This window comes from Bombyx mandarina, chromosome 15 (genome assembly GCF_030267445.1).
Source record: "Bombyx mandarina strain Sakado chromosome 15, ASM3026744v2".
Taxonomy (NCBI): Eukaryota; Metazoa; Arthropoda; class Insecta; order Lepidoptera; family Bombycidae; genus Bombyx; species Bombyx mandarina.
Genome location: NC_143221.1, coordinates 10,048,091 through 10,120,179, shown reverse-complemented (window position 1 = coordinate 10,120,179; position 72,089 = coordinate 10,048,091). Strand labels below are relative to the sequence as shown.

General features: G+C 39.4%; 5 protein-coding genes across 7 annotated transcripts in view; 4 read left to right on the top strand and 1 right to left on the bottom strand.

The window, feature by feature from the left end:
- The window catches only part of LOC114247971 (uncharacterized), a gene marked incomplete at its 5' end in the record, with an annotated part of 5,478 nt that extends 5,176 nt beyond the window's left edge, over positions 1–302 (top strand). Inside the window, one exon of the mRNA XM_028181067.2 lies at positions 36–302. Within this exon, the coding sequence (XP_028036868.2) occupies positions 36–233 (198 nt within the window). The remainder of the gene's footprint in view (positions 1–35) is intronic.
- A 13,423-nt stretch (positions 303–13,725) lies between these two features.
- On the top strand, positions 13,726–23,762 carry LOC114247973 (uncharacterized). The gene is made up of 7 exons (XM_028181069.2): positions 13,726–13,830; positions 15,145–15,233; positions 15,837–16,029; positions 16,863–16,993; positions 19,214–19,277; positions 19,526–19,643; positions 23,455–23,762. The coding sequence occupies exons 2-7, from the start codon at positions 15,158–15,160 to the stop codon at positions 23,650–23,652; spliced, it is 780 nt and encodes a 259-aa protein (XP_028036870.2). The 5' UTR covers positions 13,726–13,830; positions 15,145–15,157; the 3' UTR covers positions 23,653–23,762.
- A 19,675-nt stretch (positions 23,763–43,437) lies between these two features.
- LOC114247992 (uncharacterized) lies at positions 43,438–48,592 on the top strand. Of its 2 annotated transcripts, none has more exons than XM_089732959.1 (7): positions 43,438–43,554; positions 44,042–44,130; positions 44,488–45,205; positions 45,648–45,778; positions 46,646–46,709; positions 46,951–47,068; positions 47,749–48,592. In XM_089732959.1, the coding sequence occupies exons 2-7, from the start codon at positions 44,055–44,057 to the stop codon at positions 47,944–47,946; spliced, it is 1,305 nt and encodes a 434-aa protein (XP_089589085.1). In that variant the 5' UTR covers positions 43,438–43,554; positions 44,042–44,054; the 3' UTR covers positions 47,947–48,592. The 2 variants fall into 2 exon arrangements, with proteins under 2 accessions (XP_089589085.1, XP_028036895.2); XM_028181094.2 differs by having other exon boundaries at positions 43,439–43,554; positions 44,503–45,205.
- A 5,196-nt stretch (positions 48,593–53,788) lies between these two features.
- Positions 53,789–56,097, bottom strand: LOC114239403 (uncharacterized). Its single transcript, XM_028169573.2, has 2 exons — positions 55,749–56,097; positions 53,789–55,306 (listed from the first exon to the last, which is right to left on the bottom strand). The coding sequence occupies exons 1-2, from the start codon at positions 56,095–56,097 to the stop codon at positions 55,107–55,109; spliced, it is 549 nt and encodes a 182-aa protein (XP_028025374.2). The 3' UTR covers positions 53,789–55,106.
- Positions 56,098–61,703: 5,606 nt separating this feature from the next.
- Positions 61,704–71,243, top strand: bel (ATP-dependent RNA helicase bel). Of its 2 annotated transcripts, XM_028181045.2 has the most exons (13): positions 61,704–62,007; positions 62,546–62,642; positions 65,516–65,695; positions 65,893–66,131; positions 66,221–66,364; positions 66,449–66,660; positions 66,733–66,858; positions 67,090–67,444; positions 67,753–67,879; positions 67,969–68,121; positions 68,425–68,620; positions 69,317–69,483; positions 69,927–71,243. In XM_028181045.2, exons 1-13 carry the CDS (start codon positions 61,963–61,965, stop codon positions 70,028–70,030), a joined length of 2,145 nt encoding a protein of 714 aa, XP_028036846.2. In that variant the 5' UTR covers positions 61,704–61,962; the 3' UTR covers positions 70,031–71,243. The 2 variants fall into 2 exon arrangements, with proteins under 2 accessions (XP_028036846.2, XP_028036847.2); XM_028181046.2 differs by lacking the exon at positions 65,516–65,695 and having other exon boundaries at positions 61,755–62,007.
- The last annotated feature ends 846 nt before the right edge of the window (positions 71,244–72,089 follow it).

The following is a 72,089-nucleotide window of genomic DNA, read 5'->3' as shown; positions in this document are numbered from 1 at the left end:
TTATACATTAATGATATTTTTATTTTTCGTTTCAGTCCAATCTTTCTGGAGTTATCGGTGGTGGCAGCATCGACGCTATTATCAACAAGCTGATTGAGGAAGTTATCATTGATTACGTCAACAGGTTCCATGGCGCTATTTCTATTGTTACTTCAAACATTTCAACTACTCTAGGAAACGAATACTTGAAAAAGCTCGATACTTGGAAATATATTGAAGCTGTACGTTCTTAAATAATACCGGATTAATGTACAAAATTTAATAATAATGAAAGATGACTAGCTAATAAATATGAAAAATTATGTTATTTGGTATATTGTTGTCTCCTATAATATAATAATATGATAAATTCTCGCACCTGGAGATTATCTTATATAACATGGTATATTGTAAGTACACAGTCGAATAATTTGCCTGAAAATACAGATAATAATTGCTGGTAGGTAATAGGAAATACAACTGTGAATGAGCTTTATAAATTAAACGATTGTACAACGATCTCAAAAGCTAAATAATGATGGTATTAAAAAATAAAATATAAAAATAAAATAGGAATTTGACAAAAAAATATAATAGAGAATAAAAATAACCTAATAATCACCTAATACCCTAATAACCTCCTACCCTAATAACCTAATAACCTCTTGTAACCTGAATATTTTAATGATTCAATTCAAAATGAATTCATTTCAAAATTAAGATATTTGAAACAATTCAAGAATGTTTTAAAAGATGTCCGGTGTCGTGGGACACCGGATAGGAACGAAGTTCCTTTTTTTTTCTTTGGTTAGGAGGAAATCGCCGGACTTCCGCTCTTCACTGGGGATGGAGGGCGGGGCATGTCAGAGTCGAACTGACTTAAACCTCGTGTCACTCACCAACCAACGTCCAAACCTCGCATGAGACAGAACTCATGAAAAGGCAAAGGGGGGAAGTGAAGAGTTTAGTGCGGAGCACATCTCTTCCATCACCCGCCCCCTCGGTTCGCCGGACCGGCGGTCGTCGGCACCACGACCACTAGCCCTCTCAGTCGGCAGGCTATCCGAAGCCCGCCTAGATGGCGCCAGTTAGAGTGAGCTATCCTACGGAATACCCCGCTGGGCCAGAACCAGCGTAGATCGAGGATAACCGGCCTTCCATCACCCGGATGCTCTTACGTAAAACGCGTGAAGAGCAGCTTGCACGTCGTCTTCTTGGGCCCTCCTCGCCGGTCCCCAGACCGACATGTGAGGGGGACCCGAAACACTTAGAAGGCCAGGGCTTGGACGAGATCCGCCTCCCTGGCCCCCGCTCGACGGCGGCGGGATTGTTCGTCTGTCACGCGCCCCGCCGCCTCCTTCTGCGAGATGGTGCACTCGCAGAAGTCGAGCATTCCGATAGAGGCACCCGTCACGCGCGGACGTGCTCATCGACCACTCGATCGCCCGGCCTTTGTTCGCCCGGCTTTTGTTAGCCCGGCCATTGTTCGCGCGGCCTGTGTTCGTTGTACATCTGCCGACCAAGTGCTTTTCCTGGAAGTTTTTATTTGTTGGTTCCTTTTGTTATTTCTGTGTTCGTAGTACATCTGCCGACAAACTATTTTCCTGGAAGTATTTAATTGTTTTGTTTCTTTTTGTTATTTCAGTTTTGTTGTGTTTTTTTTCTTTGTCCTGTAGTAATCGCGCCGCATCGCCACCTGTGTTCAATAGAACCGCTCAGTTCCGAGAAGTTGGGGCCTCGCCGCAAGGCGAGTGTTTTCTAAGACCCGGGGTAGCCCCACCTGGGCACGTAGCCATCATGGACGCTGTATTTGCGGAATTTCTCCGGCTTCGCTACCCAAAGCTCACTTCTGAGTTTCTGGCCTTCAAGGCCGATCAGACCGCGAGCCCTCTCGTGGACTCCGCCGAGCTCGCTGCTCCTGCGTCGCCTGTACCTGCGTGCAAAGCTTCTGCATCGAGCACCGCAGCCTCCGTCGTGCCTGCCGTTCCCGCGTCGCCTATACTGGCGAGTAAAGCTGCGTCGTCCGCCGTGGCCACCGTTCCAGCAGCGCGATCATCCGCGGCCTCCGTCGCGCCCTCCAAAACTCCTGCTCGTAGGTCACCTGCGCCCGCCTCCTCGTCCTCCGACTCTGACTCGGAGATGGAGGTCGACCTCGCCCCCGCCTCATCGACGGATGGATTCACCCTGGTACAAAAGGGAAGCGTGCCGCGGAGTCTCGAGCTCCCGCGGCCTCTAAAATTAGCAAAGCCGCGAACGCGTCGCGCACCCGCCCTCAGACTTCCGTTGCGCCTCCAGCCCGTGCCACTCCACCGCCGCGTCCGGTGGCACAAAATAAAACCCAGACTCCTCCCCCTCCCTAATCCTCCAAGAGAAGGCAGCTTGGGATCGAGTTTCCCTGGCCCTTAAGGCCAAAAATATCAACTTCACGAATGCCCGTAACCTCGCAAATGGCATTCAAATTAAGGTTCGAACACCCAACGACCATAGGGCCCTCTCTTCTTACCTCCGTAAGGAGCGTATAAGTTTCCACACGTATACGCTCCAGGAGGAGCGCGAACTCCGTGCCGTCATACGTGGCATCCCTAAAGAGTTGGATGCCGAGCTCGTCAAGGCCGACCTTCTCGAACAAGGCCTACCGGTTAACTCCGTACACCGCATGCACACAGGTCGCGGAAGGGAGCCATATAACATGGTTCTCGTCGCCCTCCAGCCTACCCCCGAGGGTAAGCAAATATTCAACATCCGAACGGTCTGTAGCCTTTCCGGAATCGCCGTCGAAACCCCACACAAGAAAGGCACACCTAGCCAGTGCCATAACTGCCAACTATACGGGCATTCTTCCCGTAACTGTCACGCGCGCCCCCGATGCGTCAAGTGTTTAGGCGATCACGCCACGGCCCTATGCACTCGCGATCAAAAAACCGCGACGGAACCGCCTAGCTGCGTCCTGTGTCAAACACAGGGTCACCCCGCAAATTACCGCGGATGCCCCCGAGCCCCGAAAATAAATCGCCGCGTCGCCCGCCAAAACCACCACCGGGCTTCCGGCCCAGACATCAAAGCCTCGGCACCCTCTGTGTCGCAGGCTAAGCCAGCGTTCGTTCCGGCGCCGGTGCCCAGTGTCTCGGCTTGGGCGAAACCGCTGCCGTACACGAACACGGTTACAACTCCCTCCTCCGCGATTCGTCCCGCCCCCGCAACTCGTCCCTCTCCCGCGACTTGCCCTCCGATCGCGTCCGACAATCTTGCTTTAGCGATCGACTTCTTTCAGTCGATCAACTTTGAGCGCGTTAACGCTTTGGGCGACGCCATTCGCGCTGCCTCCACTGCACAACACTTTATCGCCGTTGTGCAAGAATACGCCGACGTATACGCGTCATTAAATACGTACGTCCTCCCCTCAATCCGACGGTAATCAATGGCGTATATAAGTAGAATAAAGCCCCTATCCGTAACGATAGGATTTTTTAACGCTTACGGTCTCGCAAATCAACGTGATCAGGTTTCTGACTTTTTGCGTGACCATCAAATTGATATCTTTTTAGTGCAGGAGACCCTACTTAAGCCCGCGCGCCATGACCCTTTTTTTTTTTTTTTTTTTCGGGTAGAGGGCCGAACCTCCTACGAGGTCCCCGCGCAAAAGGGGCGCGCGGGGTATGTGAGACTCTACGATCTGCATAGTGTTGTGAGCAGACCGCGGGCCCAAGGATTTTAGGGCCCACCCACTAAACGACTCCCCTGCACTCTTACACCCGACGTCCGATCCCCTCCGAGGTCAGAACCCGGATGAGGTAGGGGGGCTACCGCGGTCAACACTACAACCAGACGGCGCGGCTCACCCCAAGGACGCCCAGCCGACTGAGCCTTCGAGGCGAATCGAAGGCTCTGAAACGTCGGCCGTCTCGGTACGGCAGCCCGTCGGGCCGCCCGGACGGTGCCGCTGGTGTCCCGGAATACCCCGCTGGACCAGAACCAGCCTGCCGGGTCGGGACGCGATACACCGTCGACCGGTCGCTCTATTTACTCCACGGCAGCGCGCTAGAGTGATGGTAGCGCGCCGCGCGGCCTCACCCCCTCAGGTTGCCCCTTGACCTTCACCGGGGGGAGGCCGCTACCTACAGGGGCCGGGACGTACGGGCGTATTCCCGCCTCCGGTCCCCGGCTCGACGGCGACGGATCGGTGCGGAAAGGGAAGAGCTCTCCCTCTCTCGCTCCGCCGCCTCCTTCTGCGAGATGGTGGACTCGCAGAAGTCGAGCATCGCCTTCCAGGACGCGTCGCTGCCGAGCATCGTAGCCACGACGCGCGGCAGCGAGAGGTCCTCTCCTATGACCGCGACGAGGGCGGCGCGTTGCTCGTCGAAACCAGAGCAACGCGCCAATGTATGTTCCGCTGTGTCTTCCTCGTCGCGGTCCGCGCAGTGGTGGCACTGCGCCGTCGGTTCCCTTCCGGCTATCTTGAAGAGGTACCGGCCAAAACACCCATGGCCGGTCAACATCTGCGTCAGCCGGAAGGTGAGGCATCCGCGGTCGCGGCCCACCCAGTCCACGAGAACCGGGCGGACTGCCTCGACGGTACGGATGCCGGCCGACGGGTCCGCCAAGCGGCGAGACCACGCCTCCAGCACGGACCGCCGAGATTGGAGCCTCCGCGCTCGAACTACACCTTCGCCGGGGCGCCCTTCCCCTCTAGAGCGGAGGTCGCTACGCCACCTGTAATCAGCAGCGAGCGCCTCCGCCTCCAGGTCCCAGGGTGGCGCCCCGGCGAGCAAGCACGCCGCCTCGAAGGAGACGGTGCGGTATCCTCGGATGGCCCTGACCGCGATCGCGCGCTGCGGACGTCGCAGCGCGGCGACGTTCTTGCGAGTCAGGGCCTGGCACCATACCGGAGCACCGTATAGTGCCATCGACCGCACCACCCCCATGTATAGGCGGCGCGCCGCCTCATCGGGACCCCCGACGTTTGGAAGGAGCCGGCTCAAAGAGCCGGCCGTCGCCATCAGCCGAGGGCCCAATTTCTTAAAGTGAGCGCGGAAGCTCCAACGACCATCCAGTTCGAGGCCGAGGTACCTGAGACCGGTCACCCCGACCACGATGCGAACGCCTCCGATCACGAGGTGGGCATCCGCAGGCGGCGCCCGTCCCGGCCCGTGAAATAAGAGGGCCTGGATTTTTTCGAGCGCCACCTCGAGCCCCAACCGTCGGATCCTTGTGACGACGTTTGCCACACCTGCGCAAGCCAGACGGGCAGACTCCCGGTAGTCCCTCCCCGGGGCTACGACCAGCGTGTCGTCAGCATAGCAGACGACACTTAGCCCGGGGAGGGAACCCCATAGAGCGCCCCGCAGGACCCAGTCGTAGCCGATGTTCCACAGCAGGGGGCCCAGGACAGACCCCTGCGGAACACCGCGCTCGACGGGGAAGCGGTAGACCGCCCCACCGTGTCCGACGCATACGATCGACCTGTCCTCGAGATAGGAGCCGATCAACCGGCGGAGGTACGCAGGGACGCCGTGATACTCCAGCGCCCCCGCGATCACCGACCAGGGCAGGGTGTTGAATGCGTTCCTTATGTCCAAGGACACCGCCATCGCCACCCCGCCCCGGGATACGGCTTCGTCGGAGAGGGCACGCACGCGCAAAATGCGCGCCGTGACCCTAAAATCGCGAACTATAACATGGTCAGGAACGACAGGCTCTCTGCTCGTGGTGGTGGTACCGTCATTTACTATAGAAGAGCCCTGCATTGCGTCCCGCTCGATCCTCCCGCGCTCGCTAATATCGAAGCATCAGTGTGCCGAATATCACTGACGGAACACGCGCCGATCGTTATCGCGTCCGTTTATCTTCCACCGGATAAGATCGTTCTAAGCAGTGATATCGAGGCGCTGCTCGGCATGGGGAGCTCTGTCATTCTGGCGGGTGACCTAAATTGTAAACACATCAGGTGAAACTCACACACCACAACTCCGAATGGCAGGCGGCTTGACGCGTTAGTCGATGATCTCGCCTTCGATATCGTCGCTCCGCTAACCTCAACTCACTACCCGCTAAATATCGCGCATCGCCCGGATATACTCGACATAGCGTTATTAAAAAACGCAACTCTGCGCTTACACTCGATCGAAGTAGTTTCAGAGTTAGATTCAGACCACCGTCCCATCGTTATGAAGCTCGGTCGCGCTCCCGATTCCGTTCCCGTCACGAGGACTGTGGTGGATTGGCACAGGCTGGGCATCAGCCTGGCTGAATCTGATCCACCATCGCTCCCGTTTAGCCCGGACTCTACCCCGTCTCCTCAGGATACCGCTGAAGCCATAGACATCTTAACGTCACACATCACCTCGACATTAGATAGGTCATCGAAACAAGTTGTAGCGGAGGACTTCCTTCACCGCTTCAAATTGTCCGACGATATTAGGGAACTCCTTAGAGCTAAGAACGCCTCGATACGCGCCTACGAAAGGTATCCTACCGCGGAAAATCGTATTCGTTAAAGTCTCGCATCGCCGAAGTAAAGTCTCGCATCGCCGAAGTCCGAGATGCCAGATGGTCTGATTTCTTAGAAGGACTCGCGCCCTCCCAAAGGTCTTACTACCGCTTAGCTCGTACTCTCAAATCGGATACGGTAGTAACTATGCCCCCCCTCGTAGGCCCCTCAGGCCGACTCGCGGCGTTCGATGATGACGAAAAAGCAGAGCTGCTGGCCGATTCATTGCAAACCCAGTGCACGCCCAGCACTCAATCCGTGGACCCTGTTCATGTAGAATTAGTAGACAGTGAGGTAGAACGCAGAGCCTCCTTGCCACCCTCGGATGCGTTACCACCCGTCACCCCGATGGAAGTTAAAGACTTGATCAAAGACCTACGTCCTCGCAAGGCTCCCGGTTCCGACGGTATATCTAACCGCGTTATTAAACTTCTACCCGTCCAACTCATCGTGATGTTGGCATCTATTTTCAATGCCACTATGGCGAACTGTATCTTTCCCGCGGTGTGGAAAGAAGCGGACGTTATCGGCATACATAAACCCGGTAAACCAAAAAATTATCCGACGAGCTACCGCCCGATTAGCCTCCTCATGTCTCTAGGCAAGCTGTATGAGCGTCTGCTCTACAAGCGCCTCAGAGATTTCGTCTCATCCAAGGGCATTCTCATCGATGAACAATTCGGATTCCGTACAAATCACTCATGCGTTCAACAGGTGCACCGCCTCACGGAGCACATTCTTGTGGGGCTTAATCGACCAAAACCGTTATACACGGGAGCTCTCTTTTTCGACGTCGCAAAAGCGTTCGACAAAGTCTGGCACAGTGGTTTGATTTTCAAACTATTCAACATGGGCGTGCCGGATAGTCTCGTGCTCATCATACGGGACTTCTTGTCGAACCGCTCTTTTCGATATCGAGTCGAGGGAACCCGCTCCTCCCCACGACCTCTCACAGCTGGAGTCCCGCAAGGCTCTGTCCTCTCACCCCTCCTATTTAGCTTATTCGTTAACGATATTCCCCGGTCGCCGCCGACCCATTTAGCTTTATTCGCCGACGACACGACTGTTTACTATTCCAGTAGAAACAAGTCCCTAATCGCGAAGAAGCTTCAGAGCGCAGCCCTAGCCCTAGGACAGTGGTTCCGAAAATGGCGCATAGACATCAACCCAGCGAAAAGTACTGCGGTGCTATTTCAGAGGGGAAGCTCCACACGGATTTCCTCCCGAATTAGGAGGAGGAATCTCACACCCCCGATTACTCTCTTTAGACAACCCATACCCTGGGACAGGAAGGTCAAGTACCTGGGCGTTACCCTGGATGCATCGATGACATTCCGCCCGCATATAAAATCAGTCCGTGACCGTGCCGCGTTTATTCTCGGTAGACTCTACCCCATGATCTGTAAGCGGAGTAAAATGTCCCTTCGGAACAAGGTGACTCTTTACAAAACTTGCATAAGGCCCGTCATGACTTACGCGAGTGTGGTGTTCGCTCACGCGGCCCGCACACACATAGACACCCTCCAATCCCTACAATCCCGCTTTTGCAGGTTAGCTGTCGGGGCTCCGTGGTTCGTGAGGAACGTTGACCTACACGACGACCTGGGCCTCGAATCAATTCGGAAATACATGAAGTCAGCGTCGGAACGATACTTCGATAAGGCTATGCGTCATGATAATCGCCTTATCGTTGCCGCCGCTGACTACTCCCCGAATCCTGATCACGCAGGAGCCAGTCACCGTCGACGCCCTAGACACGTTCTTACGGATCCATCAGATCCAATAACCTTTGCATTAGACGCCTTCACCTCTAACACTAGGAGCAGGCTTAGGGACCTCGGTAACCGTACTCGTCGAACTCGACAAAGAGTTCGCCGTGCAACCTAACCCATGAATCAGCTCGCTGAGTTTCTCGCCGGATCTTCTCAGCGGGTCGCGATTCCGATCCGGTAGTAGATTCATTCGCGAAGCAATTGCTCTTGAGTTGTTAGGTCTCCTTCGGAGGCGCTCGGGCAGTTGTTAGCTAATCCCGCCCCTCTTGGCTGAGCCTTTGCTCGCCCACCTGTGTTCCTGGTGAAACTGGAAAGGCCTGCGGGACATCAGTAAACTATCAATCATAAAAAAAAAAAAAAAAAAATTAGAAGTCGAGCATGGCCTTCCACGACTCGTCGTCGCCGAGCATCGATGCCACAACACTCGGCAACGACAAGTCGTTTCCTATTTTTGCGACGAGGACACGGCGCCACCCCTCCCATGCGGGGCAGTCGACGAGCATATGCTCTGCCGTGTCCAAGTCGCAACAACAATGGTGGCACTCTGCCGTCGGCTCGGCTGTGATCCGGTGGAGGAACTCACCGAAACAACCATGCCCAGTGAGCACCTGCGTAAGCCGGAAAGTGAGGCGTCCTCTGTCACGATTCACCGAATCCACAAGGACCGGGTGAATCGCTTCGACGGTCCTACGACCAGCCGAAGGATCAGCCAGCCGTGTGGACCATGACTCCAGCACGGACCGCCGAGATTGTCCCCTTCGCTCTCTGACCACACAGGGGCTGGGACGCGCCACGCCCCGGGCACGAAGGTCAGCGCGCCACTGATAGTCAGCGGCGAGTGCGTTCGCTTCCAGAACCCAAGGCGGCGCCTAGCCAGTACACATGCGGCCTCAAAGGAGATGGTGCGATAATCACGGATGAAACGAAGTTCCTTATTATAAAAATAATAATTTTAAGTTCTGTTCGAGGTATAAAGAAAATAATTATTCGGGTATACATGTTTTATTATGATTTTTTATTGCTAAAAATAATAATAATCGCAAGTGTCAACCACTCCGCAGTGCAATGGGGCAGCCTCGCCCTGGGGGAACCGCCTGCATGATCACGGTATACCCTACGACAGTTAATTATGATTTAGCAAGAGAAATACGAGAACGTCTATCAAATGTGTAACATCTCGTCATGAAATTGAAGTGAAATTACAAGATTTAGAACAATAACTGTGTGAGTGTGCGTGTGTGCATAAACTCTGCACGCTTAATATGCTCTACATGCTTCTCAACGTTCCTTCAAAGTACTATGAAATATCCTTCTACAAGTAAAGTTTGAAAGTAGTCATAACAACTAGTCAAGACCTAGCTGTACCCTTAGCATGATGGTCTAGGAATATTGATACCTTAAATATCTGAAAAAGTTATAACGACTTAAAAAGGCGTGAAAGGACTTGCTTGAATAAAGACTTTTTTTTTGACACGTGCAATCTGTCACAACTACATATAAGGCCCGAGTAGGATACAAGCATATCGCATGCAAAAACTACGCTATTTAGTGTATCTAGAGCGGTTCATTAGAAGATGACGCTTGAATAAGAAGAATAATTTTCACTGGTGGTAGGACCTCTTGGGAGTCCGCACGGGTAGGTACCACCACCCCGCCTATTTCCGCCGTGAAGCAGTAATGCGTTTCGGTTCGAAGGGTGGGATAGCCGTCGTAACTATACTGAGACCTTAGAACTTATATCTCGAGGTGGGTGGCGCATTTACGTTGTAGATGTCTATGGGCTCCAGTAACCACTTAACATCAGGTGGGCTGTGAGCTCGTCCATCCATCTAAGCAATAAAAAAAAAAAAAAAAAATCATAATAATAATCCGGGTCAGAATAACTTACGAATATCTGTTACGGTGAATGAACTCAAGGACCATTCAGCTGTAATCATTCCATCATTAGTCTTCATAATATTACGACTGTCGCAACCACAGCACGAACGAATGACTTCTACGCAGCAGAAATAGAGAGGATGGTGATACCAAACTAGTGTTTGGTGTAGTAGACTGCATCATATCAAATGTCCCATACTAAAAAAAATGATGATGAGGGGAATAAAAATACCCCGCCCCGATTATTACTAAAACTATCTAGTCAGTTAAGTGGGACGAGGTATCATACTCCTACAAACGTACCATTTTGACGAAGTTAACAAAACAAAATTAAATCATAGGCTTTTACAACAATTGCTTTTAATTTGTCTGAGGCGCTTCTACGGGTAGTAACAGATTCTGAAGAAAAGACAAACTCGACGTCCATTTTAGAATTGCAATACTGGACAATTAAATGCAACAGTGCGCAATGATTGCAGTGCAATATTAGGCGATATTGATTAAATTGATCGGTCACTTTAAGAAAATTTACAAAGCGATATTGATATGTGCTGTATGTGGCGTTAAAGACGATTAAGCAATTTACCGAAGAATGGGCAAGGACGCGATGGCGCTCTCTGAGTAATATCCAAGTGTAATACGATCTTCAACTGCAATTTACTAGTGGTAGAGAGGGTGTATAGGCTGCACGTTTAGGTGTTCTGTCTATTTCTGTCACGAAGCAGTCATGTATTCTGGTTTGAAGGTTTTTTTTTATTATTTTTTTTATTGCTTAGATGGGCGGACGAGTTAAGTGGTTACTGGAGCCCATAGACATCCACACCGTAAATGCGCCACTCACCTTGAGATACAAGTTCTAAAGTCTCAAGTAAAGTTACAACCCTTCAAACTGAAACGCATTACTTCTTCCTGGCAGAAGTAGGCAGGGTGGTTTGTATCTACCCGTGCGAACTCACAAGACGTCCTACCATCAGTAACAAACCTACTCATTATTGTCCAGTCTAACAGGATAATAAAAGGAACAAAATAGTCCTACGCAATAGGCTTACCGGTTAAAAAGTTATACGACTTCAACTTCCTTCTCCACTGCTAAAACCCGCTCACCGTCCTCGCCGAGCCCGTCGCTTACGACGAAGGGTTCGACGAGTAAATTAACCCTTAGACACAGCCCATTGAGTTTTTCTCCGGATCTTCTCAGTGGGTCATGTTTCCGATCCGGTGGTAGATTCTGCGAACCACTGTTCTTGCTAGGACCAGTGTTAGCAATACTCCCGGTTTGAGCCCTGTGAGGGCACCTACTAGTTCAGTGAATCTAGAATAACCCCTCGAGATTACTAGAATAGGTAGGAAAAAAAAAACTAAAACCTGACCGGCGAGCTCACAATCGACCACCAACCTAAGCAATATATATCTAATCTATGAATCTGAATCGACTATTGTGTCCGTATTGATAGTGATAAAATGCTAGGTACTTAATAAATTTTGATTATCATGTTATTATATTTTCCATAATATTCTCAGGTGTCTTATCATCACCTAATCCATTAAACTTCAATACGATGTGATTTAGGATTCGTGAACAGACTCGATTCTACGCCGTAGAATATAAGCACCGCACTGTAAAGACCACCCTTGACATACAAGAATGAAGTCTCAGTAACCTCTCTTAAGCTTCAAATTCCCATACCTGCTACTAATGACACGAAAGTCTACTATCATTAGGGACCTTTAACATTTTTTCGCATAGATATACATAGAGGTTGTTGATAGCTAATGATGCATACGATCTTACTCGATACGTAGAATTTTATTCGAAAGACAAATCTTTCGTAGAGCTAATCAGAAATGGATACGTGGTTAGTTTACATGCTGTGGAATTGGAAACGAGATGTATACCACCCAAATATATATCGACGCTTGAATGGCAAACGTGACTAAGCGACAATAACTGCTTTGTACATAAATGATAGGCAATAACCATATTCGATGAGCAAAAAAAAATATTGTTAGGTCTATTAAAATCATTTCAATCCTACAGCTACTAGCTAGATTCTACTACAACTAGATTCGTTAAAATATTTTTTTTCCAGGTATTTCAACTTTAAATTAGTCTACTGTAAAGTTCACGCATTGTTGCTTAGTCACGTTTGCCTTTCAAGCGTCGATATGTATAATTTACTAAAAGACCATGGCTTGTCAAGAAATTCCATAAATTCTATAATTGAACGAGCATCTAAAGCCACACTAGTAGGTTCCTGCCAAATTTGGCTAGGCAAGGAGAGGAATGCGATGAATGGATGTAAGGATAATGCATTGATAGGAGACCCTTAAACCTACATCAGAAGCTTTTTTTACCAGACCAGAAGTGGGAACAATAGTCCACGCGAGGCCAGACTTGTGCTTTATAAAGCAAGAGTCTTTGTCCAGACGTGAAGTACTACTTCGCTCTGTTGAGGACTCCAGCATTTTTGACGCCAACTTGGCCGCATCAAGCCAACTAGGCTTTGCCCTCTAAATGACTCCGAAACTGGACATCGCTCGAAATGTCGACCCCAAGTATCGATGGTCAACACGATGGTCCCGGCACCAGTACGTTGAATTCATGGGTTGCTAAGGAATTACTCTCAAATTATATGTTTAAAACTAATCGTTATTTATTGTAAGCATTTATTAATCAAGGCAAGCTGCACGAATAACCATAACGCAGATAGCTTACCAAAAAGTAATGATCTAAGTATTCCTTCCTCGTTCGTTCCTTCCTTCCTCAATCACCTTAGAACATACTATTATAACATGTTATCATATAAGTGTGACTATAAGACTGTGTATGCGTAGTTTTAGTGGCAGAAATGTATGCAACCGATTCAATAATTCTGCTGCTGCAAAAATCCTCCGAACACATTTTTTTTATTGCTTGGATGGGTGGACGAGCTCACAGCCCACCTGGTGTTAAGTGGTTACTCGAGCCCATAGACATCTACAACTTAAGTGCGCCACCCACCTTGAAATATAAGTTCTAAGGTCTCAAGTATAGTTACAACGGCTGCCCTACCCTTCAAACCGAAACGCATTACTGCTTCACCGCAGAAATAGGCAGGGTGGTGGTACCTACCCGCGCGGACTCACAAGAGGCCCTATCACCAGTAAAAAAACACATTTTATGATCTTTGCGTCCTGGTAAATTTATTGTTACTACGGCACGCATATTATTGTAATGATTAAAAAAGATGTATTGACGTTCATCTGATATACATAGATCAATCTTATCCAATTATTTTCATAAAATATACTTTGATGTTATTGAATGATAATAAATTACTGTTGCTGATTGCCTTCCGTGAGCGTTAGGGTTCCATCCTACTAAACATGTAGTTAGAAATCAAAATACCACACCACACCACACAACAATGATACTTGTACAGAAGCATATCTTAACAGGAAAAATATTAAATAATATAAGATTAACACTTTTGGTTGATCTAAAACAAAACAATGTTTTAGGCTCAAGCTAAAGCAACATAAATTCCCCATATTGTCTTCCAGTATATATAATTAAATAAGTTTTTATCTTGATATCTTTTGACTATAATTTTATCGATGCTTAGGCAGAACCCAGCTCTTAAATTAAATTTCACACTTTACTACTACATTTTAAATACATTTAAATACGTTCCCCAGAACAGTGTAGTTTACGAAGAGCGAAGTGAATGCGAGGTACGTAGAACAAACACATTGTTAAATTCTAATTTTTTTCATAATTGCTATCTGTCGCTGGTATAATATGTTTTTTTTTTAATGGTATAGACGGGCAAGAGGCTCATATTAAACGGAGTTACAGTATACAAATTAAAATATTCCTAATACACATTTTTAGCACGGGTTATGTGTACCCCTGATAAGTTTCATATTATAGACTAGCAGTCCGCTCCGGCTCCGCTGGGTCTTTAACAAAAATTTCAACGATATTTGACGTTGTTTCTTTTTTAAAATAAAAGAACACTTATTGCAGCATAACTGTAATAGTTAGACATAATATGTAATAAAAAAATAATAATAATGTGTTCTACAAAGTCGTAGTACATTATTTTATCAAAATAAGGTCGGCCACTACACGTGAAGCGTTTAAGACGAAGGTTCGAGAACTGTTTCTCAGAGAGTTAGCAGAGTCATCTAATTGATAATATTTGTTTATATATGTTTTTATATGTATATATATTTATGTATTTATGTATTTATTTAAGTACTATTTATTATGTATGTTATATATACACATAATATATGTTTAAGTAATATCCCCTTCACACTACACCAACCAAGCTTCATCTCTGCACTCCCCTAAGGTAGACTGTTAGAGAATGCCTATGGCATTAAGTCCGCCTTTATACTTTCTAGTATAAGAAGTTATAAATAAATAAATAAATAAATAAATATTTTATTCTATCATCAATAGTTTTCGCAGGACACGCGATGTAAAGAATATTTTAGGTAATTTTTTTACACCTTGGGTTACATTATAGGAGTTTTAGTAAGGATCCGTAACTTTTTCAAAAAAGATTATAGCCTATGTCACTCGGGAAACGTGTAGCTTCCAAACAGTGAAAGAATTTTTCAAATCGGTTCAGTAGTTTCGGAGTATATTCAATACAAACAAACAAACAAATCTTTCCTCTTTATGATATTAGTATAGACAATTATTACAGGTCCAAGTACTAAGGGTCTGTATGACTGAGAAAATGTAGGTTCTGACTTGGAATTTTTGTGTTATCACTACCGTTTGTCCTTCATCTGATTGAAACAGTTATGTCTTTGGCTTTCCAATTCTCTGCTTATGATTAGTAGTGGAAAGGCAGTTTGTTAGTCCGTACGATTGCATGATTTCAGTGCTACAGCATTGTGTCCATATTAGTGTACATTAATTATATACGCCTATTTTTTCGCACGCAAATTTTTCGTTCCAAAAACACTTTACTTATTTACTTATTGTATTTGATTGTTCACTTGTATTTGATTGTTTGTATTACTTTTTAGGTCCAATTTAAGGATGAAGTTATTTATTATTTTGACCCTTTGCGCCCTCGCGGCTGCGAAACCATGGGAGCTTACAGTCCTAAATGACGGTGAGTTTTTTTTTTTTATTGCTTAGATTGGTGGACGAGCTCAAAGCCCACCTGATATTAAGTGATTACTGGAGCCCATAGACATCTACAACGTAAATGCGCCACCCACCTTGAGATATAAGTTCTAAGGTCTCAGTATAGTTACAACGGCTGCTCCACCCTTCAAACCGAAACGCATTACTGCTTCACGGCAGAAATAGGCGGGGCGGTGGTACCTACCCGTGCGGACTCACAAGATGTCCTACCACCAGTGTTAAACCTTTTTTGCTTTAATAAAAAAGAATATTATAGCAATAATTCCAATTATTTTCAAGAAACGTGCATAACTTTATCTTGTTTTTCACGTCTAGATTTAGATTATAGTTTCATTGAATTAGCTTTAAGCTACTGATTAACTAATATTGAAAATCAGCGGGTAGGAAAGATTTGTGAGTTTCCCAAAGATATACCCCAACTGTGCTTAAATTAAAATCTGATTTAATCCAAAAACAAAGATAAAGTGATAGTAATACGATTCCCGTAGTTATCTCTAATAACTACTATACACTGATATTTTTTTTAATATTTTCTATTTAAACGTTCTACTTATACCTAAACCCTCAGCACCGGAAGAGCCCCCACAGCTTGAGCCCCTCCACACTCCACAACTGCCACAGACCGTAGAAGAGCTGGTTGCAGAACTCTTGAAGTTCATTTACAATGTAGTGGAGAATGGCTGGCCAATTTTCAATCTTCCTCCTCTTGAGCCTTTGGTTCTAGAATACTTCGAACTACCTATTAATGCTGGAATTATTAAGTAAGTTAATATTTTTACTTTGTTAATACTTTTATAGAAAAGTAACGGGTATTATATACTCGTAATGTTATTATTTGTCCACAATTTAGTTGCGCATTGGATTTTTTATTTAATGCCTTTGCTGGCACCTGACGGTAAGCGGTTCCCATCGCTCATGGACGTCAGCAATGCCAGGGGCAGATCCAGGCCGCTGCCTACGATTGAGTACTCTCCGCAAGCCTTGTTTGAAGAAGGACATGTCATAGCGCTCGAGAAACACGGTGGAGGGGAGCTCATTCCAGAGCTGGATGGTACGTGCCAGAATAGGTCTTTGGAAACACAATGTCAATGAATGCAGCGGTTCTAGATAATATGGAAGAGCTCCGTTGTTCCGGTGGCAAATAAGAAGTACATATTTAATTGGTCGTAGGATAGGTTCGGTCCCACCATTTCAACATATCTGCCGCGAAACAGTCAGCGTTCCAGTTTAAAGAGCCCTTATTCTTTCGGTGTCTCAATCGTAATGCATATTAATAAATTATAGTGATTGATTCGCGGCCTCCCGTTTTTAATATATGTACATGCATATATGGACACCGGTAACTAACTAATACCATTGTCGTGACATCGACTGCTCATTTGCGACAGTAAAATGATTATTGACAAAATGTTATTTCACAAAAATTAAATTTCTTCAAGAATAGTCTTCTTCAATAATGGTCTAACTTGAAAGCGGGCTTTAAAAAATATCACCAAAATATAAACTAAGTGTATTTTAAAAACAAAAAAGAAAGTGAACTTCTATAAATAATAAAATATGTAAGCACATAATACTATTTACGTATTTATTTTAGCGTCGAACTCAAGTTGAAAGATGCCATCGCCTTTGGTTTTGGAAACCTGATTGTACACAAAATCGATCTCAACGTCGATGACCTTACTTTGGATATCGATATTGGTCTACCCACACTTGATATTACTGCTGGTAAGTTCCTAAAATGTTCGAAAATATTGAGTATTAAACGTTCCATATTTTAACTGTTCCAAGCATTGTGCAATAGTTGAGATTTTAAACTCGGTGATATTATTATCGTCTTTTCGCATTAAAACTGTATACTCTCAAAACTTACTAATTTTACAGGAGGGTGTTTTAAGTTAACGGCTTAATATGTGATATTTTTAATATTAATCATCTTTGCAACATTCATTTTTTTTTACCAGTTGCTTGTACATTATCTGTCTTTTAAAGTATGATAAAATTATGTGTTCATTTTGGTAGCAAAAACATAAGATCTAAAAAAAACTAAACTACGCTCTTTTGACAGTATTATGAGAAATACTGGTGATACCAAATGATTCCGCATATTAACTCAATTTCGTATATTTTTGGAAATTGTACAATTTTAATGCAAAAAGACGATATGTCAAAGAGGGCGGCAACTTTTATGTTGTGATGCTAATGGCCCTTTTCTTTTGGGCCTGAGGCCGAACCTCCGATGAGTTCCCCGCGCCTAGGGGGCGCGCGGCGTATGTGGGACTTTACGATCTGCAAGGTATTGGAAGCAGACCGCGGGCCCAAGGATGTTTTTAGGGCCCTATCACACTATATGACTGCCCTGCACTCTTTCACCCGACGTCTGATATCTGTCCGGGATCAGAACTCGGTCAGATTAGGGAGGTTCCCGCGGTCAACACTACGACCAGACTCGCGGCCCCACCTCGAGGACGCCTCACCGACGAGTTGTCGAGGCGATAGTCGGGGACCAACGACGCCGGTATCCGCGGTACAGCGGCTCTACCAGGTTGCCCGGGCGATGCGGCTGGTATTCCGAGATACCTCGATGGGTCAGAATCAGCCTGCCGGGTCGGAACGCGATGCGCCGCCAACCGGGTTGCTCGTTCACACTATATTCGGCGACTACGTGCCGTCCCATCCTCCTGGTGCCAGCACGCTAGAGTGACGGTAGCGTTCGGCGCAGCTTCGAACCATTCAGGTCGCCCCGTGACCCTAATCAGTAGGAAACTCCTCACAGGAGTCAGAGTTGGGCGAACGCCCTCGTACCGCCGCGACCGCACCACCCCAGTGTAGAGACGGCGCACCACCGTTCGGCAACAACCGAATGAGAGAGCCGGCGGCTGCCATAAGTCGGGAAGCCAACCTTTCAAAATGAGCACGGAAACTCCAGCAAACGTCCAGTACGAGACTGAGTTTTTTTTTTTTTTTCGGGCCGGGGGCCGAACCTCCTACGAGGTCCCCGCGCCTAGGGGGCGTGCGGGGTATGTGGGACTTGACGATGTGCAAGGTGTTGGGAGCAGACCGCGGGCCCAAGGAATTTTAGGGCCCACCCACTAAACGACTCCCCTGCACTCCTACACCCGACGTCCGATCTCACCCAGTCACCTTGATTTCGACGCGGACGTCTTCGATCATGAGGTGGGCCTCCTGAGGTGCCCCCGTGAAACCCCGTGAAACAACAGGGCCTGAGATTTATCGAGCGCCACCTCCAGACCCAGCCTTCGGAACCTGCCAATGACGAAGGCTGCTCCCGCGCAGGAAAGACGGGAAGACTCGCACAAATCCTTCCCCCGGCCACGCCCAGAGTGTCGTCCGCGTAGTAAACTACGCTCAAACCGGGAGAGGAGCGCGAAGGGCGCCTCAGGACCCAGTCGTAGCCGATGTTCCACAAGAGAGGGCAAAGGACTGACTCCTGTGGAACACCGCGCTCGATAGGGAAGCTCCGCCCCGCCGTCCTGATGCACACGACTGACCTGTCCTTGAGGTAGGACCTGATCAGCCGACGAAAACACGCAGGGACGCCGAGAACACCGTCAGGGCCGAGAGACACGTTCTTCCTGTACATCCTCAACACGGCCACACGAATCTCCTCCTCCGAGATGCTCGGAAGGAACACCTCAGCAGGAGTATCACAATTCACGTCTCCACGTGGCGGCGTACTCATGGAAGGTGGTGCTTCATCCGCGGGAACAGCCCGGAGACAATCTCCCGCAGCTGCCGAGATTGGAGACGCTCCGTCACCGGGAGCGCCCACGGCCGAAATTTCTTGCGGAACATTAGTTAAGCTAATGAGCTCCGATAATCACTTAACACTATTTAATTATTTTGTTTATTAACCAACCTAATTTAAGAAAAAGTCATTATACTCGAGCGCAGAATGAGCTCTTACATATTTTTTTTTTTCTTTAGAAAACTACGAGTTGGTTGGAGATTTCTTTGGTGCTCTTCCTCTTTTCGGAAACGGCAGAGCTGAGTAAGTTTCAGTAATAATATATTTCAATTTTCATGCGCCATATATGTACACACAATACTAACTTCCGTTAAAAAACAAACACACACAAATTATAAATCCTATAAATTTTCTATATCCTCCAATAAATACGAACATAGATTTCTATTATTTTTCAATATTTTTTGCAATCCACAAAAAACAGTACACAAAATAAAACCAAGTCCTTTCAAGCAAACCAATAAATTACTAATTGTTTTTTACAATTCCAGATTCGAAGTTGAAGGATTCCGCTTCCGTGCCAAACTGTTTTTGGAGCAACACGAGAACAAAAAATCAGTAGTCATTAATAGAGTTGAAAATGCTGCCTTTACTATTCCACACCTAAAAGTAAGCAGTTCTCATACAACTCATACTTTTTATACAATTATTTAAGGAGTTCACATCACTATTTTGATATGTAATGAGTTCGCCATATTTCGGTATGATTACAAGCGCCATGATCACAGGTAGACTGAAAACTGTCCGCAGGAGCTAAGGACAGATAAATCTGTCTATAATAACATTTTTTCCGGAGCTACCACTGGTATTCGATGACTCGCCCCGACAATATGTTATACACTTACGGTATCGACAGTTTTTCCAACGCACGCGTGAGAAGCACGATTTTTTAATAAACTGAGGCATCGTTCTATCTATGCATACTATTTTTATTATTTTTTTATTTATTTTTATTAAGCTATTGCATAGATTTTATCGCGGATTTTTTGAGTGCGGCGACCGAATCATGAGATTCCGTAACGAAAAAAACCTCACACCCCTCACTACGCCTACCATGTAGCTCGCGTTCAACACATTCACACGTTGCGCTTGTGTAGTGTTTGTGAATAAGCGCGTGGCGTGACGTCACACTGCATGCGTTTTTTTTGTTTTAGATATTTGATTTTTTTAAATTTTGTACCAGTGATTGGATTCTTTGCATAAGCAGACTTCTTGAACTAATTTATACTTTTTTAATTGCATAGATGTGTGAACGAGCTCACGGCCCACCTGATGTTAAGTGGTTACTAGAGCCCAGATACATTTACAACTTCTTTTTTTTTATTGCATAGATGGGTGAACGAGCTCACGGCCCACCTGATGTTAAGTGGTTACTGGAGCCCAGATACATTCACAACATTTTTTGTTTGTTTTATTGCATAGCTGGGTGAACGAGCTCACGGCTCACCTGATGTTAAGTGATTACTGGAGCCCAGATACATTTACAACATTTTTTGTTTGTTTTATTGCATAGATGGGTGGACGAGCTCACGGCTCACCTGATGTTAAGTGGTTACTGGAGCCTAGATACATTTACAACTTCTTTTTTTTATTGCATAGATGGGTGAACGAGCTCACGGCCCACCTGATGTTAAGTGGTTACTGGAGCCCAGATACATTCACAACATTTTTTGTTTGTTTTATTGCATAGATGGGTGAACGAGCTCACGGCCCACCTGATGTTAAGTGGTTACTGGAGCCCAGATACATTTACAACTTCTTCTTTTTTTTATTGCATAGCTGGGTGAACGAGCTCACGGCTCACCTGATGTTAAGTGATTACTGGAGCCCAGATACATTTACAACATTTTTGTTTGTTTTATTGCATAGATGGGTGGACGAGCTCACGGCCCACCTGATGTTAAGTGGTTACTGGAGCCTAGATACATTTACAACTTCTTTTTTTTATTGCATAGATGGGTGAACGAGCTCACGGCCCACCTGATGTTAAGTGGTTACTGGAGCCCAGATACATTCACAACATTTTTTGTTTGTTTTATTGCATAGATGGGTGAACGAGCTCACGGCCCACCTGATGTTAAGTGGTTACTGGAGCCCAGATACATTTACAACTTCTTCTTTTTTTTATTGCATAGCTGGGTGAACGAGCTCACGGCTCACCTGATGTTAAGTGATTACTGGAGCCCAGATACATTTACAACATTTTTTGTTTGTTTTATTGCATAGATGGGTGGACGAGCTCACGGCCCACCTGATGTTAAGTGGTTACTGGAGCCTAGATACATTTACAACTTCTTTTTTTTATTGCATAGATGGGTGAACGAGCTCACGGCCCACCTGATGTTAAGTGGTTACTGGAGCCCAGATACATTTACAACATTTTTTGTTTGTTTTATTGCATAGATGGGTGGACGAGCTCACGGCCCACCTGATGTTAAGTGGTTACTGGAGCCTAGATACATTTACAACTTTTTTTGTTTGTTTTATTGCATTGCATTGTTTGATTAATTGCATTTTATTGGATATCCATTCTTCTAGCATATCTTACCGTACCACATATGATCTACGTCTTAAACATTTTAAAATGATATCGCTCGGCAACCGTCGTAGAATAATTAATATCATGTTCCTAAAAAAACTAATTTCCGGAAGCATAGATTGTAGCCACTTACTTCAGAAAATCAACTTTAGCGTTCCATACCACTGCCCACGGCATCCTATTACTGAAATTTTCCATATTCCCGCAAGTAGAACAAACCTCCTTAGATATTCCCCTTTATCAAAGATTTGCAGTGAATTTAACCAAATATGTGCATTAATTGACGGCATTGACATTTTTAACGACACGTGTCCTGGTCTCAAAAACAAACTAGTATCCAAGTTCCTTTGCTTATAATTGATGAGAGAATGTCATTCTGATTACATTGCGCAGTCTGTTCTATGTATTTATATTTTTTGCATTGCCGCGCTCGACTTTTTAAATTTTTTTATAGTTTTATAATTTTTGTTTATAATTTTTTACTTTATAAATATGTGCATTATTTCTTATTTAGTAATCTGTAAAGTTAGTAGTGTGTGTAGTTAGCTCTTGTTTTCGTGTTGTTTTCAAATATATATATTGCTGTAACATGTCATAGTGTGTTATAAGAGATTGCTGTACATGCCTGTAACTGGCTTACATACCAGTACTTAATTTTATACATGTTAATTTTAAGCTTGAATGTTTTGTGTGTATTGCTGTTGGTGTGTCTAAATAAATAAATAAATAAATAAATAGATGAGTTAGCTAGCTCACGGCCCACCTGATGTTAAGTGGTTACCGTAAAAAGTTGGTGATTTGTTATTGTTACCATCCATATTGTTGCACAATACTAAAAAAAATGCTGCACGTGTTATACACTTTTTTTAAAGCTATTTATTGCATAGCTTTTATCGCGGGCCTTGAGCGCGGCGACCGAATCATGAAATTTCGTAACGAAAAAACCTAACACCCCTCACTCCGCCTACCATGTAGCTCGCGTTCAACACATTCACATGTTGCGCTTGTGTAGTGTTTGTAAATAAGCGCGTGGCGTGACCTCACACTGCATGCGCATCATGAAAATTTATTAATGTTTAATATAGCGTGGTCTTGTTTAATTATTGTTTTAATATAAAATTATCATTGTCTAATTATAATTGCATAAGTTGATAAAAAATGCTATGCAATAGCTTTACCGCGGCAGTTCCCGAGTGCCACACGTTTTTTTTTATATTATAAAGCTGAAGAGTTTGTTTGTTTCAACGCGCTAATCTCCAGAACTACGGGTCTAATTTGAAAAATTATTTCAGTGTTAGATAGCCCATTTATTGAGGAAGGCTATAGGCTATATAACATCACGCTAAGACTAATACAAGCGGAGCACCAATAAAGAATGTTTCAAAATCGGGTTTTGAGAACTTCCGCTGCGTGCGCTGTAGAAACGGTTAAAGTTTCGCTAAAATAATGTATGACAGAATTGTTCCCCTTTAAAAGATCTAAAAACAGTCCGCGACAGCATATGTGTCTATATGTTATAGTTGGCTCACTATAACGTTTTATAAGCTAACGAAATTTGTTCTAAAATAAAACATTATTTGGGAACTATTCCACGCGGACGAAGTTGCGGGCAAAAGCTAGTCTATCATAAATGATTGTCCACAAGATAGAATATCTATTTTATTAACAACGATCTATATTATTTTGAGTACTAGAACGTTCCGCGGCGACTATCGCCAAACGAATGAATCATTTGATTGTACTACATTCCCAATGCCAACACGACCAAGCAATTTTAACTCAATCGGATAAAAGCTCTCAAACGCATATGTCACTATTATTATGCAAGGTCATAAACAATAACTAATTATACATTAATGATATTATTATTTTTCATTTTAGTCCAACCTCTCTGGAGTTATCGGTGGTGGCAGCATCGACGCTGTTATCAACAAGCTGATTGAGGAAGTTATCATTGGATACGTCAACAGGTTCCATGGCGCTATTTCTATTGTTACTTCAACCATTTCAACTACTCTAGGAAACGATAACTTGAAAAAGCTCGATACCTGGAAATACATTGAAGCTGTACGTTCTTAAATAATACCTGCCTACTGTACAAAATTTAATAAAAATGAAAGATGACTAGCTAATAAATATGAAAAATAATTTTATTCAGTATATTATTGTTTCCTTTAAAATACATAATATATGATCAATTCTCGCACCTGGCGATTATCTTATATAACATGGTATATTGTAAGTACACAGTCGAATAATTTGCCTGAAACTGCAAATAATAATTGCTGGTAGGTACTAAGAAATATAACTGTGAATGAGCTTTATAAATTAAGCGATATTACAACGATCTCAAAGGCTAAATAATTCGATAGATCGAATATTGTGATATTAAAATAATGTAACTGAGACTAAATAATGACAGTATTTCAACAATAAAAACAAAATAGTAATTTGACAAAAATTTATGGTAGAGAATAATGACCTAATAATAATCTACTTCTTGTAAATTAAATATTTTAATGATTCAATTCAAAACGGTTTAATTTAAAATAATTCAAGAATGTTTTAAATAAAATTGAAATTACAAGGTTTAAAACAATAAGTGTGTATGTGTGTGTGTGCGTGTGTGCGTGTGTGCGTGTGCGCGTGTGTGCGTGTGTGCGTGTGTGCGTGTGTGCGTGTGTGCGTGTGCGCGTGTGTGGGGGGGGGTGTGTGTGTGTGTGTGTGTGTGTGTGCATAAACTCTGCACTTCTAAAATGCTTGACACAAATTTTATTTTTTCTGGTAATGAGTCTAGATATAACTACTACACGCTTTGGTTTCCTTGCCTCCTAGCCCTCTTTCTACTATCTTTTAGCTACTTAGACTAATATATAGCCACACATACTATAATTTTTTTTACTTTAATTTTAACATATTATCTGCATTATTTTTTGCAAATTATATCGTATACAAAGAGACTACACTAAATACCTTAACTTAGCTAAACAACTTCACTTAGGTACTAACTGGCACAGTAAGCGTTGTTTTGCCGTATAAATTATTTCTAGGAAAGATAAATAACCTAGATACCGACTACAGGGCCATCTGCCGGGCTGATTTGTAAATATAAACCATTCTCGAATCCACCTGAAGGTACACAGAAAATTTCATTAAAATCGGTCCAGCCGTTTAGGAGGAGTTTAGTGACAAACACACGCACAGAAGAAATATATATATATGTAAAGATAAAGGCAGACTACAATGCTTCTAGAAGACAAGATTGATGAAGAGACAAAATAGAAGACAAAAGCACAGGCACTGTACGGATTTATTGCTCATAAAATCATATTTAAAACAAATTAAAAAAAATCATTTTGGTTAAGTGAATTGTACAATTTTTTTTTATTGCATTCATTGGTGGACGAACTCACAGCCCACCTGGTGTTAAGTGGTTACTGGTGCCCATAGACATCTACGACGTAAATGCGCCACCCACCTTGAGATATAAGTACTAAGGTATCAGTATAGTTACGACGGCTGCCCCACCCTTCAAACCGAAACGCATTACTGCTTCACGGTACAAATAGGCAAGGTGGTGGTACCTACCCGTGCGGACTCACAAGAGGTCCTACTGCCTCTGGCCTTCCTTCGGCCTCTGAACCGTAATTACCTCTTAAAACTAAAACCTAAAATAAGATACATTTTTAAATACTTTTTTTTAATTGAATAGATGGGCGCACGAGCTCATGGCCCACCTGAGGTTAAGTGGTTAACGGAACCCATACACATCTACAACTTTTTTTTGTTTTATTGCATAGATGGGTGGACAATCTCACGGCCCACCTGATGTTAAGTGGTTGACGGAGCCCATACACATCTACAACTTTTTATTATTATTTATTGCATAGATGGGTTGGACGAGCTCACGGTCTACCTGATGCTAAGTGGCTTACGGAGCCCATACACTTGCTGCCCCACACTTCAAACTGAAACGCATTACTGCCAGTAACAGTATTTATTACAGTTTTTCGATAAAAAAAAATTAATATTGTTATATTTATTTTATTGTCAATACGCATTTCAGACTCGTTTCAGTACCAATTGAGCAATTGCCACCTGGCCAACCCCTAGAAAGGCCACTGCACCCTAAAATGGTAAGGGTGCTCCCTCCTATTGTGGTGAATGATAGTTTGTGTATATTCTGATAGTTTTAAATATTTATGTTTTTTAACAGGAAAACAGTATCTTATAACTTTCAGTCTTCAGATCAGAAATATGGTCTTCTCTGCAAGAGGTCGCATCGACCAGCGGAGAAAGAATGGGGCTTTCGGTGCCATCACCTGCCCTGTAACTATTTATTCAATAATATAACCTATTTTGTAAATAAATAATTTTTTTTTGTACCAACTATTAGAAAATATAGCAAGCACGACCAATCAAATGATAATGGTGTAAGGATGATAAGCTTTGCATCTTCCAAATCCTTGGTTGTGAAAAGCACTATGTTTCCGCATAAAGTCATTTATAAAGATACCTGGAAATCCGCTGACGGCGTCACTACTAACCAAATAGATCATGTCCTCGTTGACAATAGGCATAAAAACTGCATAATAGACGTGAGGAGTTTCAGGGGAGCTGACTGTGACAGTGACCACTATATGCTAGGAATCAAAATTAGAGCAAGAATTCAAACATGTAAAAAAGAATCCAGAACACAAAACGAAACAATAGAGCTAAAAAACCTTAAAGATAAAGAAAAGTGTAAATCTTTTCAGATTGAACTACTCAATAGATTTGATACTTTGGAAGTTTCGGATAGTATTGATGAAGAATGGAAACTTATTAGCAACACAGTTAGGGATATTGCATTGAAAACTTTAGGGAAGCGAAAAAAGCGTAATAATAGGAAATGGTGGACAGATGAATGCACCAAGATTATAGAAGAAAGAAGAAAGCTAAAAATACAGGCAGAGCAAGATAGTAAGTGGAAGGACGAGTATATGGAAGCTCAAAGAAAAACCAGACAAGTTATAAGAACAGCCAAGCGAGAGCACATGAATGACATCATGAAGAATATGGAAAACCTGATAAGAAAGAATGAGGCTCGAAAATTCTACCAGGAAATAAGATCGGTAAAGAAGGCATACCAACCAATCGCACAATTTCTTGAAGACGAAGACGGAAATCTTGTGACTAACATTCGTGAGATCAGTGTAATGTGGGGTCAGTACTTTCAAAACCTTCTGAATTGCCCTCCACCAACCGAAGATTTAGATGACAACCCCCAAGATCCTGCGGAGGAAGAAGAAGTGGAGCCACTGAACTTCGAAGAAATAAAAAACGCTACTATGAGGCTGAAGAACAACAAAGCGCCAGGTATTGACAACCTACCATCTGAACTGTGGAAATACGGCGGAGAAGCCTTGCAGTCCAGATTGTACAATCTTATTAAAATGATATGGGAATCTGAACAACAACCTGTCCAGTGGTATTCGGGGGTCATCTGCCCCATACACAAAAAAGGCAGCCGGAAGAAATGCAGTAACTACAGAGAAATTGCTCTACTACCTACAGCGTACAAAATACTGTCATACGTTTTACTAAGCAGGTTAGAGCCGTATTCAGACAAAATCATTGGGGATTATCAGTGCGGCTTCAGACGTAATCGTAGTACAGTCGACCAAATCTTTACTCTGAAACAGTTAATGGAGAAAAGATGGGAGTATGCACAAAGTATTCATTCGCTCTTTGTTGATTTTGCTAAGGCCTACGACAGCATAGATAGACCGACTCTATATAGAATCCTCATGCGCTTTAAAATCCCACAGAAACTTGTGAGAATGGTGGAGGTTGCTACTAGGGAAAGTAGAATGACGGTACGAGTTGGCGCTTCTCTCACTGATGAGTTTGACGTTGTGACTGGACTCAGGCAGGGGGACGCTCTGTCACCAATGCTGTTCAACCTGGCACTTGAACACGCCATACGGAAAGTGAACACACTTAGTGGCGGAGTGTGGCTCAATGGACAGCATAGGGTGATAGGATATGCCGATGACCTCGCACTACTTGGAGAAAGAAAGCAGCACGTTATAGACGCACTCAACTGCCTCCAACAAGAAACCTCTCGGATTGGCCTTCGCGTGAGCCACGAGAAGACAGAATATCTTCACATGCGTCGATATAAAAACATAAGGCGGAAGCGAGAAGACCTAGTGGTGGGAAATACGAGGTTCAAAGGAGTGGCTAAATTGGTACCTTGGCTGCACTGTAACAGACACCAATGACAGGGAAGATGAAATCGAAATTCGTATACAAAATACCCTACGATGCAGTGCAGCCCTACACCCGGTTCTCTCTTCAAAGCTACTAAGCAGGCGCACCAGGATTCGGATATACAAGACTGTAGTCAGACCGATCCTATTGTATGGATGCGAAGCATGGACGCTCACACAGAAAGAAGAGGCAAAACTTCTCGTGACGGAGCGAAAGGTATTGAGAAAAATACTAGGACCAGTTCGGAAAGAAGACGGTTCTTGGCACGTCCGAAAAAATAAGGATGTGGAGAGGCTTTTTGGTGAGCCAAATATTCTGGGGGAGATGAAGGCACGGAGGCTCGGATGGCTCGGACATGTAGTACGTATGGAACAGGATCGGGCTGTGAAACGGGTGTACACGGGTGTACCGGAGGGACGCCGCCCCGTAGGGAGGCCCAAGTACCGCTGGTGTGACGCTGTGGAAGGAAATTTACGGGAGCTCCAAGTGTCGGACTGGCAAGGTGTTGCGCAGCGCCGGGATGAATGGCAAAGTTTATTGTCGGAGGCCAAGACCCACTTCGGGGTCATAGCGCCAGTTCAGTAGTAGTAGTAATAATATATTTTCCTTTATTTATTTATTTACAAAATAGGTTATTGCTTCTTCTGGAACGAAACCGATGCTAAGCGCGGAGCCAACGAAATCGGATCTTGTTTACTAAAAGTTTTTGAGAAGCTTTCAGCAGAGTCACCAAATGACAATGGGTGTAATTTAATTCTTTATTCCGACAATTGTGCCGGTCAAAATAAAAATAAATTTATAGTAGCACTTTACCTGTACGCAGTCACTCATCTAAATATTAAATCTATCACTCATAAATTCTTAATAAAGGGTCATACACAAAACGAAGGTGATTATATTCATAGCCTTATAGAAAAGGAGATTACAAAAAATCTAAAATCTGGTCCAATATATTCCCCTCACCAATATGTAGCCATAATTAAAAACGCAAAGAAGTCTGGCAAGAAATTTTTAGTACATGAAATGACATTTGAGTCGTTTTTAGACTTAAAAAAACTGCAAGAAGATTGGGGTTTTAATTTTAATAAAACTAAAGACGGGAAAACTGTTTCATGGAATGAATTAAAAGTGATAAAAGTGAGCAAAGATACACCTTTTTCATTTTTCGTTAAAACCTCATATAGAGATAGTGAATACCGGGAAGTGAGGATCAGAAACACAAGGAAAAAAATGCTTCTTCTGAGTGAAATAGTATCAACTAAATATGTCTACATAAGTAAGCAAGAACTAAGTGAGAATAAAAAGAAAGATCTAAGAGAGCTATTATCAAAAAAATTGATCCCAAATTTTTATTCGGATTTTTATAACTCTATTATTTAATAGTGTACCTACCATAGCGTTGATTACTGATTACATACCAAGGTTAATTAAATAAGGTTCCTTAAGTTTAATTACGTTTGAATTAGAAATTTTATATGTTATGTTTTATAGAGATTTACTAAAGTTAATTGTGACATTGTTTTATTTAATAAATCGGATCACCAAAAATAGATTTATTTTTAAGTAGGTTAGAACTTTTAGTTTTTTTATAGCAATTGTTTTTTGTATAATTGGAGAAATTCTTCAGCTTGATTAATAAAACATATAAATAAGACTGTTACTTAAATGTGTTATTTTTATCTGCTACTTGTGAAGGCTGCAGCAATAAGAGATTGATGATTATATTTATGTCTTTTAATTAATTAAAAAACACCTATATTAAATTTATTTACGGACATCTATCTTAATTTAAAAAAAAAGACCCAATATCTAAATGTGTTTTCCTAAAGTAATCATGTACAGACTAAATACTGAATTAGTCATTATAAATAATACATTATTTAAACTGAAACAGGCTTAAAACTTAATGGAACCTTTGCACTTTAAAATATTTGCTTTACTTTTTATAAAAAACTGACTGATCTAGAATATACTTTTTATAATATTTTTTAAAAATAGATAGAAATTATTTCCGGTTTTTCTTTTACTCAGATCCCATCCATAGTTAATCTTAGACTTCACAATACAAGCATTCATGATTAATATAAATCAGTTTTATTTTTATGCATCAGCAAGTAGGATAAGTCCTCATAGCAAACTCTTCTTTTACGATTTCCCAAAAATCGTATTTTTTGAGTTAAGTCAGTATTCCAATAAGCATGCGAAATGTTCACGATTGACTTCCACGGTGAAGGAATAACATCGTGTAATAAAAATCAAACCCGCAAAATTATAATTTGCGTAATCACTGGTGGTAGGACCTCTTGGGGGTCCGCACGGGTAGGTATCACCGCCCCGTCTATTTCCGCCGTAAGGCCGTAATGCGTTTCGGTTCGAAGGGTGGGGTAGCCGTTGTAACTATACTGAGACCTTAGAACTTATATCTCGAGGTGGGTGGCGCATTTACGTTGTAGATGTCTATGGGCTCCAGTAACCACTTAACACCAGGTGGGCTGTGAGCTCGTCCACCCATCTAAGCAATAAAAAATAAAAAAAACATTCGCGAAGCGTATAATCCACATGGACACGCTCGGCGAATTGGATCGGAGGTACAGCGCCTAACAAACGGCCTCAGTCACCAAGCTGTACTTCCCAATCGCGTCCGAAGCATACAGGATAATCAGAAAGATCGAAATGACCAAGGAGGTAGCACAGGCCTTCACGGGGCATGGTGGGTTCTCCGCGTACTTGGCCAGGTTCAAGTGCAAGGAGAGCCCAGCATGCATCTGTGACCCTGGCGTCGACGAGTCAGTGGCCCACGTGTTTCTGGAGTATTCAGTTTTTGGCTCGGCACGATTCGACTTGGAAGTAGAACTGGGCCAAAGACTCGATGCGCGAGAACTCCCCAAACTAATGCAAAAAACCTGTACGAGCAACTTGTTCCTAAAATATGCTATAAAAATTATAAAGGAGTTTAATAAAAGAAATATGTAGAACATAAGAAAATTTTATAACATATAATACTTTAGCATATTATTACTGTTTTAAAAAACGTAGTGTAAGTAAATAGGATTAAGTTTACATGTACTAGTTTTAAGGTAGAATAAGGATATGTAAAAAATTATAGAAATAAAGAGTCCCAATAGGCCTACTCCCCCTCCCCTCTCTTTATTAGTCGTAGCTAGGAATGCAAAGTATGAATGGAATGAATGAGAAAGTACGAGAGGAATAAATGCGAGAACTGGTATAATAAAGAGGCTCGGAATAAATGCGTGACCTAGTTTTTAAGCCCGTTATGGGCAGGAGTATCAATTATAATTAAAATTAGAACAAAATATTTTATTAATATATATTATATATATATTAAATTGTAATTTTTTTTTTTTTTTTTTTTTTTTGTTTTTTTTATTGTATCTCTTTGCTAGAGGTACGATAAAAAAAAAAAAAAAAAAACAATAATTTTAATTAATTTGTGCTTAAAAACTTCACGGGTATGACATACCCCACCTCACTCAGGCCGCGTTAATAGACCATGTGAATGATTTTTTTTTCGAAATTGTACAATTTAGTTCAAAATATAGCTATTGACGAGAGCTTGACAATGTGGAACTGCTGGCTTGATATAAACCAATTCATTCCAAACAAGACAATATTGAAAAATATATATTGAAAAGTGCTATGGGTGGCGATAAAGACGAGTAAGCAATTTACCGGTGAATGGGCAACGACGCGGTGGCGTTTTCTGGGCAATATCCAAGTGTAATTCGATCGTCATTTGCACTTTACTAGTGGTAGAGAGGGTGTATTGTTTGCACGTGTAGGCTGGTGGTAGGTGTCCTTTCTATTTCTGTCACGAAGCAGTCATGCGTTCTGGTTTGAAGGATGGGCCAGTCTTTATACAACACAATTAAAACTTCGACCTTATTTCCCAAGATGGGTGGCAACGCGATTCCACAGACAACCGCAGAAAATACTAAACAGTCAAAACTGAATCAAGTCTCGTTTTATAAGTTTCCTTCTTGCAGACGCTTAAAGGTTTCCATTGGCAAATTGGCATCACCGATTATTATTACTGTACTTATTAGTGTTCTCGTGTTAAAAATGACTTTACTATAGTTGTTTTAATACAAAGTAGTTTTAAGACTTTATTTCAATTATACTATTTCCTCAAAACTATTATTAACTAGAAAGACTTTTAACTAAAAATAGTTCCTATTCAATTACGAATAACAAAAACACTATAAACTCTTCTAATTAACTCTCTAATTATCTCTCTAACTAACTCTATCCTAATTAACTAGTCAAGCTTTCACAAAACCTGACGTCGTCAGGACATCACAAGCGTTAAGTAATCTGAGTTTCGTGTACGATATATTTTGCGCATGACAATTATTTTGCACGTACGTGTACGTGATTTTTCCATTGAGAAAATCTACGGAACGCCGACCAAAAGCGAGCCAGCATACACCGACGATATCTATCGCTCCTGTTTGAGTAAGTTACGTTCTCTATGCCAAAATAACAATAGTCTACCAGCCTAACGTAAGCAATCTTCATATTATTATCTTCTTCTATCTATATAATAATATAAAAAATGAATAGCTGTTCGTTAGTCTCGCTAAAACTCGAGAACGGCTAGACCGATTTGGCTAATTTTAGTCTTGAATTATTTGTGGAAGTCCAGAGAAGGTTTAGAAGGTAGATAAATATGCTCGGAATTAAATAAAAATAACAATTTTGTTTTTCCTGTGATGTGTCCCCCGTCGAACGGATTAAGTTTGTTTGTTTTAAGTTTATTTTATACAAAAGTTTATGTCTTTTATTTTAAATCGCTTGGCGCACTACGAAGTCTATTATATATTCTCTATCTATTATATATATACGAAGGTATTTTATAAATAAAAGCTTCAAGAGCATAAGGTACTAGTGACGTGATAGCAATGCAAAGTTACTACAAAGAGGATTGCAAAATGACAAACGAACTCTGTGGTGCAGAACGAAGTACGATTTTTGATGTTGTACACCCCACATTTACATCTTATTTTTCTCTTGTAGTAGTTTGCTGGAAGGTATCTCATGAATTGGTAAACTGCGCCTTTATAGTTACATAAATGAAATTTATTCATAATTAAGAACAAATTGAGGATGACGTGTAAGAGAGATAATGCACATATATTAAAATGTCAGAAAATTTTCTTGTTAAATTAAATTTTTAATTACAGAGCAATAGTACAGAGCGCAGTACCTATCTTTACATTTTATTACCCTCGTCTAAACAGCTCATAAGTACTTGCTTGATGTGTTGGTAAAACATATTCACATTTCAATAGCTTCTTATTTTTTTTTTTTATTGCTTAGCTGTGTGAACGACCTCACAGCCCACCTGATGTTAAGTGGTTACTGGAGCCCATAGACATCTACAACGTAAATGCGCCACACACCTTGAGATATAGTTCTAAGGTCTCAGTATAGTCACAACGGCTGCCCCACCCTTCAAACCGAAACGCATTACTGCTTCACGGCAGAAATAGGCGGGGCGGTGGTACCTATCCGTGCGGACTCACAAGAGGTCCTACCACCAGTAATTACGCAAATTATAATTTTGCGGGTTTCATTTTTATTACACGATGTTATTCCTTCACCGTGGAAGTCAATCGTGAACATTTGTTGAGTACGTATTTCATTAGAAAAATTGTACCGTGACACCGCCCTCCACTGAAACCGTATTGATGCCTACTACCTAGAACCGATTCGTTAATCGACAGGGGATTTTATAGACCCCATTTGCCACGTAGAGGTTTACGAAAAACCTTCCTCAACAATATTTCCTGAGCGCTATGATATACTATGACTCATTGTCTCACACGCGTGAGATAAAAAGGGAAGGATAACAAAATGATACATCACTGAGGACGCTTCATCCGTCAGGTTTTAGTAGTGGAGAAGGAAGTCGGAGTCGTATACCATTTTCGTCGTTTGATAGTCGGCAAGCTATTATGGGTGAAAAGATCCTATAGCTTATTTATTTATTTAAAAAAGTACTGCCACATCACAAACATTTAACATTGAAAATAACAAACCATTTAATTTATGGCCTGATGCATGTGACAATAATGGCGTACATAACATTGGCAATTCATCGGCTTAAGATCAAATCTAACTGACATTAAGTTCAGGTACCGTACTTTTTAGAGCCATTAAAATATATAAGTATAAGTGAAGCAAAAACTTTGTAGCCCTTTTTAAAAAATTGCGCAGACGGAGAAGTATGAAATTTTCCACACTTGTAGAGAATATAGAGAAAAATTGCAGAATGCTAATATTTTTTTAAAATATATGGATTAAAACTAGTAGATGATGACCGAGCTTTGCTCGGTTTTTTTTTTGATAACGCCATATTTTCTTTAAAGCGGGTAGTTGCCCTCAATTAAGAAAAATAGTATTATTATTCGCCAATAGATGTCGGGAAGAGTCTCTTATTTGATTATTGAAAACACGAATTAAACAACATTTTCTGAAACTCTCTGTTTATTGTCAAACTTTTGTTATTGCTTAAAGTCTGTAGTCAAATTGAGAATAGATTAATATTGTTTATCTTTAATATTACGAGTATTTGTCTATAGAGTAGTCTTGGCGAAATCTGTAACAATAGAACCATAATAAGGTTGAAACCTATAATTTCAATTAATTATAGTCGAATTTCGACTACTGCGGGACCACTAGTATGAATGAATTGTCCGTCTGACGGTGAGCGGATCTCGAAGTTCACGCAAATCGACAATGCCCACGTTAAGCCTATTGATTAGGACTATTTTATTATTTTTAATATTTTGATACTCGTAGACTGAACAACAATGACTAAGTGCGTCAATTATATCTAATCTATTATCTTAAATCTGAATCAACTATTGTATCCGTATCGATAATGATAAAATGCTAATTAATCAACTGTTGATTATCATGTTATTATAATATTATTTTTCATAATTTTCTCAGTTATCATCCAGTAAATTTCAATGCGTTGTGATTCCGGATTCGTGAACAGACTCGATTCTTTTGTACTAATTAGGTTACGCTCACAACCAATCTAGCATTAACCGGTTAGCGTAGAGCGTACGCCTTAGAGTATACATAAACACCACATTGTAAGTATCACTAACTTAACAGACAAGAATGAAGTTTCAGCAACCTCAAATTCCCATACCCGCTACTTATTACACGATGAGTCTACTATCATTAGGGGCTTTAAACATTTTTCCGCATAGGTGTACCTTAAGTTCTTGATATCGAGTGATGTCGCACACGATCTTACCCGATATGTATTTTATTCGGAAGACAAATCTTTCGTATAGCTAACCAAACTTGGTTACTTTATATGCTGTCGAAGTGGGAACGAAATGTATACCAGCGAAATCTATTATTTTGTAAGCTATTTTTTTGTAAGCACTTAGTGAGCATGTCAAGCTGCACGAGTAAATGCAGCGCAATCATAAATAGCTTACCCGACAGTAATTACCTAAGAGAATTTCTTCCTAGTTCCTAGTTCCTAGTTGAAGTCGTTGTGGCCTTAAGGATAAGACGTCTGGTGCATTCGTATGTAGCGATGCACCGGTGTTCGAATCCCGCAGGCGGGTACCAATTTTTCTAATGAAATACGTACTCAACAAATGTTCACGATTGACTTCCACGGTGAAGGAATAACATCGTGTAATAAAAATCAAACCCGCAAAATTATAATTTGCGTAATCACTGGTGGTAGGACCTCTTGGGAGTCCGCACGGGTAGGTACCACCACCACACCTATTTCCGCCGTGAAGCAGTAATGCGTTTCGGTTCGAAGGGTGGGGTAGCCGTTGTAACTATACTGAGATCTTAGAACTTATATCTCGAGGTGGGTGGCGCATTTACGTTGTAGATGTCTATGGGCTCCAGTAACCACTTAACACCAGGTGGGCTGTGAGCTCGTCCACCAAACTAAGCAATAAAAAAAATAAAAAAAAGTTCAACCAACTTTAAGCATACTATTGTTACGCGCTGGGGTTCGGGATAAATAAAATTCTACCAAATTACAAGTTAACACTGTTTTCATGTACTCCAGGGTCTTCTTCACAGCTACTACTTGAACCTCAGTTTTGGCACTCCGGCTGTCGTGCTGTGAAATACGGTCCTCGGGCTATTGGACCTGCTCTTTTATCTCCGTCAAGTCTTTGCCGAATGTATCTCTTAAATTTTATATTAGGAGCATCTGCTCCTCTGCTCCTCCTGGCGCCGGGACTGTTCCTCCAGCCTACGAACCAGCTCCTCCTCCTGGCGACGGGTCTGCTCCTCCTAACGACGGGCCTGCTCCTCCAGCTTACGAACCAGCTCTTCTTTTTTTTTTTCGGGCCGTGAGCCGAACCTCCTACGAGGTCCCCGCGCATATGGGGCGCCGGGGTATGTGAGACTCAACGATGTCCAGGTGTTGTAGTCTAGTCAACAAGTTCAAAAACGTGTTAAATAGACATAATGCTCCTAAAAATATGTACGATAGCTCATTGGATGCGGAATGATTTCTACAAAAATGTTTTTTAAGGGCTTATTAGCACATAAAAAATTGCGATTGTTATAAACAAAATAAGATTTAAAAAAAAAGGAATTTGGTTTTTCCTTAATAATTTCTAAAATAATGATATTTAAGGAATTTTGAAAAAAGATCCTGAAAGAGGAGGAAATTTCCAATAAAAAAGTCCCAACTCCCGGAATTCTATCTCTATTATTTATAAATTTTTTTTAAAGCTGAAAATAGCGCTCCGCGAGTTCGTTACGGCATAGGCGCGCCGTCTAAAAAGCAGGTATATCACCTAAAATAATTTTTTTATAGTATTAAATAACAATTTAAAAATTTGAATAAATTATGGTGTAATCTAAACACTTGAACGAAAAAAACCTAGGTGAAAAAAAAATTTTATATCGATTTTTCAAAAATGTACACCATTGTTAATTAACTAACTTTTTTCCAATCTCTGTTTTTATAAATTACGGTATAAAAGTTTCAATAATTCATCTATAATTTTTTCCCTTCGTGGAGCTCTTATCATTTAAGTACTTAATAAAGAAATGCAAAAAAAAAATTGTAATCCTTATTATTTTGATAATTATAATTTTTTTTTTAACAAAAAATTCAATTTCTAAAAAATGTTATGAAAAATAGTTTTTTTCCGTAATATCTTAATATTGCTGTTTTTGCATCTACCATAGGTATTAAATAACATTAAAAAAAAAAATTACGCAACTTGTTAAGAAATTGTTTATAAACAAATAAACTATTTTGGGATTTTTTTTAAAAAAAAAATTTACCGTCTTATTGTATAGCTGAAATAATGATTTTTTTTTAAAAAAAATTTCTTAAATAAATGTTTTCATTGTTTAAAATCGTTTTTTTCATATTTCAATTGTTTAAATAATTAGTTAAGAAATTATTTTTTTCTTAAAAATCATCATTGACTCTTTTCAGCAGATTGACAAACAAATACATTTTTTTATAAATAATTTCATTGTTTATTATCTTAACAATTTGTTATAAAAAATTAATATTTATCGTTATATTTTTTTTCGAAAACTACAAAAAATTACAAAAACATACATACATACATAACAAAATATAGAAAAAAAAAATTGTATTTTTTATAGTATTTTTAGATATTATATGATAATGAAATTACAGCCGTTACATAATTTGTCAAGTTATAAATTGTTATAACTTTTAAACTATAAGAGATACGGTAAAGGACACAGGTCATTTTTATAAAGGATTTATTTATCTTTAAAATAAATTCAAAATCGATCCTGTAACTATTGTTTATCAGTTATAAGCATTTGTTTATAAAAAATTAAGATTTTTTTGATAATTTTTGAAATTTCATAGCTTATAATTTGTTGAATAATATAGATACAGCTACGGACTCAAAAAATTTTTTGTTCTATGATAAAATATCTTTCTAATTACGTATAAATCATAGAAATATATAATTTTGTTTAAATAATACACTAGTTTTAATTTATACTTACCTCATTTACATTCTGCTATCGATCAGTTTTCATTTATTTCTTAACTAATTATTTAAACAATTGAAATATGAAAAAAAACGATTTTAAACAATTAAAACATTTATTTAAGAATTTTTTTTTTTTTTAAATCTTTATTTCACCTATACAATAAGACGGTATTTTTTTTTTTTTTTTAATCCCAAAATAGTTTATTTGTTTATAAACAATTTCTTAGCAAATAGCGTAATTCATTTTTTTAAATGTTAATTAATACCTATGGTAGATGCAAAAAACAGCAATATTAAGATATTACGGAAAAAAACTATTTTTCATAACATTTTTTAGAAATTTAATTTTTTGTTAATTAAAAAAAATTATAATTATCAAAATAATAAAGATTAAAAATTTATTTTTGCATTTATTTATTAAGTACTTAAATGATAAGAGCTCCACGAAGGGAAAAAATTATAGATGAATTATTGAAACTTTTATACCGTAATTTATAAAAACAGAGATTGGAAAAAAGTTAGTTAATTAACAATGGTGTAAATTTTTGAAAAATCGATATAAATTTTTTTTTTCACCGAGGTTTTTTTCGTTCAAGTGTTTAGATTACACCATAATTTATTCAAATTTTTAAATTGTTATTTAATACTATAAAAAATTATTTTAGGTGATATACCGGCTTTTTAGACAGCGCGCCTATGCCGTAACGACATCGCGGAGCGCTATTTTCAGCGTTAAAAAAAAATTATAAATAATAGAGATAGAATTCCGGGAGTTGGGACTTTTTTATTGGAAATTTCCTCCTCTTTCAGGATCTTTTTTTAAAATTCCTTAAATATCATTTTTTTAGAAATTATTAAGGAAAAACCAAATTCCTTTTTTTTAAATCTTATTTTGTTTATAACAATCGCAATTTTTTATGTGCTAATAAGCCCTTAAAAAACATTTTTGTAGACATCATTCCGCATCCAATGAGCTATCGTACATATTTTTAGGAGCTTTATGTCTATTTAACACGTTTTTGAACTTGTTGACTAAACTATTGAGAGCAGATCGCGGGCTCAAGGATTTTAGGGCCCACCCACTAAATGACTCCCCTGCACTCTTACACCCGACGTTCGATCCTCTCCGAGGTCAGAACCCGGATGAGGTAGAGGGTTACCGCGGTCAACACTACAACCAGACGGCGCGGCTCACCCCAAGGACGCCCAGTCGACGGAGCCTTCGAGGCGAATCGAAGGCTCTGCAACGTCGGCCGTCTCGGTACAGCAGCCGGTCAGGCCGCTCAGACGGTGCCGCTGGTGTCCCGGAATACCCCGCTGGACCAGAACCAGCCTGCCGGGTCGGGACGCGATACACCGTCAACCGGTCGCTCTTTCGTAACTCCTTGGCAGCGCGCTAGAGTGCGGGTAGCGCGCCGCGCGGCCTCTACCCCCTCAGATCGCCCCTTGACCTTCACCGGGGGGAAGTCGCCATCTACAGGGGCCGGAGTCGGGCAAAGGCCCTTCTCCGGCCCCCGGCTCGGCGGCGACGGATAGGTGCGGAGAGGGATGAGCTCTCCCTCTCTCGTTCCGCAGCCTCCTTCTGCGAGATGGTGTACTCGCAGAAGTCGAGCATCTGGCGACGGACCTGCTCCTGTAAAAACGCCATTATAGCCGCAAAGTCAGGAGCTACTACCACCGAAGAAACACCCGATGTACCCGAGGTTGACTCCGTTGCCGCTGTTTCACCTTGCGGTTCCTAGGTCGGCGTTGCAGAACCTTCAATCCGCCTTCGGTCCATTTCTGGCTGCCGCTGAGTTTTGGTGCGAATACCTTCTGCCGTGACCTTCGGTAAAACTGATATTATTTATTTCACTTCTGGCACCAAATTGTTACGCACTGGGGCTCGCGATAAATAAAATTCTGCCGAATTACAAGTTAACACTGTATTTATCACTTAGAACATACACAGAACACTTTAAAATTCTCAATTCGCTTCTTCCGCTTCGCTTCAGGTGATCCGTTCGGTGTTTCCCTTCAAGTAGTTCCGATTACTAACTGACTGCTTGCCATCTCTGCAACCCTTTTACAATCGATAGCACATCCCTAGAGTTATCGAGCATATTCCACACATTTTTAGTATTGTGTTTCTGCTACAGGGGCAGGATGATAAGTAACTAGCCTAACAATAAAACACATAACTTTTCGTGATAAAATTAATTTTATTTTTCGACATAGTCTCCGTGAACCTCTACGCACTTATTCCATCTTCGTTCTAAAGCAGTAATGCCTTCCATAAAATGATTTCTTTCGAAGCCTGCAAAATACTCATCTACAGCGGCTATGACTTCATCATTTGTGGTAAATTTCTGTCCGCCCAAAAAAGTTTTGAGCTTAAGGAATAAATGGAAGTCTGATGGCGCTATATCAGGCGAATAAGGTGGGTGGGACAGCAAATCATACTTCAATTCGTTGATTTTTGCCATAGGTTTAACACATGTGTGAACCCTAGCGTTGTCTTGGCGGAAGATGATTTTTGTTTCGCCAAATTTGATCGTTTTTGCTGAATACACTGATGAAAATTATCTAGAAGATTAGCGTAGTATTCTCCATTAATCGTTTGACCTTTAGGAAGGTAATCTATCATCAAGATCCCATCTGCATCCCAAAAGACGGAAGCCATCACTTTTCCAGCCGACTTGTTGTCGTGGCCTAAAGGATAAGACGTCCGGTGCATTCGTATCGAGCGATGCACCGGTGTTCGAATCTCGCTAGCGGGTACCAATTTTTCTTATGAAATACGTACTCAACAAATGTTCACGATTGACTTCCACGGTGAAGGAATAACATCGTGCAATAAAAATCAAACCAGCAAAATTATAATTTGCGTAATTACTGGTGGTAGGACCTCTTGTGAGTCCGCACGGGTAGGTACCACCGCCCCGCCTATTTCTGCCGTGAAGCAGTAATGCGTTTCGGTTTGAAGGGTGGGGCAGCCGTTGTGACTATACTGAGACCTTAGAACTATATCTCAAGGTGTGTGGCGCATTTACGTTGTAGATGTCTATGGGCTCCAGTAACCACTTAACACCAGGTGGGCTGTGAGCTCGTCCACACCTCTAAGCAATAAAAAAAATAAAAAATAAAAACTTTACAGCCATGGCTTTTTTGGAGCCGGGCATCGCGATTGCGTCCACTGTTTTGATTGAATTTTTGATTCTGGCATGTAATAACGAACCCATGTTTCATCTGTTGTTACAAATCGACGTAAAAAATCGGCATTATTACTCTGAAACGGTCCAGACATTCTTTTGACTTTTGCACCCGAATCATCTTTTGATCGTGCATAAGCAATCGTGGCACCCAACGGGCCGATGACTTTTTCATATTTAATTCCTCACTTAGGATATGATATACCCGGTCTTTTAAGATACCTGTAGTATCAGCTGTATCAGATAACTTCAATCATCGATCTGTTAAAACCATATCATTTACTTTCACGACCATTTCCGGAGTCGTGACGCTTTTTGGACGTCCGGGGCGGGCTTCATCTTGGACACATGTACGACCGCGTTTAAGCTCAGCCACCCAGTTTTTTACTATGGCATAAGAAGGAGCACATTCACCCTAAGCATTATTTAACTCGTCATAGATATCTTTCCCCTTCATGCCCTTCATATGAAGAAACTTTATCACCGCTCTTTGTTCAATTTTATCCATTTTGAAAACCCTTGACGAAATATATTTTCAAATGACAAAAAATCAATAACATTTTCACGCCACCAAATTCAAATTTAGAACACAGGTAGCCAGAGATACGAATTTAAAAATGACATATATATTTTTTAAAGTTTAACTTTTTAAATAGTAGAGGCTTGGTACTTGTCATCCCGCCCTCGTATCTGACAATAGATGGCGTTATACCTCTCGAGCGTTCTAGGTGCTACTAGATCCTTCAATATTCGTTCGACTATTCGGCGGTAGATGGCGTTACTCTTACCGGCGTAACACTATTCTAACATGTCATTAACTAAGCAGTCAATTAGCGAGTGCAGTGAGCAGAGCTGAAGCAGCCGACTCATTACAACAAACTTTTACGATCGTTGCGAATATAAAAGTACATCCGATACACTCACGTCGATTAATTATATTTCCAGAAAATAATGTTTGAATCAAGATAATTTCTTTACAAAAATTTGACAGCTACTCAAGCTACTCAAGTTAGTCAAATTGCAATTTGATTGTTTCAAAATAGCTGGCATTTAAATATTCATAGACGGGAAGAAGGAAAAATATATATGCGTAATTACGCAATTAGTGGAAGAAATTTGTGCAACTGATTCAATAATTCTGCTGTGGCAAAACCTTTCGGACAGCTTCTGTTATTTATGCGTCTCACAATATTTATTGTTGTTACCATTACATGCATATATATAATCGTAATGATTTAAAAAGATATAGGTAGTACCGTACATTTGTTATAGATAAATCTAATCCAACTATTTTGTTAAAAGATATTTTAATGTTATTGAATGATAACAAATCACTGTTAATGATCGCCTTTCCGTGAGCGTTAGGGTTATGTCTTTATAAACATGTAATTAGGAATTAAATAGATAGCTTCTGATACTCAATCATTGAAATTAATGGAACCTCTCGAAAATACACCATCCAGAAATCCATCACTGGAAATGACGTGCGAACAAGAACGTGCGAATAAGGTCGTGGTCAAAAGCCGGTCAGGCTTCACAGACTGTGGCGAAGCCCAGGTTAACTCGCAACAAGATGATGCTGTGTGTGGTGGGATCGGAAGGGCATTATGAGCTGTTATCACCAGGCTGGACCGTCTATTCGGAACCCTACTGCGAACAACTGATGAGATTAAAGCAAGAAATTGAGAGAAAACGACCGGCATTAATCAACAGAAGGGGTGTGGTTTTTCATCATGATGAATGGCGCTAGACCTCACACATGTTTAGCCACTCAGCAAAAATTAAGAGAGCTTGGCTGAGAGGTGTTAATGCATCCACCGTATAGTCCTGACCTTGCACCTTCAGATTTCCACCTGTTTCGGTCTCTTCAGAATTATTTAGGCAGTGTCAGGTTAACGTCACGAAAGTACTTCCAAAACCGATTGTCGCGGTATTTTGATCAGAAGCCCTAAATTTTCTATAGCAATGGGATCATGTCCCTACCTACAAGATGGCAAAAATTTATCGAACAAAATGGTACCTACGCACTTTAGTTAAATGTAAATAAACTATATTAAAAAATGTAGTGAATTTTCTTAAAAAACGCGAAGAAACTTGTGCCCCAACCTATTATTTCGACTAGATATCGTGGGATAAAAGGCTTATGCGACATCTCAGATAATACGCGACATTTATTTTTGTCAATAACAGTCCGCTTTATTTGGTAATTGTATCAATAATTCGATGTTTTTAATTGAACTTCAATTGTGTTTACCACGTTTAAATAGCTGAAGAAGTTTTTTTTTTTTTTAATTTTTTTTTTTTGCAAATTTCGAATTTTAAATTGGCTCTCATGTGAAGTTGCAAACATGTCGCTTAAACCAAATAGCATTTCACCTCTCTTTATGTACATGGACAGCTAGTGATATTTAGACAGAACCTAGATATTAAATTCAATTTCACACTTGACTATTACTTTTTAAATGTATAACCAAGACGTTCTCCAGAAAAGTGTAGTTCATGACAAGTGAAGTAAATGCAAGGTACGTACCTGTTCATATTATTAGATTCACTTTTTTTTAACTGCTAAGTGTCACTATTACCTATTGTTTAAATGATATACAGTGGCAAGAGGCTCATTAAACGCAGCCATAGTATAAAAATTACAATATTGTTACAATAAACATAGGTCGTGAGCAGCCGTGGAAAACTTCACATTTCGACTAAGATTACAGCTTCAAGTACTAAGGATCTGTATAGCTGAGAAAACTCCGGTTCTAACCCAAAATTCTTAAGCTGTTACTACTGCTTGTAATTAATATGTCCGAAGCAGCTACATCTTCGGTTTTCCAGTACTTTGCCTATCATTAGTAGTTGTAAGGAAGTTTGTTAGTCCGTACGAATTGATGTCACCATTGTGTCCATATTAATGTACCTACATGAATTATACACGCCTGTTTTTTTCCATGCAGGTTTTTCTTTTTCAAACACACTTTACTTATTGTATTTCAATCTTTAATTAAATTGTAGGTCCCATTGAGAAATGAAGCTATTGATTCTTTTGACGCTCTGCGCACTCGCGGCAGCGAAACCATGGGAGTTTTCTTTGTTGAATTACGGTGAGTATTGAGCCTTATTGCTGTAAGAAAATTGAATAGTTAGATCTATCTATATTATTTATTTAAAGCAAAAATTGTAATTATTTTTGTAACTAACTGAAAATACATACTTTAAAATTATTTTTCCAGTCTAGATTTCGATTTTAGTTTCGTTGGATTAATGTACTGATTCATGTTTAAAATCAACAAGTAAGTGTGTGTAATTTGTGAGTTTCCAATAGAATATACCCTATTAAATTAATTATAATAGTTTAAATTAAGAACTGATTAAGAAACTTTATCTTTGTGCCCAAGCACAAAGTGAAGTCTCTGTTAAGTCTCTATACTAACTTGTTTTCTTTAATATTTCACATTTAGACATTCAACTTACAGATCAAGAACTCAATAGACTACTGTCCTCAAATACGCGGCCAACTATGCGGCCAACAACGCGCCCAACAACTAGGCCACCTGTACGTCCTCCAACAACGCAAACACCTGAACCTCCAGCAACTGAAGAACCCCCAAAACCTGAACCTCCAGCAACTGAGGAACCCCCAAAACCTGAACCTCCAGCAACTGAGGAACCCCTAAAACCTGAACCTCCAGCAACTGAGGAACCCCCAAAACCTGAACCTCCAGCAACTGAAGAGCCCCCAAAACCTGAACCTCCAGCAACTGAAGAACCCCCAAAACCTGAACCTCCAGCAACTGAAGAACCCCCAAAACCTGAACCTCCAGCAACTGAGGAACCCCCAAAACCTGAACCACCAGCAACTGAAGAACCCCCAAAACCTGAACCACCAGCAACTGAACAACCCCCAAAACCTGAACCTCCAGTAACTGAAGAACCCCCAAAACCTGAACCTCCAGCAACTGAAGAACCCCCAAAACCTGTACCAACAACAACAGAAGAACCTCCACAGCCTCAACCCCCAACACCACAACTCCCACAGACCGTGGAAGAGTTGATTGCTAGGCTCTTGAAGTTCATTTACAATGTAGTGAAGAATGGCTGGCCGATTTTCAATCTTCCTCCTCTTGAGCCTTTGGTCCTAGAATACTTCGAACTACCTGTTAATGCAGGAATTATTAAGTAAGTTAATATGTTTACAACCAACATTCTTTTGCTAACAAAAAAAAAACGGTTATTACGAGTATATAATATTACTATTTGATCCGCAATTTACTTTCTCACCATTTCAACATATCTGCTCCAAAGCAGTCAAAGTGTCAACAGTACCTATATCATATTACCTAATAAATTATAATGATCGATTGGCCACCTTCACGTTTTTAATATAATATGTGCATGGACACCGGTAACTTATTAATACCATTGCTGTGACATCGTCTGCTCATTTACGACAGTAAAATTCTAATTGAAAAGTTGCTATCTCACGACCATTAAATTTCTTCAAGAATGGTTCAATTTGAAAGCGCGCTTTAAAAAACATCATAGCGGAACATCAGTGTATTTTAAAAACGAAAAAAGTAAGAGAACTTCTATAAATAATATATGTACTTATTTATTTTAGCGTCAAACTCAAGCTGAAAAATGCTATCGCCTTTGGTTTCGGAAACATGATTGTGCACAGAATCGATCTTAACATCGATGACCTTACTTTGGATATTGATATCGGTCTACCCACAATTGATATTACTGCTGGTAAGTTCCTAAAATGTACGAAAATATTGAGAATTGAACATTCCATATTTTAACAGTTCCAAGTATTGTGCAATTATGAAATTTTAAACTCGGTCATACGGTCGGGCATCCGACGCGAAAAAGGAACAAACATAATATATTTATAGGTTTCACATCAGTTGCGTTCTAACAACATCTGCATATTATGTATGTATTAACGGTAGGCAGCGGCTTGGCTCTGCCCCTGGCATTGCTGAAATCCATGAACGACGGTAACCACTTACCATCAGGTGGGCCGTATGCTCGTCTGCCTACACAGGCAATAAAAAAAAATGTATTGCTGAATCTGTTTTGGGTACCGAGAGCAAGTAGAGTTCTTAATGAGACTGCCAAGACAGCAGTCAATGCCATTTACGATCAAATGGTGAATGATCATTATTACTCATGGACACTATTAACGTTAGAGGAAATCCATCCAGGACGCTATCCAGGTCGCCTCTCAAACGCTTTTTGAAGAAAGTTATTATAGCTAGACAGGTAGGAAAGAAGAAAGTTGAAGAGCTGGTTGGTGGTAGCAATAATTTATGTAAACGCACTGTCGATCAGCGGCGAATTAAAAAAATGACAGTACCATTAATCCTTGAGAACAACACTCCCCATAGAACCTACAGCACAAAGCACAAACCGGAGTACACTATAGAATACATTTGAGACTTCGACTGGATGTCTCAAAGAGGAGGCGGCTTTTACATTATGATGCTAATGAGCTCCGATAACCACTTCACACTATTTAATTATTTTGTTTATCAACCAATCTAATTTAGAAAAAAAACAAGTCATTACACTCGAGGGAGAATGAAGCTCTTTCATACATTTTTTTTTCTTCAGAAAACTACGATTTGGTTGGAGATTTCTTTGGTTTTCTTCCTCTTTTCGGAAACGGCAGAGCTGAGTAAGTTTCAGTAATACTATATTTGAATTTTCATACCCCATAATAATTTAAGTAGATACAATACTAACTTCCATTACAAAACAAACACACTCAAATTATGAATCCTTTAAATATTAATCCTCCTATCCTTTTTATCAATAATTTTACTTGTTTTATGCACTCAATAAAAACAGTAAACAAAAGAAAACTAAGTTCGTTTCAAGCAAACTATAAAATTCCTAATTGTTTTTTTTAATTACAGATTCGAAGTTAAAGGATTCCGCTTCCGTGCCAAACTGTTTTTGGAGCAACACGAGAACAAAAAATCAGTAGTCATTAATAGAGTTGAAAATGCTGCCTTCTCTATTCCACACCTAAGAGTGAGTACTCATAAAACTCATACTTTATATCCGTTATTATTTAACGGGTTTAGGTATATCACTATTTTGTTATGTAATGAGTTCCCCATATTCCGGTATTATTACAAGCGCCGTGATCACAGGCAGACTGAAAACTGTCGGCAGGAGCTAGGAACAGATAAAACTGTCTACTGTCTTTCTAACATGTTTTTTTTTCGCGGAGACTATCTCCAAACGTATGAAATCATTTGAATGTACTACATTCTCAATGCCAACACAGCTAGGTATGCAATTTCAACTCCATCGAATGAAAACTCTCAAACACACATAACAATTTAAGCAAGATCATAAATACACTCCATGGTGGTAGGTGGTAGGTACTCTTACCTCTCTGGTAGGACCTCTTGTGAGTCCGCGCGGGTAGGTACCACCACCCCGCCTATTTCTGCCGTGAAAGAGTAATGCGTTTCGCTTTGAAGGGTGGGGCAGCCGTTGTAACTATACTTGAGACCTTAGAACTTATATCTCAAGGTGGGTGACGCATTTACGTTGTAGATGTCTATGGGCTCCAGTAACCACCTAACACCAGGTGGGCTGTGAGCTCGTCCACCCATCTAAGCAATAAAAAAATATAAAAAAACATTATTTTACAATAGATGTGACTATTTTATAGTACTAATGATATATTTTTTTCATTTCAGTCCAACCTCTCTGGAGTTATCGGTGGTGGCAACATCGACGCTGTTATCAACAGGCTGATTGAGGAAGTTTTCATTGATTACGTCAACAGGTTCCATGGCGCTATTTCTATTGTTACTTCAAACATTTCAACTACTCTAGGAAACGAATACTTGAAAGAGCTCGATACCTGGAAATACATTGAAGCTGTACGTTCTTAAATAATACCGGATTAATGTACAAAATTTAATACAAATGAAAGATGACTAGCTAATAAATATGAAAAATAATGTTATTTAGCATATTATTGTTTCCTTTAAAATAAATAATATATGATCAATTCTCGCACCTGGAGATTATCTAATATAACATGAAATATTGTAAGTACACAGTCGAATAATATTCCTGAAACTGCAGTTACCTAGTAATAATTGCTGGTGTCCTAGAACATACTACGAAACTGTGAATATGTTTTATAAATTAGGCAATAGTACAACGATATCAAAGACTAAATTCGATAGATCGGATATGATAAAATGAATGAAAATGATAAAATGATAATAAATATTGTGAAGTTAACTGAGACTATAAATGAGTTTTTTTTTGAACCATAAAAATAAAATAGGAATTTGACAAAATTTTATAATAGAGAATAATGACCTAATAATAATCTACTTCTTGTAAACTGAATATTTTAATGATTCAATTCAAAACGGTTCAATTTGAAACGATTCAAGAATGCTTAAAAATGTTTTAAATAAAATTGATTTAGAACAATAAGCGTATGTGTGTGCATAAACTCTGCACTTTTAAAATACTTGACACGAATTTTATTTTTTCCGGTAATGAATAAAGGTATAACTACTACGCGCTTTGGTTTCCTTGCCCCCTACCCCTCTTTCTACAATACTTTCTAGGACTAGCTGTTCAAAAGTATTTCCATCCATAGCACTTTGTGAGGTAATCCATTATTTTTTTATTGAAACTAAAAAAATATAAATCCTGTAATTTTTCTGTACTTTAAAGCCCATTCAAAAAATAAAGTTTAACATAACATAAACTTTTTCATTCAAACCTTTTTTTTTAATTTTACCATTTTATCAGTTATTTTTCATGAAAAATTCATTAAGTTACTTCGACGGTATCACTAATACAGGATTTTTAACTTTTTTAGTTTCAATTTTTTTTTACGCTTAAATTAGAGCTACCTGTGGATGGAAATACTTCTGAATCAGCTAGTCCTAGCATTCATCTAATAAACAAAAAAAACAGGCATGTACCTTAATTATATTCACGCCACAGTAACCAAAAAAAAGAAATAAAAAAATTAAAAAAATATATCATAATTCGAAAACTATCAAAAATCGCGAAACATACATGGGTTGATTCGGATAGCCCTAGTGATGCTCTACCTCTGGACTTCGGCTTGACACTATTTTATGGGACACCCTGTATATCCGCTTGATATAATATATAGCCGCATATATTCTAATTTACGTAAACAAGTTTAAAACCATTTTTTTTTCAAACCATAAGAAGTATCATTTACTAACTTAATATCTGCATTATTTTCTGCAAATTATATCATATACAAAGAGATTACACTAACTAACATTAACTTAGGTAAATAATTTTATTTAGGTATAAAGGTGGACTACAATGTTTCAAGAAGACAAGAGTGATGAAGAGACAAAATAGAAGACAAAATCATAGGCACTGTACGTATTTATTACTCATAAAATCATTTTTAGATCAATTTAAAAAAAAACATTTTGTTTAGGTAAATTGTACAATACAAATTGTTTTTTTTTTACATCCGTGATCGTTTACAACAGGGCTGTCAAGGCTAAACTAGACACCATAAACGCCAAAATTCCATAGAGTAATAAATGCTATGTCTTCAAGAAGAAAAAAAAACACTGGAAATTTTTAAACTTTTTCGCTCATTCTTTTTAACAAATATAATTTACAAGTAAATTTTAATTTTTAAAAACCACTGTTGGTCACATAAATTCGTGGCGCTGGTCGTTGATTATGACACTCAATTTAACAAAATTAGTAAAAAAAAAACACTTTTTGGCAACGTTAATCTAAAAAAGTCTGGTAATCACACATAACTTTATTTGAACGTTTTCTTCTTGTATTATTTTCAACTTAATAACCATTATTGTATTGGTAATCGTCGTACCACACCTCACGGCATATTCCAGTAACATCAATTTGGTATCCATTAGGGCAGATTTCCTCTATCCACTGTGGAGAGTCCTCGGCGAAGGCACTCTTCATGACAACTGCAACTTGCGCCGGCTGAAGAATTTCAGCTCCGTGTTTATTTATTTCCGGCTTCCGTGAACGAGAATACACCCCCAACATGAATACGAACCAAATCAAAACGATCAATGTTGACTTCATATTTATTTTTACTCTAGCAATATAGTCACTGTGTTCTCAGTTTGGAACGTGCGTCCTATCAGCGGATTTCTCATTATTTGGGCCGTAATTGCGTGCAGATTATGGACTTCCCTCGCCTACACAAAGGAAATAACATTATATTGCGAAATGACTTCGCATTATAAATGTCGCAGGGCTATTTTCATATTTATTTTTTACATTTGACCTTAAACTATCTCGTGGTAGATGAAAATTCTACTCCGTTAATGAAGATCACAACTGCTACGTTCTCAATGCGTCTCCTGCTATTTCAGAATATTTACTACTAGCTTTTGCCCGCGACTTCGTCCGCCTGGAATAATTCACAATTATTGCTTTATTATAGAACAAATTTGATTAGCATTAAAAACGTTATAGTGAGCCAACATTAACATATAGACATATGCTGTCGCGGACTTTTTTTTAGATCTTTTAAAGGGGAACAATTCCGTCATACATTATTTTAGCGAAACTTTAACCGTTTCTACAGCGCACGCGCGGAAGCACTCAAAACCCGATTTTGAAACATTCTTTATTGGTGCTCCGCTTGTATTAGTCTTAGCGTGATGTTATATAGCCTATATCCTTCCTCAATAAATGGACTATCTAACACTGAAATATTTTTTTCAAATCGGACCAGTAGTTCCTGAGATTAGCGCGTTCAAACAAACAAACTCTTCCGCTTTATAATATTGATAAGTATAGAAGTATAGATGACATTAGTAATTTACTTTCTTTTTATGACCTGAAGATTAAATGTGAACTAAAGGTAACCTTGTGGCTTCAGAAGTTAATCTATGCCGAAACGGAAACAAATTGCTTTCCTGATGAAGTTTCGCGAACATTCTCGTGTCGCGCATAGCAACTTGAAATAATGAATTAATTTTTAAATATTCAAAAAGTATTCTTTAACTTGTTTGGCATGTTGATACATTTTGTGTTACATTTTGCGGGTGGCACTCCTACACTCTCTTAATTTTCTGTAAAATATTCTATCCATGCACGTCATCGCACATACCCATAGACATGCACAACAGCTTAAACACATATTATATCCAGATTTACAGTTACGTCAATAATTAAGTACATATACAGGGTGTCCCAGAAAGAATGGATAATCCTGAAACTCCTCATAGTAGAGCATTGGGGACACAAAATCAAAAATTCTCAGGTAGTACCCAAATTACGTATTTTAAAAAAAGTTTATATTTTCTATACTGCTGTGCGTTTCTGGAATATACAACAGCTACAAATAATCGAAATCGATAGGCTTTTTGATGCTATAATATTCTATATGGACTATACTAAGGAATATGCAGGAAATTGTATGAGTATCTAGTGTAATTTTATATAAAAGTTAAATTTTAATCATGAACTTTAGTATTTTTTCTTATTTTTAAAGATTAAGCGCATTTGGCGAAAAAAAGATGTATGAAACTTTAAGTGGCCAACTATTTAAAAAGTATGCGCGTTTAATAGAGATTCTAAAATTCTATACATACCTACTTTTTTCTGAAGTGATTACGTAGTTATTGCTATTAACATGAAAAAGGAGTAAATTCGACAAAAAACAAAATTTTAAAAATATATTAATTTCTTCTCCTACCTGAGCCTCGTAATAAGGGCTTTATAAAATAAAACACTTTAAACAGTCATAAAACTTTGTTTTATTTACATTTATAACAACTGCCCAAACTGTCTGCCCTCAACCCTGATACAAGCGCGACATCTGCGAACAAAAGCTCTTTTAAGCGCATAACGCATCACGCTTTTGGGTTATTTTTGCAGCGGCTTGCTGTACACGGCTACGTAGCTCTGCTAAATTTTTAATTGGCTTGGAGTAGACCTCATCTTTTAAGCAACCCTAATTAAAAAAATCCAAAGGATTTAGGTCCGCGAAACGTGGAGTTAACAAATTAGGCCCCCTCCCGACTCTTCTAATAAAGTTGGCAGCTTAGTTTGCAAACATTTTTGCCCACCTGGTGTTAAGTGGTTACCGGAGCCCATACACATCTACAACGTAAATGCGCCACCCACCTTGAGATATAAGTTGTAAGGTCTCAATATAGTTACAACGGCTGCCCCACCCTTCAAACTGTAACGCATTACTGCTTCACAGCAGAAATAGGCGGGGTGATGGTACCTACCCGTGCGGACTCACAAGAGGTCCTACCACCAGTAATATACCACCAGTTATATGTAATTGTATCTCATATGTTTGTAGCTGTTCTATATTACAGAAACGCGCAGTGGTATAGAAAATAGTGTTTTTTTATGAATACATAATTTGAGTATTACCTAAGAAGTTTTTTATTTTACTTTTTTGAGTCCCCAATAGCTCTACTATGAGGTATTTCAGGATAATCCATTCTTTCTGGGACACCCTGTATATAGATGTACATGCAAATTTTTGCATATAACTATTTACGAACACTATATTGGTACACTACATACGATTATATCAAACGGAATTACAAAATGTGAATCTGATAGTAACCGCGATTTTAAAATTTTATACAATAACATCTTATTTAATAAATGTAAAAATGAACTGTGGGCGAGAGGGAAGATTTATAATTAAATTAGCTGATTTAAAAAACTTTTCAAAGGGGACTTTTTATTTAATTTGTAATAAATAATTGAGTGATGATTATATGAAAGTGACAAACAAAAACAGGCTTAGATTTTAAAGTGCGTTTAATTTTGAACAAAACTTCTATTTGAAGTAATTTTCTCATCGTCGAGTGTTATCATTTGAATTGATGGATATATAAGCTTGAGGGTAGACATTATCTTGCTGAACACCAAGTAAAACGAAGTCACTTTTTGATTCCTGATTTAATCAACAATATGTTATCTTAACAATTCACTTTAACACTTGTCCAACTTTACCAGTACGTACAACAGTCACTGAATCACACAACGTAACACGGATATAGTAAGTGCACCAGGCAAACGCAGTCCAATGAATGTCCATTTCGAGGCACGTACCGCCTTTTTATACTGGCCGGCGCAGCTGGCTTATTTATGAGTCACTTCTGTTGCACCTGTTGTTTACGAGTGGAACGACACGGCCGGCGCACCTGGCCTGTATGAGTCACTCCTATTGCACGTGCTATATAACATAAATATCGTTAACGCCGTCACGGCCATACTGACGTGCGCTCGTCCTCGTGCGCGCATCCTTATGGTATGTCTGTGACCAACAAACGTGTTCGTTCATCCTGACATTAACGGATGCAACTTAAAACGTGGTCTATGATATTAACAATCTAGTACGGTTCGGTTCGCATAATTCTTCAGAAAATCTTAGACTGGCTATAAAGTATAGCCTTCAGACTGCTTACATACCTGGGCCAGTTCATTTAAAACTCTTCAGGTATGTAAGTATGTCCCTTTTAACTTAGACCGGAATTGTTATCCCTTCAGTTTTTCGAACTGGACCGGATAATGCTAGACCGAATCGCAATCCCTGTAGCTAATTGTTGTGGCTAGTCCGGATGAAAATCCCTATAGCCAAGCCATTGGACCGGACAGACCCTTCAATGACTTCACACTTTTTTTTCTCTTTTTTTTTTTCTTTGCTAGTCCGGACCAACATCCCTTTAGCCAATGCAATTATTATTTTTTCTCTTTTTGTTTTTTTTTTCACTCTGCGTGTACGGTAGCATTTGTTGAAACATTTCTTAAACCAGAACATTTATACGGAATTTCTTCAGAAATAATGCGAGACCGACCATCGTTTTCTACATTTCCAACACCTGCACCCGAGGTGCCTGAGCTTACAGACATTGTATCACTACCCACAGACATAGTATCGCTATTTGCGGACAAAAATGTTGCTTCTATTGTCAGTGATAGAGTCGTCATCATTAAGATCAGTTTCATGAACAAGATTACTTAACCCATCTGTGTACGCCGTCACGTCATCGTCACTATAATTTTCAGAAATTTCTAGTAGGCCTGACGGGCCTCGAGGTACTTCGCGTAAGTTTTCATGGGGAAATTTGTACACTCTACTAGAACCATTTACATGTCTCAACTTATAACTATCGTTTTCCAAAACTGCAGAGATGTTTCTTTTTTTTTTATGATTGAAAGATTACTGGTGGCCCGGAGGCCTTTCCAGCTTCACCAGGACGGGTGGGCGAGCAAAGGCTCAGCCAAGAGGGGTGGGATTTGTTAACAACTGCCCGAGCGCCTCCGAAGAAGACCTAACAACTCAAGAGCAATTGCTTCGCGAATGAATCTACTACCGGATCGGAATCGCGACCCACTGAGAAGATCCAGCGAGAAACTCAGCGGGCTGATGCACGGGTTAGGTTGCACGTCGACCTCTTTGTCGAGTTCAACGAGTACGGTTACCGGGGTTCCTCAGCCTGCTCCTAGTGTTAGAGCTGAAGGTATCTAATGCAAGAGTTATTGGATCTGATGGATCCGTAAGGACGTGTCTAGGGCGACGACGGTGACTTGCTCCTGCGTGATCAGGATTCGGGGTGCATTAATGTTGAAGGAACCTTTATATTTTCGGTCTAAATTACGAAAACAAAATCCCCAGCGGAAAAGAGTTTGACTTTAGCTTTGCCTCGACTAAACCAAGCTTCTGTTTGTGCCCCTTTTTTTGTTTGTTTTCGCAGGCCTTCAACCGTGCTAAATCAAGATCTAATCTAGAGGGATTATAACTCTGTTGAAACTTTAGATATTTCAAGTGAACTACCCTGAACGGTAAACATCTATTCTATTGGAGTAAACCCTGTTACTCGACAACGTGTACTATTAAGGGCGAGTTGAATATCCCCTAACTGCTCTTGCCATGATTGGTCCGAGTTACTTTCAGATCAAAGAGTGACTTGTTCATGAAACCGCTTACTATTGAATAAATTACTATGGCTTTGTTTTATAAGACTACATTCTGACCCTGAATGGAACATAAAGGGGAAGCCAAAACCACTTATCTGTAACACACTGAAGCTCTGGAACACACGTTGACGTCTCTGGTTGGACCTGCCACAGCACCTGGAGCAGTGACGTTTTTCTTCTTGTAGCGCATGGAACATCCAGAAGCTACATGGCTCGCATCACCGCACACGTAACAGCTGACTTGCAGGCGAGAGCCGGGCGCCCACGGATGAGGAGGTTGTTCAGGTTTTGCTGGAATATCGAAAAAAGTTTGAGAGCAGTATCTGTCGCAACACCCTTCGGCACGATGCCCAGGTTTTCCGCAGAAATGGCAGCTTCCACGGAAAAAACTTCGAGAGTGTTTGGTTCTTTATCAGGATCTTCGTTTTTTTCTTTTGAGGGTAAAGCCACGTAATGTGTGAAATAGATGATTTTTGGTGGTAATAACAACAGAGTTCAATTCCCGACGGATTCTTTCATCACACTGCGACAGTATTAATATGGCAAATCCGGTGGCTATTTTCTGGCATATTAGCGTCGGGAATCTTCTTTATAAGTTGCCATAGCCGGATACCGGCTTCAGCTGGTCCCTCTTTGCTTTCCATTTCAAATTTAATAACCAGGTCGAAGTGGTCTTGCATCATTATAGAGAATTTTGTCAGCATCTCTTTAATAGTAGGCCAGGATATCTTACCAGGCTGTATTTTTGTGAGACAAGTAGCAGCTCGAGCCTTAAGCGAATGTGTGAGAGTCAAAATTAAATCTACACCATCCAATTTCTTCTGTTCGATGATCATTTCGCTCAGCGTACACCAATTTACAACATCAGCCTCCGGTTCATCTGGGTCAAAATTGACCAATCTGGTTGGTGAGCTCTGGCTAGGTCGATGAACTGAGATACTTTCAGTGATTCTTTGTAACATGGCTTCCATCCCAGATGAAAATAATGACATTTGTTCAAACATCATATTGTTGGCCGAATTATTTGATGACTGCAGTGGCGGTGAGTCCGACACTTCTGATATAAGCTTGAGGGTAGACATTATCTTGCTGAACACCAAGTAAAACGAAGTCACTTTTTGATTCCTGATTTAATCAACAATATGTTATCTTAACAATTCACTTTAACACTTGTCCAACTTTACCAGTACGTACAACAGTCACTGAATCACACAACGTAACACGGATATAGTAAGTGAACCAGGCAAACGCAGTCCAATGAATGTCCATTTTTTTTTTTTTTTTTTTTTTTTTTTTTTTTTTTTTTTTTTTTTTTTTTTTTTTTTTTTTTTTTTTTTTTTTCCTACCTAAGCTGATAGCCCTAGCGGCTATGTCAGCGTAACCCTAACTTTAGTAGGTGAGCTCACGGGGCTCAAACCTGACGATGTTGCTAACACGAACCCTAGCAAGAGTCGTGCTTCGCAGAATCTACCACCGGATCGGAAACGCGACCCACTGAGAAGATCCGGCGAGAAACTCAGTGGGCTGTGTCTGAGAGTTAATTTACTCGTCGAGCCCTTCGTCGCAAGCGACGGGTTCGACGAGAACGGTGACCGGTGCTTGAAGTACCTAAAAGCACCGTTAGTGGATCGGGAGGATCCGAGATGACGTGTTTTGGGTGACGTCGACTGCTTTCCATTCTGTCCGCAGGATCGGGAATGTAGTTACCGGCGGCCACGATGAGAGGGTTCTCGTGTCGTGCCGCTTTATCGAAGTGGCGCATGGACGCCGACTGCAGATACTTACTGATGGACTCTAAGTCCAGGTCGTCATGGAGGTCGACATTCCTGACGAACCACGGGGCTCCGACGGCTATCCTGCAAAAACGGGATTGAATGATTTGAAAGGATTTTAAGTGTATGCGGGCCGCGTGAGCGAACACTACACTTGCATAGGTCATGACGGGGCGTATGCAAGTTTTGTAGAGTGTCACCTTATTTCTAAGGGACATTTTACTTCGCCTACATATCATCGGGTAGAGACGTCCTAGGATGAAGGCGGCACGATCGCGTACCGTCTTGATGTGGGGGCGGAATGTCATCCTACTGTCGAGGGTGACGCCTAAATATTTGACCTTCGGGGCCCACGGTATGGGCTGGTCGAACATCGTGATTGGGCGAACGGCGGGGGCGGGGGTGTTGACGCGCCTAGTCGGGAGAGGGATGCTCAGCGTGGTGTTCGGAGGGCGACCCCTTTTGAAGAGCACCGCTGTGCTTTTCGTGGGGTTAATGTCGATGCGCCACTTCAGGAACCACTGTCCCATGGTGGTAGCTGCGGTCTGAAGTCGTCGATGAAGCAACGCCTTCTTCCTACACGAGTAGTAGATGGCGGTGTCATCGGCGAAGAGCGCCAGATGGGTCTCCGGAGACCGGGGTATATCATTGATATACAAACTGAATAGTAACGGGGAGAGGGCGGAGCCTTGCGGGACTCCGGCTGTGACGTGACGGGGCCGGGAACGCGTTCCCTCGACTCGATATCGGAACGAACGGTTCGACAAGTAGTCTCGTATGATGAGCACGAGTCTGTCTGGCACTCCCATGTTATACAGTTTGTATATCAAACCGTTGTGCCAGACTTTGTCGAACGCCTTCGCTACATCGAAGAAGAGGGCTCCTGTCGGAATGGGTCCATTTCGAGGCACGTACCGCCTTTTTATACTGGCCGGCGCAGCTGGCTTATTTATGAGTCACTTCTGTTGCACCTGTTGTTTACGAGTGGAACGACACGGCCGGCGCACCTGGCCTGTGTGAGTCACTCCTATTGCACGTGCTATATAACTTAAATATCGTTAACGCCGTCAGATACATTTAAATGTACCTACAAGTGTTTTTCCTTTCCAATGTTGTTAGGTCCTGTAAATGTTTTGTAAAAATGATTACCTACGAAGAGCTTGAAGTACAAATGCTACAAAAAATTATCGATAGCTATTTTATCCGCTATATTGTTATGATAAATAATTTAAAATATGCCAAAAATACACAAACATGGAAGAGTATTATTTATGATACGCCCTCAGGTAAAATTATTATAGAATACCCATATCGGTATTTCATACATAATTATAGATATATTTATGGTATTAAGCGAACACTATTTCATACATACATATGCATATATTCATAATCTACTGACATCTTAAACTTTATTTTGAATTGGCTATCCCATAAGCTGCCAGCGATGAAATAGAGAAAAAAGGGATGTAGTTAGTAGCGGCTACGATTAGAGGAAGTATTCGTATCAAATTGTTGTCCCGAAATACCGACTTCATGATTATTTTATTGCACAGACGGCTGAACGAACTCTCGACCTACCTAGCCCCACCGGAACCTGCATGACATCAAGAACTGTATTTGAAACTGATCAACATTACACTGCGGCGCGGCGTCAACTCCGAATCCCGTGGATCCTGCTAAAAATTTAGAGATCCAGATTCGTCATATTTTATTATGATCTATTAATAGATACATAATTGTGTATAATCTATGGATGTGGACAGTCTGGTTTAGTGGTAATGTCTGATCTAACGTAGAACATTTTGGCGGAAATGTGAGGAGTAAAGGTAAATACATTGTTTTATTTTTAAGTAGAATTTAGTGTTTCTTTCGACTTAAAAATAAAATACTGATCCATGAGCAGTCGCTCAGCATTTGTAAAAGTACTCAGTGTAGAAAAATAAGATAAAAGCACTAGATTGCTTCTCGAGCTTTTGAACTCTAATGCGCACATCCCTATTTGTTCTACTAGTGGGTCTTGGAGGGGCATGCATGCGGGCGGAGCGGCAGAGACGTCGCCGGGCAACCACGAAGTTTTTCGAAAAGTCGGTATAGCTCCAATGAAATATATCTTGATGGATATCAATATTATAATATAATATTATAAATAGATATAACGATATTCTATTTCGTTCTACTTTTCGAATCGGTAACAGACGACATAGCTTTCGGTTCATAAGGCATTTAATAGTAATTCTAGTTAAACGTTAGTAACTAAAAATACTAAATCTATACTTAATATTATAAAGAGGAAAGATTTGTTTGTTTGTTTGTTTCGAATAGGCTCCGAAACTACTGGACCGATTTGAAAAATTCTTTTTCCATTAGAAGCCGACATTGTCCCTGATGAACATAGGCTACTTTTTAAAAAAAAAAAAATATTTTATTTTTTTGGTTTCATGTGTGTTTTAATGTTTCCGAAGCGAAGCGAGGGCGGGTCGCTAGTTCAATATAAAGTAATTATCCAACTCCATTAATTTAATCTAATTGAATTTATTTAGCAATAATTTCATAGTTATACCTAAATATAAATATAGGAAAGAAATATATCACAAGTTAAAAAATACCTTACAATAAACCTAAGAAAAAAAATTGATTTATTTTTATTTCATATAAATGTAGTTAAAAAAAAATATATTATGAAAACTAATTGTAAACATACTACATCATAAATTATTTGTTAATCTTAATTCTACATACTTACACAAAACTCAATCATGCAATACACTAGGAGTGGGTAATATCGGTTTTGCCGCGTATCGAATCGTATCTATATATCGAGGATCAATATCGGATATTGAATCTATATATTTTCTGAATCTATATATTGATGGATGCTAGTAGATTTTCTCGATTCATGATATTTGAGATTTGAAACGATACGCTGATATAATATCATAGTAGATATAGATTTAAGTCAACGTTATACGGTTGGTTTTCTGATATCAATTTATAATATGATCTTAAAGTAATAAAAAGAACATGAAAATAAAAATATCAAAAAAACTTTCCTTCATGCTTTTACCAGGCTTAGGACTGGCTACATTATTTTCAGTTTTTAGTATTTTGTATCTTAATTTAAAATTACAAAATATACCAAAAGAGTGTAGATTTCAAAAGTTTAATACAAACACAAGAAATAAACTCAATTATTTGGATTCAACTAAAAATAGAAAAATGTGTACTTTAAAAATCAAACACAAAAAACTTTTAAGTATTTATAAACACTTGTCCAAAAATTCTAGTTCAAGGTCAAAGCGCGTGAAATTAAATTCAACGATGCAAATAGGCTATACTGCATTCAAGTTAGGGTCGAAAGTTGAAACTTCTTTTTTTGATTGTATCCTGCTGATACGCTAAGAATAATCTACAGACATATGGACTTAAATATAATGTTTACAATTGTGTGGATAATGCCTGTTTCTGTTTCATTCATCACATGATATCCCTATCGTGCGCTCACTCACTCTGGCCGATTCGATACGAACCAAACGAATATCGCTGATATTAACGAATCGGTACGATATGCCGATGCGCATCACATCGAGCAATATCGTGTATCGGCTGATATCGAAATATAGATTTCGATTCACGAATCGGTACGATATGGCGATGCGCATCACATCGAGCAATATCGTGTATCGGCTGATATCGATATATAGATTTCGTGCGGGGCGATATCGGATTCAACGATATTGCTGCGATATATAGATATTGAATCTATATACGATTTATATCACCCACTCCTACAATACACATAAATCATACAATGTATCAAACTAATTATTTATTAATACATAATTAAACACTGAAATGAAATAAAATGAAACTAACAACCTGCAAACATTTTATCAATACCGCATCCATGCGAACTAGCTCCTTGTGGCGCCAATATCTACCCGCCACTGAGCAGCTGGCGGTAGGAGTGGGTGATATAAATCGTATATAGATTCAATTGTAAACCTTATATTTAAGTCCATATGTCTGTAGATTATTCTTAGCGTATCAGCAGGATACAATCAAAAAAAGAAGTTTCAACTTTCGACCCTAACTTGAATGCAGTATAGCCTATTTGCATCGTTGAATTTAATTTCACGCGCTTTGACCTTGAACTAGAATTTTTGGACAAGTGTTTATAAATACTTAAAAGTTTTTTGTGTTTGATTTTTAAAGTACACATTTTTCTATTTTTAGTTGAATCCAAATAATTGAGTTTATTTCTTGTGTTTGTATTAAACTTTTGAAATCTACACTCTTTTGGTATATTTTGTAATTTTAAATTAAGATACAAAATACTAAAAACTGAAAATAATGTAGCCAGTCCTAAGCCTGGTAAAAGCATGAAGGAAAGTTTTTTTGATATTTTTATTTTCATTTTCTTTTTATTACTTTAAGATCATATTATAAATTGATATCAGAAAACCAACCGTATAACGTTGACTTAAATCTATATCTACTATGATATTATATCAGCGTATCGTTTCAAATCTCAAATATCATGAATCGAGAAAATCTACTAGCATCCATCAATATATAGATTCAGAAAATATATAGACTCAATATCCGATATTGATCCTCGATATATAGATACGATTCGATACGCGGCAAAACCGATATTACCCACTCCTAGCTGGCGGCTGGTTGAGGCGATCGTTGTACTTCGCTTCTGTGGTAATCTACCCTGTTTATACATTTTAAGAAAATAATCTTTATAGTTTTTGTTAAATAATTGTCATAGCACCGCATGTGAATTTATGTAATTCTTTTGAGATTATAGAATATCTTTAACCCGAATTCTAATTTTGACTAAAAAGGGTAGTATCCGGACCATTAAAAAGTTATGCGTAGCGTCTGTAATTTGGAACTAAGGAGTCCATGTTTGGAATCTCATACTTTTGTGTATGTACTGTGTTTTCTGTTTAATCTGTGAGATGCAGTGAACGAATGACATTGGGCGAGTGATGAATGAACAAAACTACGATTGAGCCGAACTTGAATGAAATAATTTCAGAGTGAGAAATTGAGTCTTTCTTGTGGTTTTGTGAATTTGTGTTTGTGCAAAATTCATTGTAGACTGTGTTTTAAATATTTTTGGAGCAAAGTTCCCAAAAAAACGTACCGCTTGGTAGTAATATGAGTAATGTTACCAACCAAAATGGAACAGGTCTAGAGCAGCAGGTTTGTAACTACCTCATGTACCTCTTCATGCACTTTTATTGATTTTTGGTCATCTTAAATGAAAGTCATAGAAAATTATATTTTTACTCTAACTCTAAGTTTAGATTTTCTATGATCTCTAAAGCAAACAAAATCCGGACACGTCTTGGGGATTGAGCGCTAAAAAAAAACATAAAATATAACTAACGTGTCTCTGAATAATCAACATGGCGACTTGCAGATTCAGCCTTTTTGGTATCTTTCTCTTTAATTACAACATCACTTAATTTCCCACCGATACTTTACCTTGGTTGGGCTGTCCAGTAGTTTTCCAAAAACCTACGAGTGAGGTCATTGTCACGTTACATTTGCGTGTCATGGCGGGAGGAAATGAATATTTTACAGATTTAGCCATTCTAAGAACCTGTCGTGAATGTGTTTGCTTTAAATATAAACAGTATTCTATGTTATACTCATAAAACAAATACATCAACTAATAATGTATTAATAACTTTCAAATCAAAATCGTAAATGGTGGCTAACAAACAGAAATTTTCAGCTTGCTGGTCTGGACTTGCAGCCCCAGGCTCCTAAGAGTACTGGTCGCTACATACCCCCGCATCTGCGTAGGCAGTTGCAGGCAACCTCTGATCAAGGTAAGTTTTTGTAACATGACCTAATTATAACCTATCGCTTTAATTTTGTATAGCTAACTTAAAAGAAAAAAAACTCACAAAATTATGCAGTATTAAGAATTTCTAGAATAGACTTCTAAAACCTAATTTATTAGGAATTTACATTTACAAAAATATCAAATCTAAATTGAATCATGTCTCCCAATTAGATCACAAAGCTTAGTGAATCTAAAGCACGAATCAGCAAAAATCCCAAAATCATATTTTATCTACATAGAGTACCAATTCGCTAATTATTTTATTACTACTAGATATCTATTTATACTAGATTACTAATATAAAACGAAATTGTTATCCTAAAATTGTAGAAAATGAAACATTTTCTGACATCAGAAGCTATCTTACACTATAATTGACCTGTCACCTAGTTGTTTTTTAGGAAAAGTAGAAAGCAACAAAATTATGAGCTGTAGAAATTTTAACTATAATTATAATTAATTAGATCTATTCTTATTAATCTATATATCTATCATGAGATATTTAGTAATATTTACAATAATTATCCTGAAAAAATATTAAATGCATGTAAATCAGTTTATTAACTTGCTTAGCTTCTTGCTAATGATGCATACTCTTAAAAATACTGAAAACTACTATGAATCCCGACAAACAAGGCCTTAGAACAATAACCAAGGGCATTTATAAAGCTTATATGTGTATATTTGCTAAGCTAAGTTGATTTTGCTGATTGTAGTAGTATTTGGTGTATTGATGGTGATATAGTACTTTTATTGTTTTTGGCAATACTAGAAGACTAAAGCAAGGAATACTTTTTATTTCTTAATACTGTCAAAGCAGTGCATTTATGCTCTGTCATCCGAATTGTTAACAGGATTGAAATATGTGTACTTATAATTGGATAGCTGTTATACATTAAAAATATATATCGTTTGGACTTAGCACCATTCACATTGTGTTATCAAAGGGCATAAGTAATAGCTTAATACTAGGTGGAATATATTCTGACATAAAGCTGTAAAGCAACTCTTATCTGCAATTTATCTAATAAAATTTTCTGAATCTCTTAACATTCATTTGCTATTGAGCTTCTACATGTGATTAATGAGAGAACTCTAGTACAACCCTGATTTGTCAGTTTTTACAAAGTATTTGTGGTGAAATAATCAACAACTTTGTACCTTTATTAATTCAACTATACAAATGGGCCAACTCACAACTTCTGTTAAGTGTTCATTAAAGGCCATGGACATCAGAACTTGTGCAATATTTCGACTAATGCCTGTTAAGCACACCATTATTTAATGAATTCTTAATATGATTTCCCATTTAATGTATTGCCAATGTTTTGCAAACTCTGATAACACTGCTAGACTGGCCTCTCCAGTGAAAACTTTGGTAAAAAAATATAATAGTGTGTGTAATGAAGAGAGCTGCAAAATTATGAAACAGATGCATGTTGTTCGTATATTTAGCAATAATTCTGCTAAAACATAGCCTACTTTCAGAAGGAAGAGGAAGAAATTCCTGTCTAAAATATAAACCACATGGTACAAAACAGATGTAGATTTAATTTTCATTTTATCTATACATATAAATAAAATTAGAGTGTCTGTTTGTAGTATTGAAATAACTGCTTTTTACTACATGCATATGAATATATACACAGTACATACACCAAAATAACACTTTACAATTTTTTCTGTTTGTTCTGGCTAATCTCTGGAACGGCTGGACCGATTTTGATGAGACTTTCACTAATAGGTAGCTGATGATATAAGGAGTACCTTAGGCTACTTTTTTAGACTAGCTTCACCCCGCGGCATCACCCGCAGTTATTGTCGGCGGGCTTCGCCTATTAATAACAAAATGTAATGTTTCCGAAGCGAAGCAAGAGCGGGTCGCTAGTAAGATAATAAAAGTAGTAGACAGTCAGTACATAATATAATAGTGGAATCCAATACATGAAAGAAAACTAATAATTAGAAATGAAAATAAGATAACTACACAGTCTACAAGTCAATATGGAAATAGTTTGGGTCCATGAAAAAAATACAGCCTACCTTTCATCCCACTTCGCAATATGGGTTTCTGCTCATGCAATATAAAGTATGGTCCACGCATGTGAAGGTGCATGGTGAAAGCTAGTCTTACCTAGTTTTGGGCTATACAACTTCCCCAAAATGTAGATGTAGAACAATAACCATCTGGATTGTATAAATTGAATATTATTAAATAAATTCAACACATGTACAACCACATAGTTTCATAAAATTTCTAAAGTTTTATTAATAGAATTAACTAGGTTACTTGACTGACATAAATGTAGAACACGAGACTTATCAAGTGCTTATCATTTCCTCGGTATATACATTTTCAAAAAGTATACAACGGTCATACAGATATCAATGCCTCATATGAAAGGTCGCTCTGGTCAACCATTTGTTAAAATGTACACAATTTAGGAACAGCAGTTTGTTCAAATTAAAATGAACATTCTAATTGTTAACACTGAATGGTATTTGCTTTAAACAATGTTATCGTTTCTGAAAATATTCAATATCACATTCACTGGTAGCAGTTTATGTCAAAAATACCATTTAAATGTTCCTAACTTATCAGTTTAATAAAATCAATATTTTATTTTGATTAACTAAAAGAAAAGTACCAGTATAACCAATATACCAACAGTATGTATATGTAGAACATTTTAATATTTATATACTTGAAGAGAGCATGAACATTCATTCTTGTATGCAATATTTTATTTAGTGTATACCAAGGATTAGTTAAAACTATTATATGTAATCAATAATTTAAAGAATAATTTATTAAGATATCATTATATTTAAAATAATTTACCAACTTATCTAAAGGGGAAGAGTCTAAGCGCTCAAGCTTAGACACCCGTCCTAGTGAGTCACGGGACAACCGTTCATCATTCGGAGGCAGCTCTAGAGGCTACGACCGTGGTGGTCGGCGCGACGATCGTGATCGTGACCGCGAACGTGATTACGATCGCGGATACGAAGCGCGACACCAGCGCAGGGACCGCGGTACGTCTTGTTTCCTTGCTGATGTGCTTTAATTTGGCAACGATCCAAGAGTGTAAAAAAGAATTGATATCCAATTAGATTCCACAAATAGAAATTCTTATTTCAATTCATAATGATATTTGAGTATGTATTTCATTGAAGATTGTTGTTTTGTCATAGTTATCAATTAACATGGTTTTCGCGCACTTCAATGACAGGTCGAGACAGTGGATCTCAGAATGGCGAACCAGAGCGTTGGAATGAATCCGAGAAATGGAATGATCGTGAACGCGAACGGGACCGACGCGGGCCTCGCGACGTGCGACGTGAGGAGGATTATGAACCACCGGCACCACGGAATGATCGCTGGAAAGAGCCGGAGCCAAGAGCTGAAGAGCGTTCCAATTCACGCTGGCCTTCTGACGATGTGCGCCGAACTAGATCTCGCAAAGACGAGGTAGACCTTCCAATCCACGATGTCGAAATGTTTAAAAGAATATGTAATCTTAAGCCTAAAATATATAACATAAATACCTTTTGTTGCAGAATGATTGGACAGTACCGTTACCTCGCGATGAACGACAGGAACTATTGCTGTTCGGCACTGGCAACACCGGGATCAATTTCTCCAAATACGAGGATATACCGGTTGAGGCCAGCGGAGACCGCGTACCAGACTGCATCACCAGTGTATGTATTAAAAATAAATAAAAGACACTTAAACATAAAATATATTAAACACTAAGCCATTCATGGAATAACAAAATGTTGCAGTTTGAGGATGTTAACCTGACAGAACTAATGCGGACAAATATATCTCTCGCTCGCTATGACAAGCCGACGCCGGTACAGAAGTATGCGATTCCAATTATTTTGTCACGTAGAGACGTGATGGCGTGTGCACAGACGGGATCTGGAAAAACCGCAGCCTTTCTTGTTCCCATACTTAACCAAATGTATGAAGCAGGACCTGTGAAACACATGGGGTGAGTGTTGTTTTGGTATAAGCTTTATTGTAACACCATTAGTGATTAAAAAAATATTATCTTGATTTCCAGACCTTATAATAAACGGAAACAATATCCTTTGGGCTTGGTGTTAGCCCCAACGCGAGAGCTCGCCACCCAGATTTTTGATGAAGCTAGAAAATTTGCCTATCGATCACGAGTCCGACCCTGTGTGGTGTGAGTATTATTTTTTCAAAACCCCTTTTATCTATTGTGGTATCATACCCTTTTTTCCAATAAATATGAATGAAACAGAAAAAAAATTGATTTTGAATTAATATGTACAATGAACGAGCTGCTCTCATACCCAAGTTCAAATATGAAAATTAATATAAAGTCAATCTAATGATTTTACTACAATGTTCAAATACATCATTGTAAATTAATAAGATGTCATTTCATTTGCAGGTATGGAGGTTCACCAATTAATGATCAGTTCCGTGAATTAGAGTCAGGATGTCATCTGTTAGTAGCCACTCCTGGGCGTTTGGTAGACATGCTGGCTCGTGGCCGAGTTGCATTGGATCACTGTCGCCATCTTGTACTCGACGAAGCCGACCGCATGCTGGACATGGGTTTTGAGCCACAGATCCGTAAGATTGTAGAGTGCCACACAATGCCCAAGACTGGCGAACGTCAAACTCTTATGTTTTCTGCCACTTTCCCAAAACAGATTCAACTTTTGGCTCAGGATTTCTTATACAATTATGTGTTCCTGGCTGTTGGACGTGTAGGCTCAACGTCAGAAAATATTACACAGAAGGTAATGATGAATTAATTGATTTGTGAAATATAAAAGAAAATGTTATGTATTATTTGTTTATTCGTCATTAATCTGCTTTAGTTGAAACTGCAGTTCTTTTTAGAACTGGGCCAAATTGCAAGATGACATACAAGTTTCATGAAACGGGTGTTTTTTTTCAAATGATAAAGTGTCACAATTACATAAGTCTTAATGACTCACAAAAGCTGAAAAAAAAATTAATAATGTGATTTCACAGTGAAGTGTGACTCAGTCTCATTAGTAAATAAACTGTTACAAATATTCTTAATTTATTGTTTTCTTTTTAGGTTGTTTGGGTAGACGAAATGGACAAGCGTTCCTTTTTATTGGATTTACTAAATGCATCAAACTTGCTACAACGTGCACGTCCCGAAGAGGATCAACTTATACTTGTGTTTGTAGAAACTAAGAAAGGCAAGTTACCTCAGAATTTCGTTTTTTATGTTATTAAACTAATTAATAATCAAGAGAAAAGTAGTTTTAACAAAACATCCTGAACACAGGTGCGGATCAACTAGAAGAATATTTATATTCCCAAGGCTACCCGGTAACATCCATCCATGGAGACCGTAACCAACGAGAACGTGAAGATGCTTTACGACGTTTTCGAACTGGACAAACACCAATACTTGTGGCAACAGCTGTCGCTGCAAGAGGTGCTATTTATTATATGTTTTAATATAATTTGAATGCCATGTACATTTCTAATAATCACATAAAACTTTTCTTATGATTCAAATTTAAATATACTCAATAATACTTTAAAACTAAAAGGTGTGCAAATTTTAAATTTCATTCTACTATTTCCATAATGTTCATAGTAAGCTTAGCCATTCGATTCTAAGTTACGTTCGGAATTGTGATTTTTTGTTGATTAAGATAATAATATAATAAATTGCAAAATTATATTTGAACAGCCATTGATCAAAGTGAGTTAATAACATAATTTTTACTCACAGGCCTAGACATACCACACGTACGTCATGTAATAAATTTTGATCTACCATCTGACGTGGAAGAATACGTCCACCGTATCGGTCGTACAGGTCGTATGGGTAACCTCGGTGTGGCTACTTCCTTCTTTAATGACACAAACCGTGGTTTGGCACGAGACCTCGTCGAACTGCTCGTCGAGGCTAAACAAGACGTACCTAAGTAAGTACAGTAAACAAATAACATTATAAGATCTGATATGTGTGATTTCAGATTTCTAACATTTCAAATAAGCTACTTTACGCCAATGAACAAAGAACATATTATACTATCTGTTCTTCATGCGAAGCCAGATACTGATCATAATGTATATATAGTGTCCTTTGGCTAGTTTTTATACAGTTGATCCGTAGTTAACACATTGTTTATTTTGCTCTTAATTTTTTTTATTACATAGTTGGATAAACGAGTTCACAGCCCACCTGGTGTTAATTGGTTACCGGAGCCCATATACATCTACAACGTAAATGCCGTCACTCACCTTGAGATATAAGCTCTAAGGTCTCAGGTATAGTTACAACGGCTGCCCCACCCTTCAAACCGAAACGCATTACCGCCGTACCGCAGAAATAGCAGGTTGGTTGGTACCTATACGTGCGGACTCACAAGAGGTCCTACCACCAGTAATGACATCAATCATAATGAAATTACACGCAGCCGAGCTTAAATTTTGGTAAACAGTGCAGTGCGGTAGGTAAACCCCTTATTGTAATTGGTTCAAGTTTATCATAGGTAACTAACTAACTGGTAATGTTGTAGGATAAGAATTATTCAAATAATTTACCAAAACTTATAGTCTTAAAATCCAGATCCAAACATTGATTGAAAGCATAGTAAATCAATATGTTTTTGTCGCAGTTGGCTTACTAGCACCGCAGCTGACGGACGGCTTGGTGGCGGCGGTCGACGCACTGGCTCTCGTTCTGGGAATGCTCGTTACGGCGGTAGCGGCTTCGGCTCAAGAGACTTCCGTACACAACCTCGTCAGGCGGCACGTTCTGCAGGAGCTGGCGGTATCGGTTCCGGTAACTTACTTACATGCAGCACATAAAATTTAAAGAACTAGACCAGAGTGTGAAAAGTTCTATAACTCTAATACTACACCCTACTAGACCTACTACTGATATCGTTCGTTGTGTGCAATCTATACTAATATATAAATCTACAGTGGCTTTTAAGGATGTTCCGTTATAACTACTGAACCATGCATCTGATTGACTTGAAACTTGGTATCCATGTAGAAAATACATGTACTTAATGGATAGGCTAATATTTATATGAGTGTTGGACTCCCTAATAATAATGATAATAAATAATAATGTTAAGTATGCCCAACGAAGCAGTATTTTTCTAAAATGACAACCCATGTAAGATTTCATCCATATTGTTTTTGATGAATACTTAATGTTTATTTTATTTATTTCTCACACAAAAAAGATTTCTCTAATATTGTAATTTTGTTCCGCAGGCTTTGGCTATGACGTGGGCTCATATGGTGGTAACTATGGCGGGTCGTACGGCGGAGGAGGCGGAGGCGGTAACAGCGGCGGTCCCGACTGGTGGGATTCCTAAATTCGTGCGTTTGACGCCTTCGTCCTATCGTCCCATTAGCGACCAAACCCCGTGAAAATGTGACTAATATCACAATGTAGTATTTATATGAAGGCGATATCTATTTATTGTTCTGCAAACTAATTCAGAACTAATTTGTACAAACTTAAAATCTTAAAAAATATCCAATATATAATCTCATAAATTTCAGCCAGACAGGACGCGTTGTTTTTTTTTATCAATATTTTGGAAACGAACAGGTTGATGTCTAGATTGTTATCATAAGAAATTTTGACATGACATAAATATGTGACTAATTTAATGACTCAGTTCCAAAGAGTAGAGCGAATGAAAATTGTTCCTATAAGATAATCAGGAAGCCACGACACCCTGTAGTCATCTTTTTATTTTTATTTTTAATAAATATTTGTTTCATCTGATATGCTAAATTATATTACGAAGGCTGTAAAGAGAAACAATGAAGTGGTTTTCTTTTAAGGCATTGCTTCATTTTTCCTTTAAAGATTTTCTACATTTTTCTAATTGTATGGAACGGTAATTATTGTTTTTACTTTAACTTAGAAACGGATCTAAACGGAATTTTTGCATTTTCATCGATTTTTTTCTCTGAGGATTGTAGATATAAATTAATTTCTAACATGTACTAAATTACAAATTTAATTTTTTGGAACTGAGGTATTTAATTGAAATTTATCATTGAATCAGTTGCGTTATATGAAGGCGGTCCGCGATCGTTGAATCTCAAACGTGCGATTTGCGACCGTAATCGCCCGGTTGTTACCAATCTGTAGTTTCGCCGCAATACAAAACAATAAACTCTAATAATTATCATATTATATTTCATTCGAAACACGCGACAAGACCGCATTAGTGTTTTTTTTTCTTCAATATTCATGGAGTTATCAATTTATATAGCAATATTTTTGATGTTCAATTTGTATCGTGAAAACCTGAATGTTATTGTGTATTTTCGATTTTCTATTTTCTGAGGTTTCATCGCTACGTCATCAACTGAAACTTTGAAGCATTTATGCACACTTAATTCGATGTAGCTATTCATGTAGTTTTAGAAATTCGAATTGAAGCCAACATGGTATCATAGGAGATAACTAAATTTGTCTGTAGAGAAATCCTGTAAAATAAAGTCTGTTGTCAACGTGTTCTAACATAATTTGAATGTGCATCTACCAATAAAAATTAAGAAACAGGCAAACTAGGTTTTTTATTTCGACGAGTTTTTCCTATCAAAACAACATAATAGATTGGGGAAAAAGTTTCTTCGTATTTTTTAATATAGTCTAAGGAAAGAAGACCTAGGAAGTGAACGTGGCCTGCTGAGGTAATACAGCAGCGACTTCAGACTGGTCGGAGTTGAAGAGGGGGTTGAGGGCACCACTAACATATTGCCTCGTTCTGATCTGGGCACCAAGGATAGACGCACGTTGTACATTCGCGTGTCAACTTAGTTACCCACATTTTGTCATTAATTAGTATTTAAAATCAATAATTGTTGAAAATTGTATTTTGTATCGTTCTAACTATATATTTTTAATATTTTGAGTCGTGATTTCTAATTATAGTTTATTTACATTTAACTAAAGTATGTAAGGTACCATTTTGTTCGATAACTTTATGCCATCTTGTAGGTAGGGACATGATCCCATTGCTATAGAAATTTTGGGGCTTGAAGATCAAAATACCGCGACAATTGGTTTTGGCAATCCTCTCGTGATGTTAACCTGACACTGCCTAAAGCATTCTGAAGAGATCGAAACAGGTGGAAATATTTAACACCTCCCAGCCAAGCTCTCTTAATTTTTGCTGAGAGGCTAAATGAGTCGACTATTATCAAAGCCGGCAATCTGACTTTTGGATAATTATTGGTAAATCAGAAAAACGAATTATTGACTTTGTATTCCATTGGCAGTCACAAAACTCTTCGGAACGACATCTTAGATAAATAACAGGTTAACTATTAACCTTTATTTAATGCAGGTTTTGAACCGTATTCTTTGAAGGAGAGGTGAATGAAGTTAGCCCCTCAAAAAATTTTTTTTTT

Excerpts from the sequence above, each read along its gene's own strand:
- LOC114247973 (XM_028181069.2), top strand. The coding sequence starts at position 15,158 with ATGAAGTTATTTATTATTTTGACCCTTTGCGCCCTCGCGGCTGCGAAA. Across the intron at positions 16,030-16,862 it reads ATTAATGCTGGAATTATTAA|CGTCGAACTCAAGTTGAAAG; the intron begins GTAAGTTAATAT and ends TATTTATTTTAG. Across the intron at positions 19,278-19,525 it reads TTCGGAAACGGCAGAGCTGA|ATTCGAAGTTGAAGGATTCC; the intron begins GTAAGTTTCAGT and ends TTACAATTCCAG.
- LOC114247992 (XM_089732959.1), top strand. The coding sequence starts at position 44,055 with ATGAAGCTATTGATTCTTTTGACGCTCTGCGCACTCGCGGCAGCGAAA. Across the intron at positions 45,206-45,647 it reads GTTAATGCAGGAATTATTAA|CGTCAAACTCAAGCTGAAAA; the intron begins GTAAGTTAATAT and ends TATTTATTTTAG. Across the intron at positions 47,069-47,748 it reads TCTCTATTCCACACCTAAGA|TCCAACCTCTCTGGAGTTAT; the intron begins GTGAGTACTCAT and ends TTTTCATTTCAG.
- LOC114239403 (XM_028169573.2), bottom strand. The coding sequence starts at position 56,097 with ATGTCTACCCTCAAGCTTATATCAGAAGTGTCGGACTCACCGCCACTG. Across the intron at positions 55,307-55,748 it reads TCTCACAAAAATACAGCCTG|CAAAACCTGAACAACCTCCT; the intron begins GTAAGATATCCT and ends TCGATATTCCAG.
- bel (XM_028181045.2), top strand. The coding sequence starts at position 61,963 with ATGAGTAATGTTACCAACCAAAATGGAACAGGTCTAGAGCAGCAG. Across the intron at positions 62,008-62,545 it reads GAACAGGTCTAGAGCAGCAG|CTTGCTGGTCTGGACTTGCA; the intron begins GTTTGTAACTAC and ends AGAAATTTTCAG. Across the intron at positions 66,132-66,220 it reads CTAGATCTCGCAAAGACGAG|AATGATTGGACAGTACCGTT; the intron begins GTAGACCTTCCA and ends CTTTTGTTGCAG.